This window comes from Rhipicephalus microplus, chromosome 1 (genome assembly GCF_043290135.1).
Source record: "Rhipicephalus microplus isolate Deutch F79 chromosome 1, USDA_Rmic, whole genome shotgun sequence".
NCBI lineage: Eukaryota > Metazoa > Arthropoda > Arachnida > Ixodida > Ixodidae > Rhipicephalus > Rhipicephalus microplus.
The window spans coordinates 232,087,126-232,159,214 of NC_134700.1; the positions used below are offsets into that span (position 1 = coordinate 232,087,126).

General features: G+C 46.6%; 1 protein-coding gene and 1 long non-coding RNA gene across 2 annotated transcripts in view; one reads left to right on the top strand and one right to left on the bottom strand.

Moving 5' to 3' along the window:
• Positions 1 to 15,059: 15,059 nt before the first annotated feature.
• On the top strand, positions 15,060 to 17,524 carry LOC142811719 (uncharacterized). Its single transcript, XR_012894677.1, has 2 exons — positions 15,060 to 15,550; positions 17,230 to 17,524. It is a non-coding gene; the product is annotated as an uncharacterized LOC142811719 (long non-coding RNA).
• Positions 17,525 to 55,120: 37,596 nt separating this feature from the next.
• The window catches only part of LOC119166509 (cytochrome P450 1A1-like), a 17,513-nt gene continuing 544 nt past the window's right edge, over positions 55,121 to 72,089 (bottom strand). The window contains exons 2-10 of the mRNA XM_075891592.1: positions 69,818 to 69,984; positions 65,366 to 65,545; positions 63,781 to 63,874; positions 63,169 to 63,324; positions 62,131 to 62,339; positions 59,333 to 59,458; positions 58,545 to 58,649; positions 57,613 to 57,744; positions 55,121 to 56,076 (exon numbers count right to left, since the gene is read on the bottom strand). Coding sequence (XP_075747707.1) covers positions 55,718 to 56,076; positions 57,613 to 57,744; positions 58,545 to 58,649; positions 59,333 to 59,458; positions 62,131 to 62,339; positions 63,169 to 63,324; positions 63,781 to 63,874; positions 65,366 to 65,545; positions 69,818 to 69,971 — 1,515 coding nt within the window. The 5' untranslated portion in view covers positions 69,972 to 69,984 and the 3' untranslated portion in view covers positions 55,121 to 55,717. The remainder of the gene's footprint in view (positions 56,077 to 57,612; positions 57,745 to 58,544; positions 58,650 to 59,332; positions 59,459 to 62,130; positions 62,340 to 63,168; positions 63,325 to 63,780; positions 63,875 to 65,365; positions 65,546 to 69,817; positions 69,985 to 72,089) is intronic.

Here is a 72,089-nt window from a genome sequence, read left to right on the forward strand (position 1 = left end):
TGTCGGAGGGCGCGTACCATGTTGCACAGTTGAGGCGCCGAGGTAAATGGAGAAAGTGAGGCACATAAATGTTGCCACCTTTTGGTTGAAAGCTCCTGCAGTTGGTTACGCTTTGCAGAATGTACTTTCTGTGCAACATTGAAATCTTCTAAATTACCTGACCTACGATATCTCCTTTCAGATCGGCGTCGTATTGCCCGAAGCCTCTCATACTCAGCGTCAACACCCGAATACCCATCTGGAATGGGTACTGTACGAGTTGCTTTTGTTAGAAACTTTTTTATCTTCGATGCACACGTTTCTGCGTCATAACAGGGTTCAAGATTTCGTCTCTGTAGTTCTCGAAAGATTGCCCAATTTGTAATTCTTGTTGTGCGGTTATTTCTTGTTTTCTTCAACTTTGGGTGATATATGAATACTGGCAAGTGGCCACTTCCTCTTGTGTCAGCGTCTGCAGTCCAGTCTTCTCCAGCTGCTAATTCAAAGGAGCACACAGTAATGTCTAGTACACTGCAGTAGTTATGCCCCCGTAGAAACGTCGGAGAACCATCATTTAGTATAGTGTAACCATAATCTTCGCATATTTTTACTATAGCAGATCCCCTTACACTACAACGCTCACTACCCCACAATTCATGGTGCGCGTTAAAATCACCACATATACTTATGGGATCATGGTCAGATCTACACACTGCAGCCAACTCTACCTATGAAACGTTTGCTTGAGGGTGCACGTAAACACTAACTACAGTTACAGTAACGTTACCAAACTTCACCTTGCATCTAACAAATTCTGGCACATCTGTTTTTGAAGTAGCCATAAGTGTCAACGGAATATCGCGTCTCACACACAACATCACTCTGCTTTTTGCAGCAGGGCGTTCTGCTTGGTACACCACATAATTGGACAAGCGAAAGTTAGTCGATTCTCTTGTTTCTGAAATACACAAAATCAGAAACCCGTGCTGAGCGACGAATTTCCGAAAATCTCCACTCTTATTCTAAAAACCGTTGCAGTTCCACTGAAATATTGCACTTCTTTTGTACCAGTTAGATAGTCCGGTAGCCATGATTACGACAAGAGAAGATGCTCAACATCTAGAAGCAATTTCACTTCTGGTAAAGGACCTCTTTGTGGCAGGGATCGTAGAATCGCTTTGAGAGCCGCAAAGATTATAGGTAAAATGACTTGCTCGTTTCCGGCTGTCTCCGCCGAGATCGCATTTCTTGAAGAATTTTTCCTTAGCAAGCTGCTGTGACCCTTCCCTTTGGTGGTCAGTGGCTCCTTGGCTGTGTCTAGCCCGGCAGAAAGTTCCACTTCAGCATGTTCCTGGGCCCGGACTTCTTCGCCAACGCGATGTTTTGGAGCTGAGCGCTTCACTACTTCCGAGTAAGAGTCGTGGCGCCACTGTTTTGCATTTCTTTGTGCCGCAGGAACGTCTTCGACTATATCCGCATTGGGTGCTAAACCTCTTTGTATCTTATGGTACCTTTTACAATTCTCTCTGTGCCGCTGATGCCAAGCGTTTTCGAGAGCAGCCTGAGAACGACGCCGGATGTGGTCCAGCACAGTTGGCACACTTAGGTTGACGCTTCCAGGTGCATTCTTTGTAATCATGTGCGTCCGCACATACCTTGCATCTCTTGGTTCCCCTGCAAGTCTTAGCCTTATGCCCATATCTCTGGCAGTTGTAACACCTTACCGCCGGCTCAATGTATTCCTCGACAGTGTGAACCGTAAAGCCGAGAGCAACTCTTTTTGGCAATGGCATGTCATGTCTAAACTGGAGTATTACATTACGTATGGGCTGCATTGTGGCACTTCCATCTTTATTTCTTACCCATCTCTTTTGTCGTGTGACTGAGATTACTACAGCATCTTTAAGATATTCCAGTAAGTCATAATAAATGTATTCGAGTGGAGCATCTCTTATCTTTGCTAGGGTCTTCATGTAAGACTGACGTATAATCACATGTACAGGCAATCCGGCCAGACTCTTGATCAGCAGCAACTTGTTTGCCGAGTACAAAGACCGTACTCCAACACAAAAACTTCCGTCTCTGTTGATTCTTGATGATGTCACTTTCTCATTGATAGCAGAGATTATCTCAGATGCTATGTGATTGGGATTCACCTTCCAGAAGGAGTCCTCGGCAGCGATTGGTCTGAACACCACCGGTATCCCCGTAGCTCGGTTCTTGTGATGGGTGACCACCGTGTAAGCTCCCTCGTCTTCCTTGGGTGCTTCTGTATCCATCTGTGTCATGTCATTAATGGAGTACGTCGATGTAGCGTCATCGTTGTCGACCTCTTCTTCCTCCTCTGTACGCCTCTTCTTGCACTGCGAGGGCTCGCTGTTCTCTGTATGGGACGTCGCTATTGTTGCTGAGCCTGCAGCAACTTGAAGTCGAGCGGGATGGATAAGTGGTGCTCTGCTTGGCGCTAGCGGCATCTCGTTGTCCCCTATACCCGGGCTTTGCCAGGTATGAGGCACGGGCCCGCTAAGGGGCAATTCTGATCGCGATGCGTAGTGAAACTCCGACTCACCGATGTTTAGCTGCCACTCTGGAGACAGCCCACCCACCGCACACACTGTAAAAAAAAGATCCTGAACTCAATATAATAACTGAATTAAGAGAGCGAAATGAAGCTACGGGCTTCTTCCATTCACTTCTTCTTCCTCCTCGTCCAAGAGTCAGTAGAGATTTGACTTTTTTTCTTTTTTTACGGCCCGCTTCGCCTCCAAGTTGGCCCACTAAGCTGTAGTGGAGTGGCGGACGATTTCCTCGTTTTAGTTATGCATTTTCCGAACCGTAGTGAAACTTTCACAGCTGCAGCGCCCTCTGGTCAAGTTCAGCATCGTTAAATTAAAAAAAAAACAGACCACCTTTACAAAGTAAAACAAGTGTACATAACACAATTGTTCACACGTTATTCAGACTTGCTCTTACCATGTGTTACCAGTTCATTTTATCGAAGAAAGGCAAAGCGTCGACGTGGCAATAGCGACGTGATAGTGAGCGATGTTGCATTCCGCAGCGCGAGGGAGGAAGCGCGCTGCGTCTCCCATCCGCTTGCGAGAACACCAGTGACGCTCCGCCAACCCGCTCTGCTCAGCCCGTAGCGTGGGCCTCGCCCCTCTGTCCCACTCGCGGCCGTAGCGGAGGGCTCATGCGCACTCGCGTCCCCGCTCCGCTTAGATTCTGAGCGGAGCGTAGGACACCAAACTAAAGCTGAAAGTCTTTCAACGCTTACTTAAAGATACTGACGTTGGTGATGGGTACCGACTCTGGCCAAATGCTGGCACTTACCGGCATACACCGTTGGCCACACCGCTTGCCATAGTCCCAAGTGCAGATATGTGTTTGTATCTTTCTGTGTTTGTGGGCGTCCCTTACCACTTGTATACTCCGAGCTAAGAATGCGGAGGCGCGTATAATTATATCGTTCGTGACACCGGTGCTTCCAGGATGTCGTGTTGGTTGCTATCTTCTGGTATTTGTTTAGAAAAGAAAGTTTTTTTTAACGATTTGGAGTACTCGTTTCTTTACTGTGCGAGTTCATAAAGCCGTCCCGTGCAGAAGGGATGGAGTCGGAGTTGACAGCCGACTGTGCTAAGGAAAAGTGGTTCGCGATTTTTAGTATTCGATATTCTACTATTGGAGAGCTTAAAGCCGTCCAGTGAACCTCCAATTGCGGTGGTCGCAAACAGTTCAAGACGAGTGTGGTTTTAGGAAAAGTGGTTAACGATTTAGAGCACTTGGTACTCTACTATGCGAGAGCTTAAAGCCGTCCCGTGGGCCTCAGCACGTAACGGCCACCAAGTTTCAGTGAATGTAAGGGGAGTGTGTTTAGAAAAAAGTGGTTTACGATTTGGAGTAATGGGTACTCTACTATGAAAGAGCATAAAGCTGTCCCGGCGGAAATGATAGACGCTGAATTGTGTGTTTGGAATAAGTGTTCCACTATTTCGAGTACTTCGTACTTAACTATGGGAGAGCGTTGAGCCGTCCCGAGAACTGCGGCCCGATGGACTGTATGTAACGATACTGTGTTTAGAAAAAAATGTTTAACGATTTCGAGTACTTCGTACCCAACTATGGGAGAGCACTGAGCCGTCCCGCTAATGAATAATAACAAAAACCAAATTGTAAACTGTGTTGAGAAAAAATGTTTAACAATTTCGAGTACTTTCTACTCAACTACGGGAGAGCACTGAGCCGTCCCGCTAAAAGTCAGACTGCAGTTTTGCTCGTCTTCCAACACTTTATTCTAAGCTGTGTGTTTAGAAGAAGTGGATAACGATTTAGAGTACTAGGTACTCTACTATGGGAGAGCACTGAGCCGTCCCTTTATTCTGTGTTTAGAAAAAATTTATTGCCACAAACGTCAATAACACTCAACAGAACATTTCCGTCTTAGACATACTCTAACGATGATGACAAGACAGACGTCATTTAGATGAACATGGATATGAGATGACGTTGAAAAAACTCCCCGTACAACGTATGGTGATTGAAGCCAACGAAGAGTACTTGAAACGAACACGAATGTCCCGTTAAACAACCACAGGAACTGCTCTGGTGTTCTTTCAAACATCCATCAATTTTTTCCCAATTTCTACACACTTGTTGACAATGGTTGTGTAATAGCAACCTTAAAAATTGTCACTGGCGTAATTCTTTTAGCCTATTACATTGTGGGTACCGTCAGTGTTTAGGCGACGACGAAAAAAAATGACAGCATATCCACGGGGTGAATGATGGAGAGTGGGGCGAAGCTGGGTCCGCATGCCGCTTCGGCCTCCCGTTCTCGTACGCCGGGATCTTGTCGGAACCGCCGCGCATCCTCCCGGCACGTTTCTGCTTCGCGCGCTCGCACATCGGGGTTCCATAGAGAAACATACATAAAGAGCGGACACTCCCGTAGGGCCCTGTGGCCCAGCTACAGCGCTGTTTTCAGCGCCCCGAGTGTTTGGTCAGACCCAATGTCTTCCGCATAAACAAATAATTTTTTTCTTTCCGACGCATGGATTTGAGCCCATACCCTCATGCTCCGTAAGCGAGTGTTTTTATCACTAGGCTACTCACCCACGCTTCCACGTAGGGAATGAATATACGGCACATCTAAGCCGCATGAATGTGCCTCTTTGTACAAAACAAATGCAGTAAGACAACACTTTCCAGTCATACAATACAGTTTTATGTTGTGATGCATTAACTGTCCTAGATGGGACATGATGTAGAGCGGATATAGAAAATTACACAAGTTAATAAAATTTCTTCTTTGCAAAAAAAAAAGGCAGATCCCACGTACAGTGAGATTCGATGATATGCGAAGCACGAATGTGAAATGTTGATATTTCACTTTAAAAGCCGCACAACGTTACGAGGTGGAGGTAAATGATGCCGTACATGACTTCCGTGTCATGATTATCATGTTTGGATGTGTCGTTCACCTTCGTCATCTGTTCATGTCACGTGATACCAAATTTACTATATGTGGAGCTAGCTAAACGGCCACCAGCATGCTATGAGCGTGGTATGTTGTCATGTTCTCACATGACACGCGTGTCAGGATTATCATGTTTATACCAGTCATATATTTCGTCATCCAACTATATCCCGTAACACTATTTTCGCTATATGTGGAGCTAGCAAAATGGCCGCGAGCGCATCATGAAGGGCCCAATATACTCCAATGCAGCGTTGACGCGCGCGCACTCCGGGCACAGCGACGCCACAGCAAAACGCGAGCACTCTATAGTCTGACGCCAGGCGCGGCGGGCACGACCAGCATCCATCGGCGCGGCCCGACAGTAACCGGCGCGAAGTGCGACATGCTGCATTTTGCGCCGATGCTTCACCCAGACACCACTGCGTCTCCCTCTCTTCTAGGCGGAGGGACGCCGGACGCGCTGAAACGCGCATGCGTCAGAGCAACGCAGTTCGACGCGTGCCGGCGAATATATGGCAGGGCCGGCGCCTGGCGTGGCAACGCTGGCGTGACGCGACGAAATGAACACTGGCGAGCACGCGCAGCGCGTCGCGTCGAAATGTATTGGCTCCTTGACTGCGGCATGTAGTCATGTTCTCACATGACACGCATCTCATAATTATCATGTTTGCACCAGTCACATACCTTCGTCATACATTGGCGTCACGTAATACCAAATTTGGCATACGTGAAGCTAGCGAAACGGTCGCGAACGCATCATGAGCGTAGCATGTAGTCATGTTGTTACATGACACGCATTTCTTGTTCATCATGTTTGCACCAGTATCATACCTTTGTCATTCATTCACGTCCCGTAATACCAAACTTGCTATAAGTGAAGCTAGCGAAACGGCTGCCAGCGCATCATGAGAGTGGCATGTAGTCATGTTCTCACATGACACGCATCTCATGATTATCATGTTTGCACCAGTCACATACCTTCGTCATCCATTGGCGTCACGTAATATCAAATTTGGCACATGTGAACTTATCGAAACGGTCGCGAGCGCATCATGAGCGTAGCATGTCATGTTTTTACATGACACGCATCTCATGTTTATCATGTTTGCACCAGTATCATACCTTCGTTATCCATTCACGTCTCGTAATACCAAACTTGCTATAAGTGAAGCTAGCGAAACGGCTGCCAGCGCATTATGAGCGTGGCATGTAGTCATGTTCTCACATGACATGCATCTCATGATTATTATGTTTGCACCAGTCACATACCTTCGTCATCCATTGGCGTCACGTAATATCGAATTTGGCCCATGTGAACTTATCGAAACGGTCGCGAGCGCATCATGAGCGTAGCATGTAGTCATGTTTTTACGTGACACGCATCTCATGTTTATCATGTTTGCACCAGTATCATACCTTCGTCATCCATTCACGTCTCGTAATACAAAACTTGCTATAAGTGAAGCTAGCGAAACGGCTGCCAGCCCATCATGAGCGTGGCATGTAGTCATGTTGTTACATGACACGGATCTCATGATTATCGTGCTTGCACCACTCACATACCTTCGTCATCCATTCACGTACTGTAATAACAAATTTGGTATATCTGACGCCAGCGAAATGGCCCCGAGCGCATAATGAGCTTGGCATGTAGTCATGTTACATGACACGCATGTCATGATTTTCATGGTAGGATCTGCCGCTTGTGTTCGCCGTGCAATCATGCCATGCCATACCATACCAGTTTTGCAACATGCCATGTGAACGAAACCACCGCAAGAGCTGCAGTACCATGAAATGTAAATAATGACATTCATGACATACAGGTCATGATTTTCATGTTTTGACTAGTCAAATATGTTCTTCATACAGTCGTGTTATGTCATACCAAGTTTGCTATCAATACCATTATCCAGACGGCCAGGAGATCCAAATGTCGTAGGCAGCTAGCTAGCTAGCTAGCTAGATAGATAGATAGATAGATAGATAGATAGATAGATAGATAGATAGATAGATAGATAGATAGATAGAAACGCTCGAAGTTGCCGAAGTTCCCTAAGAAATGCTTCGCATTTAAAATTGATGCCAAAGTTGGGCAATAATTGTCCTCTTGAAGAGGCTATTACATTTCTTAAAGAAAAAGAGTAAAAGTGGGGATGGGTGCGCCGTCTATCGGTTGGTCAGACCCATTCTTGCTGGGCCGCAAATAGGCTCCAGTGGCCACTCTTAATATAGTATATTTCCCTATGGAGGTTCCGTCATCGAGCGCGAGCCGCCGCCACCTTACGGGCACGCCGCCCTGTAGCTTTGTCCATCCGCCGACCTTCTGAACGCCCGCACGCGCCAAAACGGCTTTTATTTCACTACACCGCGCCCCCTTGCGTATGGCGCTGATGACGAGCACGCGATAGCCAACGTCTTTGTGTGACGTCATTCTTATTTTCTCGCGCGCTCGCACATCGGGGTTCCGTCTTCGAGCGCGAGTCGCCGCCACCTTGCGCTTATCATGCTTTTGATCAGCAAACCGTGAATCATCCGCTGGCCGCGTCCGTCTGACGTCTGTCTGTCTGTCTGTCTGTCTGTCTGTCTGTCTGTCTGTCTGTCTGTCTGTCTGTCTGTCTGTCTGTCTGTCTGTCTGTCTGTCTGTTTGACACATGGAAGGACGGAGGGAAGAATGGACGAATGCCGAGACGGATGCATGGATTAATGCACGAGAGGACGGCTGTGGTGGTATAAACATTTTATTAGAGGAAATGTACCAGAGAGTTGCGGCATATTGCATGATTGAGTGGAGAGACCCTATTCCGGGATGCCAATGGAGTTGGACGCTACACGAGCGCGCCTCACCAGGGAGCGTTGACCATTCAAGGTCGAGCAGCCGAGCAGGTACTCCTCCCAAGCCTCTCTAGTTTAGATAGGGAAAAGGGGTTTGTGGGGCACGAAGTGACGACGTGGTAGGTGTCGTCCAGGACCTGGCCGTTCGAGCAGGTGCCGCTGATTTCTGGCAAGAAATGCCTGGTGACCGCTGGCCTGATATAGGTGTTCGTCTGGAAGTGGCGTAGTATTCGCTCGTCCGCTTTCTCCAGATCACTTGCGGGGTCCGGGTACAGGCGGGGCGAAGCCCGGTAATAGGCAAGAATTTCGCGAAAGCGCGTCAGATTCGTATTGCCAGATTCCGACTCGGGACATGGAGGGGCAATGGCCCGGGTGAGAGAAGTGCAAGCAGCGGCGTTTGCCGCCTTGTTGCCGAGCAGGCCCGAGTAGCCTGGGGTCCATACTATATGAAAGGGGGTGAGCGTTAAAGCGCCAAGAGGCTGCCCGAAGTAGGTGAGCTTCCAGCGAGCGATGGAACCCTGAAGGTATTGAGGACAGGCTGAGCGCGAGTTCATCAGGATGATGCGTGAGGTGGGATGCGAGGCGGCCAAAGCTATGACAACTTCTTCAGCATGCGTCACAGTGTTGGCTCTAAAGGAGAGGCCATCAACGTGTTTTCCCTTTGTGATCATGACGGCTGTGAAGTGACCTGAGGGGGAGGGGCCCGAGGCGTCTACGTAGAAAACACCAGGGTGATCGGAGTGCCACGCCTGAAGGGCCGCAGAACGTGCTAGTCTGAGGCCTGGATGTAGCTCGGGGTTCATGTTGCAGGGTAGTGGTTCCACTCATAGTTTTTGCCGCCGAAATTCCGATATGGGCGTCGGAGTGTCTTGATCAGAGATCGCATTGAGGCCGATCCTGTGTAGTAGACGTCGCCCTGGGGGCGTCTGCGACAGACGATTATTTTGGCTAACATGATGAGCTTTCCGCAGTTCTGCAAAGGAGTTATTACCCCCAGTGGCGCGAATTGGCTGTTGGAGGTGGCAATGGGAAGGTCGAGTGCACGTTTGTATACTGAACGAAGGAGGACGTCCACATGGTGCTCGTGGTGACGACGCAGGAGAAGGTAAGGTGAGGCTTACAGGACACGACTGGTCACAAACGCATGGGCCAACCGCATGGACTGGGTCTTACGGGGAACACCACGCTTGGTAGATACCCGCCGTATCATAACGTCTCACCTGTTCACTGGTGCGTCGGAGGCTTGCTATTGTGTCCTTGGGACTCAAAGATGAAGTCCAAGAGCTCGAATTTTGTCGACTGATGGAACGAGACCAGATGGAAGTAAAATCTGGGGTGGAGGTAAGTCTGATACCGAGAGAATAGCCGATTTAGCTGGAGCGCTTTCTAGACCACACGATGCAGCATAGGCGTTCACCAGAAGGGCAGCCTTTTGTGGCCGCTCTTCGATTTGTGCTGGGGAGCCGGTGTTGGTCCAAATTGTAAAATCGTCGGCATATAGTGCGTGGTGTATTTTCTCGACCTCGCGCAGAAGGGAGGGAAGGTTCTTCATGGCCAGCTTAAAGAGTAGGGTTGAAAGGACTGCACCTTGGGGTGTACCCCGTGCGCCTAATACGTATGGGCCATGTTCGATAGAATCGAGGCGGATGAAAGTGGCGCGATGAGATAGAAAGGCTCGAATGTGATTGAAAGTCTTCTGGCCACAGTCTGTGGTCGAGAGGCTAGAAAGAATACTACTGTGTTTGACGTTATCAAAAGCTCCTCTAAGATCGAGTGCGAGCACGGCTTTATCGTTACAGCGCATAGTGGTTGGTTCTATGATGTCGAGTTGAAGCTGCAGCAGGATGTCCTGCGCCGACAGATGTGGGCGAAAGCCAAACATCGTGTTAGCAAAGGTCCCCCTGGCCTCCAGGTAGACAGAAAGGCGTTCGCGGACCATGGTTTCCATGAGCTTTCCGGCGCAGGAGGTTAGTGAGATTGGTCTCAGTGCCTCGATGCTGAGCGGTTTGCCCGATTTGGGTATGAATGTGACGAGTGATGTTCATTACGATGGGAGCGGGGAGCCATCCCATATCAAGTTTATCAGGTGGAGAAGCGAGCGGTGTGCCTCGTTGGGAAGGTTAGCCGGAAGCGACACTGTGATGCCGTCCCGCCCAGGGGTCGTGCCCCGTCGCATTTTCGCCAGTGCAGCCCGTAAATCCGAAAGCGTGTGGCGCATCGAGCTCGGCGTTAGGGGTGCCGGAATACTTATATTCTGGGCCTATCAGGACGGACGGATGGACACATGGACGGATGCACGAATAGACGGATGCACGGATGGACGGACGGGCGGATGCATGGATGAATGGACGGACGCGGGGGAGGACGCAAAGACGGACGCACAGATGTACGGATCGGTGGACGCACGAAAGGACGGACGGACGGACGCATGGACAGATGCATGAATGGACGGACGCGCGGATGGCCTGATGGACGCACGGATGAACGAATGGACGCACGAATTGATGGAAGCAAGAACTAACAGATCGGCGGAAGCGCGGATGGTTTGATGGACGCTTCGCCCCGCTCATCATCATTCACTCCATGGATATGCTGTAATTTTTATTATTTATCATACTACAAGTAACGTCCTCTAGTATCGTACCATTTACATGTTTCAGTGTATATGCATTTCGTTATATGTACGAATACCACCCTCTACGGTTGGTTCAATAACTAACGGGCGGTGGCTACATACGATTACGACGAGACACTCAGCCCATGCCTTAGCTCAGATCACCTGGCTCCCAAAATACAAAAAAGAGCGCAATATTTTCTTCTGATATATTTTGTCTTTCTTGCGAACTTCTGTGACGCAGACAAAAGTTCTCGTGATGTCTACAGCGCATATGCTCTCGATTCTTTTATATACGCGGAATATCACATGAATTTTGTCTCCTGCACTGCTTTGTCATGCAGCCGCCCATCCGTTCTTTGTCTTGCATGAATATCGTGCACAATCAAGTGATCAAACTTCATTTTGTGTGTTTACAATTGCGCAAGCGGTGACAACAGCGTGTAGCCGAGAAGCGCGATATCCCGATAAGTTCTGGCGCTTAGTGCTGATATTGTTCACGTGAATTCAAGAACCAAGGGGCGAGGAGGGCGCATCGCTTGTATGAAGGAGAGGACAAAATCACCTTCTCGTCTTTAAACGCGGGGTGGTAAGTGGCTTTTTAAGAAGCTTCGCTCCTAAAAGTTGCGTCTCAGCCAAAGGCCGGCAAAAATTGTTGAGCTCCCCCGTATTCAGGCTGTGTTCCAATTCTTAGACAGCACGTAGACAGTCTGCGCAGACTGCTTAGAAGACAGCACCGAGCCCATGCTGTCCGAGAATTAAAACACTTCTAGACGGCTTTTACACGACGATGTGCCACCTCGCGTGGAGAAGAAACAGCTAGAATAAACAAACGTAACAGTTCTATTTTCTGGCTTATTTAGTGTTGAAATAAAAAACAACAACAAATAAACGTTACTCACATTGAGCGTCTGGGAAAGCGTTTGCTTGTGCGCAGACGACCATTCCGGCGAGATCGATCTATCTGAGAGATTCGCTGAGCCGCCACCTTGTTTAGACAGCAAAGTAGCCTGCATCATATTTGTCTACGATGTGGTCTTCTCACAGCTGTCTATTTAGCCATCTACGGTGAGTATTGGAACACAGCCTCAGAAACGCTTCTTGACTTGAACTTGACTTGAAACCGCCTTCAATGCAGCGCGTTTGAAACGCGTCTGTGCGTCTGTGCTGCCTTGGCACAGCCTAAAGACAGCGCGTTTGAAACGCGTTTTTGTTGCATTGAAGTCGATTAAATTGATATGTGGTGTTTAACGTCCCAAAACCACCATATGATTATGAGAGGCCCCGTAGTGGAGGGCTCCGGAAATTTCGACCACCTGGGGTTCTTTAACGTACACCCAAATCTGAGCACACGGGCTTACAACATTTCCGCCTCCATTGGAAATGGAGCTGCCGCAGCCGGGATTCAATCCCGCGACCTGCGGATGAGCAGCCGGGTACTGCATTGAAGTTGATGGCAAGTCAAGTTCAAGTCAAGCAGCATTTCTGAATACGGGTGAATCGACTCATGAGGGAGTTATGGACACAGAATGCGTGCAAGAATGTTCGGTGCAAGCGTGTGCTCATCCACGCATAAAACCAGCGGACCTTCTACACTAAAGTTACGCACCGCACACTGACTAAAGGGAGCTTCGTTGCTTACACTGCCCCACGGTGTAAGATAGAAACACTTTAAGGGGGGACACTTCTCGGCTTTCCTATGGGTCGCGATCGACCAGGTAAAGCATAGAGTTTCACACAATAATACCTAGAGAGGAATCTGGAGCTATAGTGTCTACGCGAGCTCCTTCACAGGTGCTTGTACCCCCATCGGAATTATGGGAAGTACAGGCCTCGGATCTGCTTCGGATGGATCGCGTTCTTGAGATTCGCGACGCTTCTTTTTCGAGTGTGAAAAAAAGTAATATGAACTTATATTTGATTAAAACTCTCCCAGCAGCCTTGGGTGTTCACATTGCTGTACACGCACTCAACCTGTATAGCAATTGCAGATTTGCGCACCTGATGCCTTCGTCCCCATATACGGAAATACTAGCGCTGTGTACTTTCTTATCGGGATAGTGGGGCGCTGATTCGCTTTCTCTGGTCTATTCGTAACGAAATCATTGAATGGCATATTATCGAGGTTGACGTGAATGCGGGAACTCGGGTGCCGCTGTGCGCGCATGGACTCGATACGTGAAGAATGCTTGGCGCTGCCATTCGCTCTCTCTATCTCGAGTTATCGAAATATCGGTGGGCAAGTTAATTGAACTATTGTCATTGAATGTTGAAGCAAAGTGCTCCTCAGTATACAGCGGAATCGCCGTTAAGAGTACGCTCACTCGATTACTCCTGGTGTCGTCTGCTAGCGATCAATTTTTATTCCTGCCTATATGAACACTCTAAGCCAGAAATGGCCAAAATGGGAGCAACGGCTGTTTTTGCTCCTGCAGACCGACTGTTACTCTCCGAAAAGACCAAGCGGAACAAGATGGCCGACTTGTTCGAGAATGGGGGAGCAACTGTATTCATCTTAAGTTTGTAAGGGAGCAACGGAAGGAGGAACCGCTGTAAATGCTCTCGTCACGCAACGGTTACTCCCCTGCAGGACACCGCACACAAATATGCATGCCGCCCACATTGATATTCATGGGCCAGATTATTGTTTGTTCTGTGTGCCAAACTTCACCAAACCAAAACAGTGATTTATTTTAGCATCCGCAGATAATAAGATAGCAGCGCTGACTGAACACAGAAAGCCTGAGAATACAGCTACGGCAAGTACCTAACACACGCAGCAGCAGAATGGAGAGTTGGCACGTCAAAGCGGACCGAACGCCGAAACACGTGCAAAACAACGATAAAAAAAGCCTAGACACGCCGTTCGTCCGCGAAGTAAGGGCGTCAAAGTCGATCAAGCACCGAAACACGTGCATAAGGACCCCCCCCCCCCCCCTGCCCAAGTATATCGGAGAAGAAAAAAAAAAAAAAAAGCGGACCCAGACGCGCTTCTCATCAGCCATACACTTAGCAGCACGCTTCACCGTGTAGTTTGAGGTCAGAATGACAAATCTGCACCATCTGCGCCCGCACGACAAATGTGGCGCTAGTGTAGCAAACGATGTAAGTTACAAAATAATTTTTATTCAGTGTTTATGTTGACTAGCACTAAATAAAAATTACACTCAACTTTTTATATTTATTTATGAGTTTTAGTGTACCTCAGTTTTTTTTATAATTGTATTAGGAGAACACACTGAAATTATTGCGCTGACGCCTGTGCTGCCACTGCTCGACGTTTTTTTTTTTTTCGGCGCAACTAGGTTCGCGTTCGCACTACTTACTCATTTTCATATGGTCTGTGGTTGGCGAGCACATGGACGTGCGAACTTGTGAGCTATGTTTTGATCGTGTGTGTGTGTCGCAGATTTGCGTTTCTACTTATTCGTGATGAAGGTTAGTGTATATTTATCTTTATGGAGCGCGAGGTAGTTGTGGGTTTTGCTGCTAGATGGAACAAACACATCGTAAACACGTCTCCAGCTATCTGCAAGCCTGTTCGCTCGTCGGACAAAGGACTGTGCATGCATCAGCGTGCAGGTGAGTGGCATTTCCAGCAACATTTAATGCTCTTACAATACATTGTTGAGTGGTTGCGCTATTGAAAGAGAAATGATTTGCTCTTATTCACCGTATCCATTGCTAGCCGTATCGGACTAAATTACCTCTATTACCGCCTGCATACCCTCTTGCTTCCCCTGTCACCACTGCAGTGCCAGTGTACTTTTGCAGTTAAAAGTTAATTTCCGCAACACTACCTCGCTTGAAAAAACATTGGGGCGGGGTTGTAGCTGCATTCATACTGGCACTTTTCTACCATTGGCTTTATGTAATGTTAACGGCTGAGTGTTGGGGCCTTGGGCCGCGTTTTTTAGAGATGTAAAGTGTATGTAAATCAGTAAGTGAACAAATCATTGTCGCATCACTTCACTGGCATAGCCAGGCGGTTGCGCACAGAATTTTTTTAGGCCGGGCGTAGGGAGCCCAAATTGACGACCATACTCGCTTGCCCGGCCTATTCAGATAAGCGGACCCCCCCCCCCCCCCTCCCCGCACGCCTAAAAAAAAAAATCTGCCCACATCACTGCGTCACTTGCTTCCCCTCTGCGCTGAACGTACTATTTTATAAGCGCACCATCAAGCGAGCAGTTTACATGTTCTGTTTACATATTGACAGAACAATTGCAGGAGGAATGACCCAAATCTTTCAGATTTATTTAGTGATGCAAAACCTTAGCAAAACTGAATATTGTAAAAGACAATCATAAATGCTGTATGTTCTCGTTAGCGCTGTCATTATTCTGCATCATGAAATCTTTATGCGCTGTGAAAACTTGGCATGCCGTTGAAGTCACATATCGACGTTAATACCAATCGACGAAAATTTCGACAACCTCAATAACGCCGTTTGGGATTTGCCGCATGCACATAATTAGGCTGATTCCCACTTGGCTGTTCTTAACCTGACTTCACTGCTACCAAATGAAACAATATTTGATGCATGTCTTTTACTTTTTTTCAGGGATATGACACAAATTTGGTTATACTGCAGATAAAGATGCTCCCAACGATGCTAAAGTACAGAAAGCAAGTGAATTTTGGTAAGTGCAGACTTTTTGTACTACGTATATGAAAGCATCGCTTTTTAGGGGCAAACTGTGCATGGGTTGGCCAGAGAATAGTTCATTATGCCACATGGTTACACTGGCACTGACAATTCGACATGGCTCCGCTGGCCCGTGTGTGTGCTCACACTGTTACCGTTAAGATAAAATGTTTATGTTTTCATTGCAGGGATTGCTGTTTGTACTAAAAAGCCAACTGCCAAACTTTGTTTACGCTGGTACTCCTAAAAGTATGCTTTCCCTATTTACATGGATTTTGGCTTGCACAAAGCATAACACTTGGGCCTAGATTCACAAAGCTGTCCATGCGCAGGCCTTCATAACAGCGTTTCTTTACTTGCCTTTACCCTGTTTTCTGCAGATGTTTCGTGGGTTTAAAAGTGCCACAGCATGTTGACCTCCCCCACTCTGAAATATTCGCGTTCAAAGTTCCGCAAGAGTGGGCTTAACTTTCTTGTGCACCTCTTTGCTAGTCCAAGATACTGAAGTGTATCTTAGTATCTGAGTGGGCTTAACTTTCTTGTGCACCTCTTTGCTAGTCCAAGATACTGAAGTGTATCTTGCTAGTCCAAGATACTGAAATGCTCTTACTAGAGGTGGCAGTGTTTCTAATGTTTGTATTTCCATCACATTGACCAAGTATGCGATCTTGGCTTGACTGGTAGCACATCCTCAACAAATGTCTTTGTGGCACACGTAGAAGGCAGTACAAAATAAATAGGCAGACATTCACACCGGGAGCTAACTTCTAATAATGTTTTTTTTTTGGAAACCGTGGTGTGCTTATTCCAATTTGTCTAACAAGCAGTAACCTGTTTGGCTGTGAACCAACAAGACGTTGAGCTAATAAAAGCTTCACATCTTGTTGCTCTCAAATATATATGTATTGGCAAGCTATCTGTGACACTGTCAAACAAAGAATCAGAATATCTGTGCATGCCTTAAGATATATTGCTTCGTTTACATATCTCGTGGCTGTGACTCGTCAACCGAGTGAACAAATGCACCATAGTTTTCTAAATTTAAAGCATTTTTGAAGGTAGCACGGTGTACATTTATTTGTCTATAGTTTTGTCCAGCCGTTTGCGTCAGGTACAAAGAAATATACTGAAGATTATCATGTAGCCTCTGCAAATGGTTGCTTTCAAGCAGGCTTTGCATGCTTGGCTTGTGCCTACAGGTATTGCACAATTCAAGACGCAGCAGCGTATGATAGAACAGTAGAATTGAGAGCAACTATGTGCACGAGCTAAATAAGTATTTTAACATGAGCGGACAGTACGTGTTATTTGCCACACACATGACCTCATTTAGAATGCCCATTGGTGAATGGGCTCATAGAAATGTCACTCAGCTATGTATAGGAAACAAGTTAACTGAACCTAAGGGTATCTTTAACTGCTACAAATATGCCTTGTTGAGGTGCTGCACATTTTCTTCCAGAATATTGCTGTCTGAGACATCATGTGAAGAGCGTCTACCACATCAGCATTTATATGGCTTGCCAAGTAACGTTTGGCCGAACCTTCCTTTTTTTCACATTTCGTTTTGCAGTAGACATCCTAGAATGTAAGCGCTGCTGCAGTGTGTGTGACTCATTGTTATGAGTTGATTCTGGCATGTTTAACCTCACACTTCTATTTTTTTTCTTGCAGCAATGAGATGCTTCACATATGCCTGCGGTGACGTTCTGCTGCGCTAGCCTGATGGAAACACCAGCTGCGAAACTTGAGTTCTTCAGAATTGTAGAAGTTGCCCTTCTCTCACCAATGATGACACAGACTGCCCTATGCTAGAAATTCAAGATTGTTTTTCCACGGATGACGCATAAAACCTTTGATGTATTATGGTGTTTGTTTAGTGCTGGCTGTGGTGTGGCGAAGTCTACTTTTACGTGTGGCCACATGTCGCCTCATAAAAAGAACAATAAAGCATTTATTTTCCTTTCAATATTGTCCACTTTTTGTGTTAGAAGCACCAAGCAGTGCTCTTCCAAGGAGCTCTCGCCATGTGTTAAGCGTGTGACAAGCATACTCGAGATAAATACTCATTTCCCCAAGGAGTAACTGGAAGCATGTGCAGTTGGTTTTCAGAGAGTAACTGCGAACACGTAGGAGGAACGGTAAAGAGTAACTGTTGCTCTTAGAAGAGCAACTGGTGGGAGTAATGGTTGGTCGGCAGGGAGCAACTGGTGGGAGTAACTGTTGGTCTGCAGGGAGGAACTGGAGGGAGTAACTGTTCATCCCCCGAAGGAGGAACTGAAAGGAGAGCAACGGTTCCACCCTCTGCAGTTACTCCTTTTAGGAGAGTAATGGGAGTGGCAATGCAATTGCTCCCTGAAAGGAGCAACCCCTATACCCCTGTTGCTCCGTTTTGGCTTAGAGTGAAGGGTGACTGTTTTATGACATTTACGGCCCGTTTTCAATCACTGATGGCAGCGTGTAGGCTTCGAAATCAATGTCTGTAACGATATATGACTCAGTGACTGTAACGATATATTTGTATACAGCCTAATGCTTGTGTTTTGTTGTAATTAAAGCTTGCTTCGTTGGTTAAATTTCATTGTTTGGAGTTTCAAGCATGTGATGAACGACGTGTGAAAACCATGCAAAAACTCACGGGGTCCCTCCCTTGTGCCTCTGCCTCAGTGGGCTCGAAGGTAAAGGCCATCTCTTTTTTCTTCCTAGTCTATGTACTGAACCTCTCGTGGCCTTCTTCGAAAGCTCTCTGCAACTAACGTGGTTGCACAATGCCTACAGGATCAGAGGCGTTATAGGCTTTCTCACGTTGTCCTGCCCGGCCTCCGTTATTGATCCGCCTTTGATCAAGCAATGGTGTCATTTGATGACTCCACCATATGAAGCAATGTTGTGAGACGTCACATGTGACTTCGCAATGTCGTCATAATGACGTTGCATGTCTGGCGTCTGTGACACCATCCTATGGTGATGTTATCACGCGATGACTATTTCTTGCCACACTCGTGTTGCCGCCGTTAATGGGGAACGCTGGACGCCGGTCATTTGTTACGTTTGATGAGGTATTTCAGGCTTTCGTCTTAATAAAACAATTTAAATTATAAAATAGGCACTCGCAAAGAAGCATCCACTCTTCTGTCCTGAGCGCTGGATTTTTCTTTCGTTGCACTTCCCTTTATCTCAACACAAAAGGACGACTGCAGATTGTCACCCAATTCAACGTACTACACCAACCTTTGACACGATATGTAGCCCTCAACAATTCTTGGGGAGAACGACGTTCTGGAGACCCGCGACTAGAAAGAAACTGTTCCCCATTGACAGGATTTCCCTCCCAGTCTCGCCATTGGTCACTGCGACGCAGCGGCGCTGCATGAGCCGCACGAACCTGTAGAAGCAAAATATCTCTACCTGCGCCAGCTTCTCTCCGGGACACGACCGAGCTCCTGCGAGTGAAAAAAGTTTTTGCAGCGCAAGTGCACTAACTCAGTCCTTGATAAGTTTAGTTAAACTCAAGCAAGGTGTGTTGCTCGGGCAAGAAAAACACGTGCAACGAATTCAGATATGTTTCAACGTTTTCTGCGGCACTCACCTAACGTCTGTACGACATAGTGCAGAACACGAGGAAGCAGCTCATATTTCAGTGCAACAGCTCACAGTAATACGAGCAGACTGATAGGAAAAGAAAGGACGCTGACAACAAGCGCTCTGCGTCGTTTCTTGTTCTATCAGTCTGCTCGTTTTATTGTGCGCTGTCACATTGAAATATGAACCAACACCAACTCGCCCAAGTAACTGTTTTACTGAGAATCAGCCCCGTGGCTCCGCATATCGTATCCTCTAATGCAAGAGTGCCTCATAATTTTTCAGTAATCACTGAAAAAGTCCGAGGTGCTCGTCGGTTTTATATCGTAGAGAAGGCTGGTTCGCACAGCCATCAAGATAGCAAACCGTCTAGAAGCACATTCCCGAGAATTGAGGACATCTAGACATAGCGCCATCTCTCGGCAGCAGGAACGACGACCTGTCATAGCTGAATGGGAAACAGGTGAAAAAATCATTTCCCTTGAAAAAAGCTAGTTATCAAAAATGACTTAGGGGCGTATGTAGCAGAGACCCACTGGTACGTTTTAGTATAATTGCAGTACCGCACTAGATAACGTGTGGTTTCCCAGGACAATTGAATACCACCCATAGAAATACATCGGCTGCCATTGTTAAATATTAAACACTGTGGGAAGCTAGGCGGTTTCTATTGTGGCACTCTAACTTAGGCAAACTGTTCAAGTAAGAATCTGTTGTAAAAAACCAGGAGTAGTTTTTGATTACTAACTTTTCTCGTGAGATATGAATTTTTTCCCCTATTTTCAGTCCATTTCATCATCGCGTCCTTCTCCAATCGCATACTGCAGCGTTTCTTGTATCTTCGTTGCAAGTTGTTCATAGTGCCACGTGGTCATGACAGTGAAGAAGATAGTATGCAATCAGGCTATTAAAGACGTAACTTTTTGGCAGACCTGACCACAGAAATGGAAAGTCTAACTGCAAGCAATGCTGAACTGTCAATGGAAAGAAACGCAAACAGCTGAAAGCGTGGCTTTTGCGGTTGATTTGATTGATTGATATGTTAGGTTTAACGTACCAAAACCACCATATGATTGTGATAGACGCCGTAGTGGATGGGTCTGGAAGTTTCGACCACCTGGGGTTCTTTAACGTGCACCCAAAACTGAGTACACGGGCCTACAGCATTTCCGGATCGAAAATGTAGCCGCCGCAGCCGTGATTCGATCCCGCGACCTGCGGGTCAGCAGCCGAGTACCTTAGCCAAAAGACCACCGCAGCGAGGCATGGCTTTCGGAGTCAAATTCCGACATGCTTTGTTTATCGCAAGGAATCCGTGCTCTCAGCCGATGTCACCCTAGGGCGCTGTAGTATTTTGCTCCGGCTGACTTTACCATGCCCTATCATCAGCCAGTCACGCCTGGCACTCAGAAAGTCCATGCCAGCCAGACCAAGATTCAAGCTATAATGACGTCAGCTGAAAGTATAGATTCGCCAAGTGACAGACAGGGCATGTCGGTATTCAACTGGGCAGAAAGCCTCGCTTTCCACTACCTTCGTTTCTTTCTATAGCGACAGCACGGTGATAACGGTAAACGGAGCATCGACTGAGCTGTGCCCGACAGCGTGAGCCGGCGAATAGTCCCGGTCACATTTTCTTTTCCGAAGATGATAGTCGCCGTCGAAAATCGAGCAAATGACATTACAAGATAGGCCCACACCCGCATTGCTGAGATAAGCAGTAGAAGGTGGTTCATTTGCTGTGCGTTGACATGAAGAAAGAGCCTGGCAGACGACGGGCCGAGCTGAGCGCGCTTTTTGGGCATGCGCTTACTCTCGTCCTGTGTGCAATTCTGCTCCGTCGTTCGGCGCTGACGGACAGAAAAGTCGCAGCTCGCGGACGATAGTGAAATATTTTGACAGCTGCACGTGCAACGGGCCAGGTGCATAAAAAGAGCGAAAGAAGCACGCGTAGCAATTAGGCCTGTCACAAAGTGCTGACGAAAGACATTGACGAGCCGCCCTCGAGTCGCAGAATACTGCATATCGATTAGCCTGTTGTTGGTCTACATGGATGGCTCTACCACCTAACCAGCCCCACCGGTGCGGTCGTAATCACATAACGACACATCAACCTTGCTTACAAGATTTGATTCGTGGGCTTATCGACTGGTTTGGAGCTTGTCGCCCTAGGAGGTGCTGTGGACAATATCAACAAGACGAACAGCATGCCGACTTAGGAGGCCAGCAGGTAAGCACTGTGGCACATGATCGGAATTCTGCAGTTAGCAAGGGTGGCGTGAGCGGTGGGCACGGGCAGGGGAGAGGCTGGAGCCTTGTCCAATATTTTCGCCTGCCCTCACCCGCCTCCCAGAAAACCACAATAGTCAAAACGCAACGCATAAATAATCTGCCTTCCTGCATCACTAGATGAGCTTTCACACCCCTCCCCTCGCCCATACCCATGTAAAAAAACACTGTAGCCTGCCTGGCAGTTAGGCTGCGTTCTGGCATGAACGGGCTGTGTGTCGCAAGGCGCATATTGTATGTATGCGTATCAACTTAATAATGGTCTTGGAACTACGCAGTTATTACATTCTTGTCGATTTCTTACTTTATCTTCTGTTGAATGCTCGGCTCTAGAGACAACTTGCGAGGTAGTTACTGCAGCTACCCAACCCATATGTCAGTATACCAGCTGAAAATAACGTGAAGGCATGTTGATATTTGCTCAATTACTGGCTAATCAAAGTGGACGATTGGGCCAGTTGGTGATACATGATCTAACTTATACTACGCGGTAGAAAACTCGGACTGCGCTTGTCTTTGTCTTTTTTCCGTCCGCTTTTTCTACCACGTAGTATACTAGGTCATAGAAGTAATGGCAGCTTAAGTTCCCTCGTTTAGCAGTGATGCCATGAATTTGGCGACAATAGCTTATTCGGAAATTGTGCCTTGGCGCTTGCACACTAATCTGTATTGCGTTGTGGTATACTTGCACAACGCAAGACCCGTGTGACAAGGATAATATCAAACATCTTAGTAAACGATGTTGAAGTTCATTTCAGCGTGTTCCCAAGCTGATAAACAAGAAATATGAGTACGTTATGCGATAAACAAGTTGTTCACATAAATGCTTTTTTTTTTGCTCGTACAAGTAACAAACACATGTGGTATATTTTGCACCATGGCTAACTTTAGGGAGCTGACTACATGTGAACCCATTACAGGGCTCGGCTGCTGTGTCGCGGATCCCGGCCGGGGTGGTCGCATTTCGATGGAGACGAAGCGGTTGAGCTCCCTGTACTGTGCAATGTCAGTGGACGTTAAAGAGCACGAAAGGGTCGGAATTTGCGGAGCTCTTCTATACGGCGTCTTCCATAATTGTATGGTGAGCTCAGTTATTATTATTAATATTATTATTATTATTATTACGCGTCGACCCTGAGAAAAATGCAGAAAACGTTTTTCTGACCCCAAAGTAGGGTACACCGCTTATATTTACAATGAAATCGAGCGGTCTTGCCGCGTGAACAGTGTTGCGTCATGCGTTTGGGCTGACAGGGGAGCGGCGTTCTTTTGATCCTACAACTAGTCGCCGAACGGCTGGTGGCCTATGTCCACCATGTTGTCGCGAGAGCAAGGTTTCGCGGAGAATCTTGTTCTTTTACTGCTTACAAACGGAGCAGTCAAGGTCGCCCCCGTTCGGGATTAGAAGGGGAAAGCTTACTCGGAAAAGCGTCTAGCAAGAGGCAGGTCCGGCGCCACCGTCTGAGTCTAAGCCATTGTTAACAGGCACGCGTGTCATTGAGAATGACATGGGGACGCGACCACTTAGCCTGACCGAGACATAAGGCCCGTGTACATGGACGCGACGGGGGCGGGCTGATTTGAGTGGCGGGTTCAGCTTACCTCGACGCGCCCGAGTTTATATGAACTCGCACGGACGAGTTGAGGTGAGCGGTGATCGCAGCGATGTTTTGCGTCGAGGCGAGCCGAAAGCCCGTCTTCCGGTACCGGTTTCCGCTCCTCCAAGCCTGCGCTCTCGCTGCTGTGGGCTGCGGTTGTTTACGCAGTTGTCGCTCCGCCACTGCGATGGCTGTCTTGGTATTTTTTCTCAGTTTGCACCAGCTGTACTTTATGGTTGTGTTGGTGTCTTGTCGCTTGTCGCTTGTTGTGGCTTGTCGCTAATACGAATTAGGCGGCACCCTGAACCTCGTTGAAAATTTTAAATTGAAAGCAATAAGCAGTTTTTAAATGAAAATGACTAAAGACCCTCATCAATTGTTGGAACAAAGTGTACAGTTCCACCACAATTAAGTGCACCGTGTTCCTTTTGCCTCATACGCTCACCCTGTTTGGCTAATCTGATTTCTGTGGCTTTTGGACTGGGCAGTGAGATCCTTACACGATGAATTTTTAAACTTAGGGCTTGTAATTTCAATTGGAATGCAATATACATTTTTGAGTAAAATTTCTATCGGCTTACGTAAGCGTTTCTTTTAATTCTTCCAACAGGTCCATATTTTCTCCCACGTCCACGTCAGGCCCTGTTCCTTCAAACATCTTTCCAGTTCCATGAATATGTCCTTATTTTTTTGCCGCTTGCTATCGAGCAAATCACTCAGTTTTTTCTCGTTGACTAAAGCTAGCAACGTCGTTATTTCATCATCTGTCCACATGGTGCGTGGAGTCCGCGAGGATGTCATCGTGCCTAGCGCGCGCGTACCGGCCGACAGAGAAAGAGCAACGTCGGAGTGATGGGGACAGGGGAAGCGGAGACCGCGACGGGCGGGAGAGGTCACGAGCCCTCAACTCAGCGCGACCGGTTATACATGCCCTTTCTGAGCGCGGCGAGTTCCGTGAGCCTACCCCCTGTCTCCGGGTCGACGGGACTCGCCGCGACGACTCTCCGCCCCGACGCGTCCGCTTATACATGGAGATGGCGAGTCCAGAAAACCTGTTTATTTCGACTCAACGCGCCCTCGTCGGGTCAATGTAAACGGGCCTATAGTGGCGGCAGGTAAACGACCATATTCTCCCGCGCTGTTGTTAGGATGTCGGGGCGCCTCGCTGTCGCATGTACACCTGGTAAGCAATGGTGTACCCATCGCTCTTAAGGACGCTTCTAGGAAGCAACAGTTAATGAAAGAACTGACGGGGGCCCGAGCGTGGGAACGGCTGCCGACGGTAGTCGGCCGAAGGGGGCAGCACGGCCTGGTATGGGAGAGAGTGTCCCGTGCGGAGTACCTATCCCTTTGCGTGTTTCATTTGGTAAGGAGGTTTTTACAAATGTAGTGCCTTTTATAAAAGTGTTTCTGTGATTGGTTGTGATGCTGCGAGTCCCAACATGTGATTGGCTTTTGTGAAGACTCTTTGTTCGACCAAGGGTTAAAAAGAGGATGTTTGAACTTGAAAAGTGAGCGGAGTCGGGGTAAACAGCGGATCTCACCACGGGAGACCAGGCCATGCAGGCCGAGGGGTGTCACCATTTTCTATGTTTTGTCTTTGTGACCCAGTGCATTTTGTAAATTGAAGTTGTGTTAGCTAAATAAACCCCCAATGAGTGCTCCCCGAAATCATCGTGTTGACGTCTCATCGATTGCCTCCGCGGAGTTTCACCCACACTTATTCGTCTCCCTGATCGTCCGATGCGCCTAACTTTGAACAACCCCGACGTTTCGCTACAATGTATTGGAGAGTTTTAGTACTGCGTACGCTGCGTATGTGGCGGCGTTGCGTACGTAAGGACGCCACGTTCTGCGTAGTGCGCATGCGCAGACTGCAACGCGCACGTATCGCGTTACGTACGCAGCCGCTACGTACGCACGCATGAGATGCGTGCGTGCGTACGTATGAGGAGATCGCGCCGCTCTCGAACAAGTTCGCGACAGCGCGAGACTTCGTTTTGCAAAATGCCGGCATCGAAGACAAGCACTGACCGGCTCTGTGGCTTAAAATATGGCTATAATCTGGCTATAACACTTGGATTGGCTCACACTGGCTTTCAACAACACGTGCTTCTATTTTGATCTACCAGATGGCGCAACACGCTTCACGCTCGCTACGTACGCGGGTACTACGGCGTACTAAAAGCCCATAAGTGGCAAACGACGCCACGTAACGCAAGGCGCTTGCGTAATGCGTACGTAGCACCATTCCGCAGTACTAAAACTCTCTATTGTCCTTCCTAGCCGGAAGGTGAGGCGTCGTGCCGCCACGACGCCGTAAGCCGTTTCTCGAGGCGACGACAAGTGCAACATCTTCCTCAGAAGAGACAGCGGCGGCAACCGCAAATTGTCCCGCTAATTAAGTTTGATTGCGGTGGATCTTTTTGAGCTTGGTTGCGGCGGCTCTTCTGATGTACACTGTCGTGAGCTAGGGACCCTTCGCCCAGCGGCACATATACGATGAGGAAGAGCCACGTTGGTGCTACATACATAGCAGTGCAGTGACAAGGCGTCAATATTGACAAGCATATTGACAACATTACAGGACTGGCGAAGCGAAAGCTGGGTTTTCTGAGAAGGAAACTCCGTAATGCAACGCCCTCTGTTAAATTGTTGGCGTATAACACTATTGTTAGACCAACGCTGGAGTACGCAGCTATCATCTGGGATCCGCATACTAAAACTGAAATTAACAAGCTTGAACGAGTACAAAGATTGGCCGCGAGGTTTATTTATTCAAATTACATGAGAACACAGTCTGTATCACTTTTGCTTGCTAGGGCTGACCTTCAATCGTTAGCTACACGTAGAAAAATAGCTCGCTTAAAATTTATTTATGACCTGTATCATAAGAACTACAAGCTGGATCCCAGTGTATACCTGCGCCCCCCAGGACGAGTGTCGGCTCGTACCAATCACTCATTTTCTGTCCAAGCTTATGTACCGCGGGTGGATGTATTTAAGTTTTCAATTCTGGTGTGATCTATTGTTGACTGGAATGCGCTTCCTCCCGAGGTACTTACAGGATGTAGATCCTCACAGGATTTTCAACGACGGCTGGACTTGTTTTTTGCCTAACATTGTTTGTGTATTGTTCACCTGTTCACCTCCCACCCCTGCTACAGCCCGCAAGGGCTAGCAATATTGTAAATAAATAAATAAATATTGGACGTTTACGTTGGTCGTGTATGATTCTCACCCTCGCAGGTTGTGTGTGACACGTGATTGTACAGTGTCATCTGCACGCATTCCCCGATGTGGTGAGAACGTACCCTTTATAACGAGCCACCCGGCTCATTAGAGGAGCTTTTCGATGTAGAGGAGTGCGCCATGTAGGGGGCTCGCCATGTACATACTGTACATAAACTCTTACGTTCACTTTCCTCCTTCATCGACATCTTCATCCTGGGTCTCCTGTGCCTGCAAAGACAGGTCGGAACAGCAGTCAGCAAAACGCAGGACTATATATATACTACAGTGCTTTCGCTCGCTCCCACGCCCGCTCCGAAAGCTTTCTGCGACAGCACGTGGTTTTGCCCGGTTTCCGCCCCTGAAATTGCTTTGCACTGCCTCTAGGATCATACCACATTTGACCAAGCAACTATTTGACCTGGTGACGTCACCATAACGTCAGGTGACGTTACAGAGACGTCATGATGACACGCTATGGTTGCGTCATCACGTCATAATTTTTTTTTCATCACTCGTGGCGATTCCGCTGACGTGCTACGACGACGCAACACGCAGGTCAAATTAAGTCTTCTAAGGATTTCGCATTAAAAATGATGTCACCGTCATTCTGGTCGTGCCAAGCCGAAATAAGGAAGCTGGGAGCTTGGTCGGTTTCCTTGGTTATATATGTTAAAGCGAAAGCCTTATGTGTCTCATGAAACGCGGAAATCATCATCACGTGAAGAGAGACCTGATGATGATGACGTCACGTTTTTATATTTTTATATTTCTTTCTGTTCTGGTATTGCTGACTGTGATTTCTATCTCTTTTTCGTGTTTGTTTCTGTCAATTTATCTCTTTCGGCGTTTTTCTGTCTCTCTATTTTCGTACTTATTTGTTTTTTTCTCTCAATTGTTCAATTTATTTCTTTTTTGCTATGTTGTTTCCTTCTCTCTTTATCTCTTTGTACCTTTTCAGTTTTTACGATACAGGAAAGCGGCGAAACAGAGGACAGAGACGAAGACGTGGGGACAAGTGCAAGCGCACCCAAACCAGTTGGTTGGTTCACCTTTGGCGGCTCGGCCATTAAACAGGCGGCGCCTTTTTATATAAATGAGTTTGTTTAAAATTTCAGATAGTTTATCCATAAGTAGTTTTTGAAAGAACTCATTAGTCTGATTCCCGAAAGAAAGAGACTGATGTTGTTGAATAAGAAGTTTGATTTTGATAATCGTAGCATTCAATTCGTTTCGCCTCAGTAGAAAATGCATACGACATCGCAGACGTTCCTTTCACAAAAAAAAAATGAGTGCGGTAGCCTCAAAACTAGCCTAGCAACATGTTTTACTAAACCATAGTTCTCTCACGCGCTTCACGTGCTTCTTATCGCCGAGTAGAACATTTGCTCCAGTTGTACTCGGTACAGCGTGGATTGCCCGACTGCTGTGGCGCATACACACATATATAGTTTTCTGCAGACACCAAGCTCTTTTGCGGTCGGCTTAAACAGCAACGCTGTTACAAGATAAGACGTGCAAGCACGGACAAAATAGAAGATAACTAGTAAACACAAACGCCAACTGTCCTAAATATGTGCTGTCCTGTTTTCTTCTCCTGTGTCCTTCTCTAGTGACCTCACATTCTTATAAACCTATTCAATTTTGTAGGCTAAACTGTGGCAGGTGCCATCGACATATTAGGGTGCTTGTAGCGCGGGAGGCTTCCCAAAGCGCTGTGCTCGGAGGCAGTTTTTTTTTTCTAAACAGGCAGCTTTGGAGCTACTAGGGTAGTTGTCACGTGATCACAGCTGTGCGGAACCTACACGCCGCGACGTCGCTAGAAGCGCCCCAGTATGTCGACGGCGCATACCGGTTTTTACAAACATGGAATAGGTCTATATGGTGAATTCTTACTAGCTAGATAAGCTTTCTATCGTTTGTAAGGATATTTTGGCACGAAAGTATTGCGCCGGCTACTATGGCTTTGCTTCAGTGGTGCACAACATCAATCGCTGCCATGTTTGCTTTAAGTAATGAGATAAAAAGTAGGGCGTTTCCTGCGACTGACTTACTCGTCGCTGAAGGATGATGGAAAAAGTACCTTGGTGACAATGAGCATGACAGGGTCTGTGACGTTGACTGTCCCAGGTTCACCGTTCAAAGAGTCGACGTAGGCTTCGCTAATATCTGCACGCAGCTTCTCCATGGACTCTCTCACGGCATATTTTCTAATTTAAGAAAGACACAATAAAAAAGAAAACAACGCGGAATATTTTCTTTGGTGGAGGTAAATAACTTGTTCATCTTGAAATGACAGCATGACCTACCCAATTAACCTAAAAAGATGTCTATTTCATTGTCTCATTTGGCGCACGTCATCGTTGTCATCATCATCACCATCCTCATTATTACTATTGTTAGTGTTATTATTTCTATTATTATTACCAGGTTTGATCATGAAACTTAGATTCATTGATCACACTGGTAAAATCAATGTATTTATTGAGGTTATCACCAATAATTGTCTTTCGTAACATGTAGCTTACCTTACAGAAGTGGCGGGCAGACATGCACCTATATACTTTGCGAAGGACTTTCCATGTGCAGTTGTAGCTTTCAAGTACGATGTCGTGGTTACCATGTCTCTGAATGTGACCTGTATGAGAACTTGAACTGACACGACACAAAGTCCTGGAACTGCAGTCTGCAATCAAGATACTCTGACCACAAAACACCATTGTCAAAGAACCTTCTAAAGTACACATTTTTGCGACTACATGTGAAAACAAGCATGATGCAATGCCTCGCGTTAGCCTAAATCTACCCACTGAAAACAATATAAATAAATACCAAGTGACACTAAGACCTGACACGAACACAAGAATAGACTTACAGCGTTGAATAAAGTTACAGAAGCTTTACAACACTTTGGCTTTACTTGTACAGTATATAGCGTGTATATACTAGTAGTTCGCTCACCGAGTATATAGTAGTTGACTCACTATAATGTAGTTGACTCACCGAGTTTCGTCGCGAAACGCCCGGCGAAATTGTTGCGCCTCTCTACGAGTCCTTCTTCGATGACTTCTTCGCCGTTGAGCATGGTCATCGGTCGAGAGTTCATCTGCAGAGCAGAGGCGTAAGCGGAAATTTTATTATTTCTCCTTTTTTTTGGGGGGGGGGGGGCACTCCCTTCATCTAACGTGGGGGCCGGGCAGGTGGGTGAGCTCAAGTGTCATTTTAAGGCCTGTATGTCCTGAAAAAAAAAAAGTGGGGAATGGGGGGGGGGGGGGGGGGCACGGGCCTGATGTGCCACCTTCTTGCTACGCCACTACTACAGAGTACTTTGACCCTCAGTGGCGGAGCTCTTTTTCCTTTGGCCTGAGCTACGCCATGTAGTTAGACATGCATGGTTACACGCTTTAGAAGACCGTCGACATTTCTGACTGCACTGGACCACTTGGGGTGTCGCAACCTCGAGGACGTTGAAACATTATAGCAAGTTTTTTCCTCCGAAGAAGCGTTCAATGGTGAAGTTTTGCTGCATGCTGGAACAAGCAAATGAAAACAAGTCTATGTAAGAGTAAACCATAGGAAGATCATAGCCACCAAGTTTTAGGAACGATTGTTATAACGGCACCCATTCGTCTTCCGTAGTATGTAACTAGTATAACATTTTGACCTCCAAGGTGGTGCCGGTGAGAGACTTCTTCTGTGCGTTGTTGAACAATAAAAAATAGTGCTCAATGTACATGTCAATGGCAGCTAATGGAAAATGAGAGACAGGAGCATTCGGCTTTTAGTTAACGCGCAGGCTGCGATCACCATTAGCAGCCATTGGCATGTACATTGAGCAGTATCTGACAAGAAAGGGTTGCTACGTTATACTCGCTGGGTGTAACCTCTTTTGCTTTAGAAAGGTTTAACGAGCGTTGAGCCGCAGTGCCATGAATACAATGAACTTGTATATACCATGAATGAACTCGAGGTGGTTAAAAATGGGAAGTAGATACGAAGCACAAGCCGTAAGAAAGTAAAAGCCGAATTCTCCGCCTCTCATTTCTTATTAGCAGCCATTGGCATGTACATTGAGCACTATGTGACTGAAAAAGTTTGCTATATCATACTCGCTGGGCGTAACCTCCTTGGTTTTCGAAAGGTTTAGTGAGCGTTCGGCCGCAGTGCCATGAATACAGTGAACTAGTATATACCATGAACTCGAGGTGGTTAAATGTGGGAAGTAGACACGAAGCGCAAGCCGTAAGAAAGCGTGCGTGTGCCACCTCTCGTTTAGTCCTTGGAATGTCCGCTGAATGGCGGTGCTTCTATATGGGGAATATATGATGAAAAGATGCGAGATGGTGGTACTTGGAGTGTTGAATAGATGGACGAACGGACACATAGACAGATGCATGGATGGACGCATGAACGGACGCAGGGGCGGCTGCATGGACGAACGCAGGGACGGACGCACGAACAGACGCACGCACGGACGGGCTGATGGACGCATGCATGGTCACACTGACGGACGCATGGACGGACGGAAGCAAGAACGAATGGATGGTGAATTCTTCGCCACACTCTCCATCATTCACTCCGTGGATATGCTGCCATTTTTTTGTGCAGTCATACACTTTGATGCAAGTGCCATCGCTTCTCGAAATCGAATGTCCGTGTGTAACTAGGTGACATGATCATACGATAAGGGAGGCTGAGCTTCGCGTCGTTTCTGTAGAGAACTTTACAGTTCCCCCGTTACATTGGGTGTGGAACGCAGCTTAGGAAAATGTAGATAGTTTCTCAACGTCTGACTGCGTAAAGAGCTGCGCAGGAAAGCCTTGCCCTTTTTGCGCGGTGCTCGCATTTGCAAGGGCGAGTGGGCCTCGTTTGACATGCATTTGACATGTCGCAGGTGACGGACCAGGTGGCGCTCTTACGGTTGGTCTGGAGCGAGCTGTTCGTTCTGAACGCGTCGCAGTGCTCTATGCCGCTGCACGTGGCGCCCCTACTGGCGGCAGCGGGTCTTCACGCGTCGCCCATGGCAGCGGACCGCGTGGTGGCCTTCATGGACCACATCCGCATCTTCCAGGAGCAGGTCGAGAACCTCAAGGCACTGCACGTGGACGCCGCCGAATACAGCTGCCTCAAGGCCATCGTGCTCTTCACCACCGGTCAGTCCCACCTGTCTTTTCCATCAGCTTTTAGTTAACGCGCACGTTGCAAATTTTTATTGTTCAACAACGTACAGAAGAAATCTCTCACTGGTACCACCTTGGAGGTCAAAATGTAACACTTGTTACACACTACGACTACGAGGGACGAACGGGTGCCGCTTTAAGGAGCTTCGCCCCTAAAATGCCTCCTGCATCTTTCCACGGAGGAACTCAAGTAAATGCGTCGCAGTGTGTGTGTGGGTGTGCGGGGGGTGGTATCGCGAGAATGTGGCGTAGTTGGGTATAGTTTGGGAATGCTTGATTGATATTTTGTATTTATTATTATTATTATTATTATTTACTCAATTAGGGAGAAGCGTTCACTTCAAACCCCGACTAGCTGCATCCATGCACAGCGTTACAGAAAATTGGAATGACAAGCCATGGTTCAGTACCTTACCGAACAGATAGAAACGCCGGGTGAAGAAGACTTCGTTAAAAGGTAGCATGGATGATTTCTCGGGCTGGCGGAATGGGAATATTGAATTTTCTCTACTCCAGTTCGAAAGTCACTGGCAAAGAAAAAAAAAACAATTGCTGCTTTTTCTCACAAACAATATGTTATTCTGTTGGAATTTAGTGATTTTTGTATTTCCTTTTCTCTTTGTCTGTGACTGTATTGCAGTGCTGTAAGTTACAATACATGCGCCACTCAAGTAATTTTGTTACACCAGACAGCTGCACCCACAAGCGATGTTACTCGTATGCAATAAACTTCCCTATTTCATGTGAAAACCAAGTAATGACGCCCTTGACTGAATTATGAACGTGTGATCCAGTGCCTATACATAAACGGGTGACCAGTGAACGGTTGTACATCGCGAGCAGTCTGTCTGTCTGCTTGTACACTTGTCTCTTTGTCCGCCCTTAACGATATCTCAAACAACACCAAACGGTACCCGAAACGGCTGACTGATCCCATCCGCAGCACCCACATATTTTGCTCAAGGTTCAGCGTTCATACTTGTGCGATTGTCAAATAAGAAGCAATTATTGCGCATACCTTAGGCACCACAACAACACGTCAATATTTGGTTTGTGTGTCTTTGTACTAGAAAAGCTGTACATAAGTAATTCTAAGGACCATGGCGTTTATCACGCTGCGCTGATAATGCAATGCTTGCACGAAAAGGCAAGTGTTTCCAACGCTTTGCTAGCTAAGACGACACTGTGGTCGCACCTACCCGTCGCCCTGCTTTCTACACCTTATCGCCTCCGAGACGGGCGCGCACGCCACGTGCTTCGTTTTTCAAGATAACTGCCAGATAGCGCTCATGTCTCACGTGTGACCTGACTTGATGCACTCATTCGCCTCCGCTGCACGCTCGAGGCACTCACACTCATCGCCTCCAGAATACCATTCACCGATTTTCTTGCACAGAACATCAAAATAAACGTTTTGTTCACTCTCTTCAGACGCAAGATTATCGTCTTTCGACGACATTTGCAGTGTAACGAACAGATACGGGGCCATTTTTTTTTTAACTCTAGTATAGACTCCGCCTGCATTGGCCTTGGCCTTGCGAGGCGAGAGAGGGAGAGGGAAGACACCCACAGTTTCGTGGGTGTTTTCCAGGGCCGGCACGAGATACTAGCATGCACGTCTCCGCAAGATACGCGAGCATACGACAAGAGACGCGAGCATGTGCAGTGGGGTGTCGACGGCGCCATCTCCGACGCGTGACATCGTGCGACTAAGTGCCTACATGTCGCGCTTCGGCGTCGCGATTCTCACACAATGTTGCGCTTCGGTGTCGGCGGTGCCGTCCACACCCTCACTTCGCATACTCGCGTCTCATGCCACATGCTCACGTCTCCTGACGAGTGCCAGCCCTAGAAAACACCCGCAGAACTGTTGCTCCGGGAGTAATTAAAGTATAGGACACCACCAGTCGTTCAGCAAGACGAGCATGTGCAGTGAGCGTTCGGACCTCTCCTCCGTACTCCTCTCCCTCGAACGTGGGTGGTGTGTATATAAGCCGTGAAGCGCGTGTTTGGAATTCAGTCGAGGGCGCTTTTACTTGGCTTTCGCTTGATTTGACGCTTTGCTTCACTCGAGATGCGATGGAAGCAACAGTACCTTCAACCAGTAGTGGAGCACAACCCTACGTCAGCGTCCCACCACTCGTTCAAGCCAATGTTTCTACTTCATTCAATAAATAAGAAAAATAAAGACGAAAAAATTGGGAGATCCCACGTACAGTGGGAATCGATGATATGCGAAGCACGAATGAGAAATGTTGATATGTCACTTTAGAATCAGCGCACCGTTACGAGGATGATGCCGTACATCACTTCCGTGTCATGATTATTATGTTTTGATGTGGCGTTTACCTTCGTCAGCTATTCACACAACGCGATACCAAATTTAATATATGTGGAGCTAGCGAAATGGCCGTAAGCATGCTATAAGCGTGGTATGTTGTCATGTTCTTACATGACACGCGTGTCAGTATCACCATGTTTGCACCAGTCATATATTTCGTCATCCATTGACGTCACGTAAAACCAAATTTGGTTTATGTGGAGCTAGCGAAACGGCCGCGAGTGCACCATGAAGTGCCCAATATAATGTAGCGTTGACGCGCGCGCGCGCTGGCCACAGGGACGCTACGTTAGCAAAACGCGAGCACTCTATAGTCTGACGCCAGGCGCGACCAGCGTCCGTCGGCGCGGCCCGTCGGCAACCGGTGCGGAATGCGACATGCTGCATTTCGTGCCGATACGTTACCCAGACAGCACTGCGTCTCCGCCTTTTGTGGCGGAGGGATGCCAGACGCGCTGAAACGCGCATGCGTCAAAGCAACGCAGCTAAGCGCGCGCCTGCGAGTATACGGCAGGACCGTCGCATGGCGTGGCAACGCCGGCGTTATGCGACGAAGTGAACGCCGGCGAGCACGTGCACCGCGTCACGTGGAAATGTATTGGCGCCTTGACTGTGGCATGTAGTCATGTTCTCACATGACACATCTCATGATTATCATATTTGCACCAGTCACATACCTTAGTCATCCATTGGCGTAACGTAATATCAAATCTGGCATATGTGAAGCTAGCGAAACGGCCGCGAGCGCATCATCAGTGTGGCATGTAGTCAAGTTGTTACATAACACGCAAGTCTTGATTATCATGTTTGGACGTGTCATTTACCTATGTCGTCCGTTCGCGTCGCGTAATGCCGAGTTTGGTACTTGTGAAGCTAGCGAAACGGCCGCGAGCGCATCATGAGCGTAGCGTGTAGTCATGTTGTTACACGACACGCAAATCATGTTTATCATGTTTGCACCAGTAGCATACCTTCGTCATCCATTCACGTTCCGTAATATCTAATTTGGTATAAGTGAAGCTAGCGAAACTGCCGCCAGTGCATCGTGAGCGTGGTATGTAGTCATGTTGTTACATCACACGCATCTAATGATTATAATGTTTGTACCAGTCACATACCTTCGTCATCCATTCACGTTCTGTAATACCAAATTTGGTATATGTGACGCTAATGTTCCCCTCCCAATCTCAATGAAGCAGCACACGAGGCGGCGCGAGAACTCTCCAACCGCGCCTCCCCGGGGATGCGTTCTACCGGTGAAGGGGATAACCGGGAAATTCTTACAACATATAACGAGCTCACTAAACATTTCTACCTGTCTAGAAGGATTTTCCCTCCACCTCACAAAAATATAACCCGGCCCCAAGCACTTACATTAAGGCTTTTGCAAACGCGGATGTACCCAACTTTGAAAATGTTACACATTATGTACCCTGACCTATCCCCAAGTAATCTTTGTCCACATTGTGGGGAAATAGCTTCATTAGAACACATGCTCTGGCAGTGCACCGAATTCGCTCATTTATCGCACATCACCTCTGCCAGATGGGAGGCGGCAATCCGCAGCTCGTCCTTGGCAGATCAGCTCTGGGCTGTCCACCAAGCCCGCGAGGCGGCTGAGGAGCTTGGCATCTCAGTCCCCACGTGGGAGCTGCCCGCAACACAGTGATCTGTGTTTTGGAGGACCAAATAAAAGTTTATCCAATCCAATCCAATATGTGACGCTATCGAAACAGCCGCGAGTGCATCATGAGCGTGGCATGTAGTCATGTTGTTACGTTACACACATGACATGATTTTCATGTCAGAGTCTGTCTCTTGTGTTCGCCATGCAGTCATGTCATACCATACAAGTTTTGCGGCATGCCATGTGAACGAAACCACTGCAAGAGCTGCAGGACCATGGAATGTAAATGACAACATTCATGACATACACGTGATGATTTTCATTTTATGACTAGTCAAATATGTTCTTCATGCAGTCATGTTATGCCATACCAAGTTTGGTATCGATACAATTATCGAAATGGCCAGGAGAGCTAAAACCCGTAGGCGGCTAGATAGATAGATAGATAGATAGAAAGATAGATGTGCTCAAAATCGCCGAAGTTCACCAAGAAATGCTTCGCATTTATAACGATCAAGCATTTCCGAACCATATATATATATATATATATATATATATATATATATATATATATATATATATATATATATATATATATATATATATATATATATATATATATATATATGCACGCAGCATTCACCCCACCACTCTGCGACGCATTTACTCGAGTTTCCATTGTGGAAAGATGCGGGCGGCTTTTTTTATTTCCCTGTGAACTACATTTTTCTTTTGCGTTCAGCTTGGTTGCCCTAAAGGAAAAGTGAACAGATGAAACCTCACTAGGAATGTGAACGTCACAGTAACGTCGGCACGCCGTATTTCGCAGTGTACAAATTTGTGGACAGTGAAACGCCGAAGGCATGTGGCAGTTGGGAGATGTAGGTGGTACCGAAGGCAAGCATTTCGCAATGCTTGGTGAAACCAATGCATGACTAATTAAAAAAAAACAAAAAAAGGAACAGTGCTAGATAATTGTGGACAATTGTTGAACAACGAGACTGCGATGTTATTGCGAAAGTAGCCGAAAATAGTTTAGTCGAGGACAACGCACCCTGAATGCCCAGGTTAATCGTTTCGTTGTAAGTGCCTTGAACACATTTGTTTCCGAACACTCTGTTCTCCTTTTCTCGAACATTTCCCTTGTTATTTTTTAATCACTATGAGAAATAATGGCAGCTTCATACAAGAGCTAGCTGAAGAAACAGCGGGGACAAGTGGTATTCTTTCTTTACTTCATCTTTTTCTTTTTGTTATCGTTTTGCTTTCTGTTTTTGCTATCTTCTATTTGTCCCTCTTCTTTATTTCTTTCTCTATGATTTTCTATGTCTTTCTAGCTCCATGTTTGTTTCTCTTTACTTATTTACTACAGTTGAATCATCACGTACTCGATGGCAACACGAAAGGGACCAGAGCAATGCTTGGCCTCGACCTCGAGAGCGCGTTTGATGAAATCGAGCACTCGGCGATACTGCACCAAATATCTCGACAAAACCTCGGTCTAGGTGTGTACAACTACGTAAAAGATTTCTTGACGGACAGGCGAGCCGTTCTTGTAGCAGGAGACCTCCAACTAGAAGAGCAAATCCTGGGAAGCACTGGCACACCACAAGGATCGGTAATCTCGCTCATACTCTTTAACCTAGTCATGATTGGGCTCGCTGAAAAACTGCAAGCAATTGAACACGTCCGGCGCTCAATCTACGCCGACGACATTACTATCTGGGTGCACCGAGGCAGCGATGGTCGCATCGAAACGGCGTTACAACTAGCGATCGACACAGTAGAGGAATATCTCGATGGTACAGGACTACGATGCTCACCGAAAAAGTCCGAACTCCTGTTCTACCGCCCCACACAAAGAGGTAGGCCACTCGGGCCTCGAGGAATGTCGGTGAGGACCAGACGAGGATACGAAGAGATCAGGCTACGCACGAGTAACGGAGCAACGATCCCGATAGTAAAAAGAATAAGTGTCCTCGGTATAATAATCGAGGCAAATGGAGCTAACGGTGAAACGATCACTAAACTAAAGCACAAGACTACAAACGCCATGAGAGTTCTCAAGAGGGTCACTAGCAGAAAAAGCGGAACGAGAGAGGATAGTCTCATACGACTTATACACTCTATCGTCATGTGTCATATTGCGTACATTGCGGCATTTCACAACTGGTACAAGGCAGAAGAAGTCAAGATCAACGTCCTTATCCGCAGAGTGTACAAGGTGGCACTGCAGGGTCTACCCGAGTCCACCAGCACGCACCTGCTGCTTCAAGTTGGACTTCACAATACGTTAAGCGAAATAGCCGGGGTGCAGCGCAGTTCACAACTGGAAAGACTATCGGGCACGACAGCGGGACGCCAGATCATGGAAAGTCTCGGCATCCGTTATTACACCGAACAAAGCCAGAAAGTCGCTGTGCCAGACGCGATCCGACAAACGATAAGGGTTGAGGCAATTCCACGCAACGTTCACCCGGAACACAAACCGGGCAGAAGAGTGGCCAGGGGAAGAGCTCTCTTGCGCACTTACGCCGACGAAATGGGAACGCGGTTCGTTGACGCCAGTCAATACGCAGACCGCTCGCGATTTGCAGTCATGGTCATCGATTGGAAAGGCGAGACGAGAATATCGGCAAGTATTCGATGTGACGGAGGAAGTAGCGGTGGCGCTCGCGCTCACGGATCCGTCATCCACTACTGTCCTCTGTGATTCGAGACAAGCAGTAAGAAACTTCGCCAAAGGATGGATCTCGCAACGAGCGGCCAAAGTCCTGCGCAATAGAAAATTTTATCAAGAGACAGAGCTTCAAACCAGACTCCTGTGGTTCCCGGCTCACATGGGAGAGGTATCGGAGACGCACCGCAACCTAAACGAGACGGCACACGCCAAGGCGCGCGAGCTCGTGAACCGCGCCGGCGACCGTCCTCTATGGGGAAACACCAAAGACCGTTTGACGACTTATAATGAAATTACCAAGGCTTTCCACCTGGCCCATCGAACTTTCCCTCCACCCAGCGAGAAGCTGAACAGGATGCAGGCGGTGTCTTTACGACAGCTGCAGACGCACACGTATCCCGACCCATCGCTGTTTAACAGACTATACCCCAATATATATCCGACGAATATATGCAAGATATGCCATAGTGAGGTAGCCACATTAAATCACATGCTCTAGGACTGCGCCAGAAATCCGCAAGGTGCTAAATCCGGAACCCTTCCGCCGCGGTTGGCCGCTGCCCTGTGCAGCCCTAGCCTCGGTGACCAACTCTGGGCCATCCAGCAGGCCCGCGAGGTGGTGGTCAGGCAAGGTCTTGACCTCCCCACGCGCGAGACCTAAGGTCCGGTCGGCGAAAGCTCTGCCGGACTTCCAATAAAGTTCTTACCAACCAACCAATATCTTTCTTATAGCCAATTCTCCTTCTCACTGTATTTATATCTCCAGTTTTTTTCTTGTTCTGTCTCGCTCTGTTTCTTTCTATATTTAGCGTCATTCTATATATCTCTCTCTTTTTGGGGTTTCTCTGACCATCTTTCGTCTCTTTTCTTTTCTGTATTTTTCTTTTTTTGTATTTCTTGCCCATCACGTTTTTTTTCTTCGGTCTCTGGTAGCACTCCTTGCCTCACCCATCTTAGTTTTGCATTGTACACCAGACAAATAAACGCATGTGTTCTGGGAGTGAAACAGACGATGAAAAAAAATTGGCAGCATATCCACGGAGTGAATGATGGAGAGTGGGGCGAAGCATTCGTCCGTCCATTCGTTCCTGCTTCCGTCCGTTCATGCGTCCATCTGTGTGACCGTCCATGCGTCCATCCGCCCGTCCGTGCGTGCGTCTGTTCGTGCGTCCGTTGCTGCGTTCGTCCATGCATCCGCCCGTGCGTCCGTTCATGCGTCCATCCATGCATCTGTCTGTGTGTCCGTTCGTCCATCTATTCAACACTCCGAGTACCACCATCTCGAGTCTTTTCATCATATATTCCCCATAGAGAAGCACCGCCATCCAGCGCACATTCCAAGGACTAAACGAGAGGTGGCACACGCACACTTTCTTACGGCTTGCGCTTCGGGTCTACTTCCCACCTTTAACCACCTCGAATTCATGGTATATACTAGTTCACTGTATTCATGGCACTGCGGCCCAACGCTCGCTAAACCTTTCTAAAACTAAGGAGGTTACGCCCAGCGAGTATAACGTAGCAACCCTTTTTTGTCAGAAAGTGCTCAATGTACATGCCAATGGCTGCTAATGGGAAATGAGAGGCAGGACAATTTGGCTTTTACTTTCTTATGGCTTGCGCTTCGTATCTACTTCCCACCTTTAACCACCCCGAGTTCATGGTATATACTAGTTCACTGTATTCATGGCACTGCTGCCCAACGCTCGCTAAACCTTTCTAAAACCACGGAGGTTACACCCAGCGAGTATAACGTAGCAACCCTTTATTTTCAGATAGTGGTCAATGTACATGCCAATGGTTGCTAATGGGGATCGCAGCGTGCGCGTTAACTAAAAGCCGAATGCTCTTGTCTCTCATTCCCAATTAACAGCTATTGGCATGTACATGGAGCACTATTTTTTTATCGTTCAACAACGCACAGAAGAAATCTCTTACCGGCACCACCTTGGAGGTCAAAATGTTATAGTTGTTACATTCTACGAAGGACGAACGGGTGCCGCTATAAGGAGCTTCGCCCCTAAAAAGAATGAAGAAAGCGCGTGCCGGCCTATAAGTTAGTCTTGCAGTCTTGCAGAGCTTGCAGTCTCAAGCAAACACTATATTACCATATAGTTAGTTTTTATGCATCCTATAGCCCCTTGATGACTTCCGGTTAGTCTACCGATGTGCCTGAATAGGCATGGAGAGCGTTAGAAAATAGCCCGCTGATTTTCTACACTATCCTTCCATCATTTGGCAAAATATATTGAAATAAATGTTCTTTTGAGGTACCTAGAAACTACAGGAGATTGCCTTGAAGATTGATGATGATATATGGTGTTTTTTGGCGCAAGGGCCATTTGATGGCCAAAGAGCGCCAGTTCATGGGACAAGGAATGTGGACAATGATTGTGATTAGCGGCTGTATAAGGGCCATAAAATTCCTCGCGGTAAGGCGGGTAAAAACATACAAGTAATAAAATCATGACCATGCCGTGAAGGGTGTGTGTGGTGTGAATAGATGAAAAAAGTTGGTGATAATAAAAACAATGGTGGACATGTATGGCATTAGCACAAGTGCCTCACTCGTTCATACCCTCGCGTCCAAGGGCCGTGAGGCAAGTGCTTTGTTGTGTAGCCACCGCAGCGAAAACCTCTCTGCAGAGGTCATGCTACGGAATGCCCGGGTATATGATATGAAAACTATGAATTTCTTTTAAAAACGCTAACAATGATTTATGACTAAAAAGCGGTTCCCTACCGACGAACATTGCAGGGTGTAAAGGTATATGTTGTCGGTAGGGTAATGGAAAGTGTTGTCTTCTAAGAGTGTCTAATTGTTTACATTGGATTAAAACGTGAAGAACTGTTAATGCCTCACCACATTTATCACACAATGGTGCATCGCCACCGGACAAAAGATGTGTGTGTGTCGTGTATGTGTGTCCTATCCTGAGTATAGTTAGTGCTATCTCTGTTAGACGTGATTTTGATAGTGGTGGCCAATGGCCAAGGTGTGGCTTGATAACGTGTAGCTTGTTTTGTGTGTGTCTGTCCCACTTGCTCTGCCAGTAGTCCCTGAGCTTTCGTTTGAGCGACGGCTTAAGATCAAGGGCCGGAAATGATATGGGTGTAGTGGCGGTGCCCTCGTGGACGGATGCAGCAAGCTGATCCGCCATCACGTTGCCTTGAATCTCACGATGCCCTGGCACCCAGCACACTACAACATGTTGGTTGAGTGTGTAGAGTGTGCATAAAATGGAGTAAAGTGAGACGAGGACAGGGTTTTTTTTGTTTTTTAAGACTGTGCAGAGCCGTTACCACACTGAGGGAGTCTGTATAAATTACTGCTTTTTGTATTTGTAATTGTTTGATGTGTTTAGCTGCCACAAGTATCGCGTAAGCTTCCGCTGTGAAGATACTTGTGCCTGGATGTAGAGGGCCAGCATCCGAAAAGGAAGGGCCGACAGCAGCGTAGGACACAGAGGAGTTAGACTTAGAGGCATCTGTAAAGAACTCAGGACGTGTGTATTTGTGTTGAAGTTCCAGGAAGTATGTTCGAATATGGGCAATAGGCGCATGTTTAGTAACTTGTAGGAAAGACACATCGCAATCTATAGTCTGCCACTGCCACGGTGGCAGGTATGCTACAGGAGCCATTAAACTGTGTTCGATAGACACTCCAGTGTCTTCAGCTAGACCCTTCAGACGAACTGAGAAGGGCTGCCTCATTGAAGGCCTGTTTTGAAACAGAATGGAGCTCGACAAATCATTAATAGTAGAGTATGAGGGGTGCCTCTTGTCTGCTTTCACCTTAAGGAAATATACAAAGGACATGTAAGTTCTTTGCAGATGAAGCGACCACTCATTTGACTCAACGTAAAGGCTTTCTACGGGGCTGGTGCGAAAAGCACCCGTAGAAAGGCGCGGATGCCCAAATGGTGCACGGGATCCAGCATCTTCAAAGCACTTTGAGTCGCAGACTGATAAACAATGGCCCCATAATCTAAGTGGGTGCGAATGAGGGTTCTATACAGGTTCATGAGGCATTTCCTGTCACTACCCCACGTAGTACGTGACAACACTTTTATAACATTCATGACTTTTAAACATTTTCTTTTCAAATACTTCATGTGTGGTATGAAGGTCAACTTGTTGTCTAAGATTAAACCTAGGAATTTATGCTCCGCATTCACAGACAGACGTTGGCCGTTTCAGTTCAATGTCGGGTTCTGAGTGCATGCTTCTCTTTCGGGAGAACAAGACACACGTGCTTTTTCCTGGGTTCAGCCGGAATCCGTTTTCCTCTGCCCATTTGGAGACCTTGTTTAAACCTAACTGAACCTGCCGCTCACGCATTGCTAAGTTGCATGACTTAAAGCCAAGCTGGACGTCATCGACATATGTAGAATAAAACATGTTGCGGGGGATGGACAGGTGCAAGGAATTCATTTTAATAATAAAAAGTGTACAACTAAGTACACCACCTTGCGGTACTCCTGTTTCTTGCACAAATGTTTGCGAGAGAATACTGCCCACACGGACACGGAATTTTCGATTGGACAAGTAACTCTCGATTATGGAAAGCATTCTACCACGCACACCTAGGTGAGACAAGTCTCTTAATATGCCAAAACGCCATGTTGTGTCGTAGGCCTTCTCGATATCGAGAAACACTGAGAGGAAGTATTGTTTGTGGACGAAAGCGTCTCGGATCTGTGCCTCGATACGCACCAGATGGTCGGTGGTGGATCTACCGTCTCGAACCCCATACTGAAATTGGTCGAGCAGATTGTGTGTTTCAAGGAAATGTAAAAGTCGGCGGTTTATCATTTTTTCAAAAAAGTTTACAAAGGCAGCTGGTTAGTGCAATGGGCCTATAACTTGAAACTGAGGAAGGGTCCTTGCCCTGTTTCAATAGGGATAACAATAGCTTATTTTCAGGAAGCAGGGATGGTGCCTGAAAGCCAGACAGCATTGTATAGAGAGAGTAAAGTTTTTCGCGTTTTGAGCGGCAGGTTTTTCAACATTTCATATGTGACACGGTCGTAGCCTGGAGCGGAATTACTGCAAGTGTTTAGTGATGTTTGTAGCTCAGCTAAGTTGAAAGGTTGGTTGTATGCCTCGTAATTTGTGCACTTGAATTCTAGTTTCTGCTTTTCAATCTTTGCTTTGTATCTTTGGAAAGCTTCAGTGTAGTGTGACGAGCTAGACACCTGCTCGTAGTGTGCACCGAGGAAGTTCGCTTGATCTTCCAGGCTGTCACCCTGTGTGTTTACGAGTGGGAGTGAGTGTACTTGTCTTCCTGCTACCCTACGAACCATGTTCCAGACTTTAGCCTCTTGTGTATATGAATTTATCCCTGATAAAAACTTGTGCCAGCTTTCTTTTCTGGCCTGCCGGCGTGTTCTCCTGCCTCGAGCTTTTATTTTCTTAAAGCTCTCAAGGTTTTCCGCTGTCGGCGAGTTCCGCAGCGACCTGCATGCCCTGTTCTGTTCCTTCCGTGCATTCTGACACTCAGTGTTCCACCATGGGACGTGTCGTTTGCCAGGCAGTCCAGATGTTTATGGAATGCACTTGGCTGCTGCGTCAGTAAGAAAAGCCGTGAAGTACTGCACAGCTTCATCTATGCCTAATCCGCATATGTTGGTCCAACTTAAGTGTGTAATCTTTTGAAATTGTTCCCAGTCGGCTTTGTATACCAACCATTTGGGAACATGTGGCGGACATTCATATATTATTTGTGTACTCAAAACTAAAGGAAAATGGTCACTTCCGTATGGATTATTTATGACTTTCCACTGAAGTAATGATACAAGTGAAGGAGATGCGATACTGAGGTCTATGGAGGAGTAAGTATTGTTTGCAAGGTTATAATATGTTGCCTCTTTCCTATTCAACAGACAAGCACCTGATGAAAAGAGGAACTGTTCGATGAGACGACCTCGTGCATCACATCGACAGTCACCCCATAAACCACTGTGCGCATTCAGGTCCCCTAGAACCAGATAAGGTTCTGGTAACTCATCTATTAAAGATTGGAAATCGTGTTTTCCAGGCGGTGTGGCGGCGGTATGTATAGAGAGCAGATGGTGACAAGCTTATTCAATAGAACTGCTCGAACAGCCACTGCCTCTAGGGATGTTAGTAGTGGTAGATGACTACATGCTACTCCTCGATTAACGATAATGGCTACACCACCAGATGACGCCACAGCATCATCTCTGTCCTTTCGGAAAACAACATATTGACGCAAAAAATTTGTATTCTTGTATTCTTGTATTCTTGAAGACTACGCACGTGCTTTTTATCTGGAAAACTAATAAGACACATTTCTTACTCTTGAAAAAAAACGTGAAAACTTTGATTCAGTTTCAACGTTTCGAGCTGGCAAATGAGGTGATAGGAAGTTTTTTTAGGGGGGCACAATGCTTTCAATTTTGAAACTGTCTATACATGTGAAGATGGTTACTGAGCCACGTAACAGCTTCTCAAACACAGATCGCTTGCAGTGATGTTAAGGCATGCAGTGCTGTTTGACTAGCATGGCGTGAAAATAAGTTCGTGGTGGTACTTGAATACTATCAGCACATCACACATGGGTTATGTAGTTATTTGACAAAGTGGTATTTTGCCCCGCCGCGGTGGTCTAGTGGCTAAGGTACTCGGCTGATGACCCGCAGGTCGTGGGTTTGAATCCCGACTGCGACGGCTGCGTTTCCATTGGAGGCGGAAATGTTGTAGGCCCGTGTGCTCAGATTTGGGTGCGGGAGGTCGAAATTGCTGGAGCCCTCCACTACGGTGTCTCTCATAATCATATGGTGGTTTTGGGACGTTAAACCCCACATATAAATCAATCAGTGGTATTTTAATGTACCTGTATTGTTTTTATGACAGCAAAATGACAATATTGGCAGCATGAAAAGGGGAATAATGGAAGGCAGAATAAATCAGAATAGTGGAATGAATTGCAACACACACACACACACACACACACACACACACACACACACACACACACACACACACACACACACACACAAACACACACACACACACACACACACACACACACACACACACACACACACGCACGCACGCACGCACGCACGCACGCACGCACACACACACACACACACACACACACAGAGAGAGAGAGAGAGAGAGAGAGAGAGAGAGAGAGAGAGAGAGAGAGAGAGAGAAGCGAGAAAACCGCCGGTTCAAGTTCTTCGCATTCAATATCTCTGCCGCCACTTTCTCCGCTTATCGCAAAAGGCATTCTGCCCTTCCGCTTCGTGAAAACTTATTCAAAGAAACGGGCGAATTGGTGACACATTGTGTGCATACCAGGTGGCATTTCAACAAGAACAATATTCATCGCCCAGATATCAATTTTCCTTCTTGGCAGCTTACATCACCTCCAGTCACTTTGGACATCAAAGGGATAGAAAAAACTCCTCGACACACTACTTTAAGGCCGAGGAGAGAGACGCTGGCGGCGGCGAGTCAAGACGTGCCCGCGTCGGCTCCCGGATTTTGCCAACTTTTCTAGCATTTTGTCGACGAGTGTCCATGTTTATTTGTGCAAATCTTTTCCGCGAAGTTCTAAGGACCACGCGGACACCCTCTTTTGCCACAGTGAGTGATTTTTCACCATTTTACGGACATTTGTGTGCCTCCGTCGGCGGCGTCTCACCTAACGAGCACTTCGGAGAGCAGGCCTAGGCCTAGCTCATCTAGGCCACCCAGCCGGCCTCAGGGGTGGCTCGGCGCCACTCGTCCGTTACCATGATGGAATATCGAGTAGAGGGAGAAAACATTTCCCCGGAGGAAGTCACTCAAGACCAGGGATGGCAAACTGCGGGCGCCAGAAGAGTTAACGCCAAATCGCGGGGAGGTGGCCCTAACGCCGCGGCAACGCTTTCGGCGTCCCGTGGCGACAAGCATAGCGGCGCAGCGCTGAAGTCCAAGATTATTAGGGCAGGCCGAATGCCGGCTCTTCCCAAAGAAGACATCAAAATCGTCATTCGACCAAGAGGTGGACTGAATATCTCCAAAATTGGAGCGGCTGCGGTGGCTGACGCTATACTTGCAGCCGCCGGCATCACACCCGATGAGCTCTCACAAGACACTCTGTGCCCGAACTTACAGCAAAACATTATGGTGGCCAGCACTCCTAGACGGGAAAATGCCGATCGATACTCCCGCCTCAAGCAAATCCGCATCTCGGGCAACATCCACGAACTCTGCGCGTACGAGACTGCCCCACACTCCACGTGCAAGGGTGTCATACGTGGCATACCGTTGCAAGACGACCCTGCGACGCTGGATGGCAAGATCGTTAACCAGAAAAACCCGCTCGCACTGGCAGCTAAGAGAATTGCTCAGACGGAGACTGTGATCATCGCCTTTGACGGGCACCGGGTACCAAATTTTGTCAGGTACGGAACGCTCCTGTTGAAATGTTCCCTATATAGAAAGCAAGTGGACGTATGCCACGCCTGCGGAAGACTCGGGCATCGCGCCGATGTCTGTCCAACACCTAGCGACATCGTCTGTCGGGGATGCGGCCTTCCAAACCCTGATGAGCAGCACCAATGCACCCCAATATGCAAGTTCTGTGGCGGTCCGCACCTTACTGCCAGTAAAGAATGTGCGCATAGATTCAAGACTCCGTACATTGTTCGCCGACGACGCTTCGAGCGCGCCAGACAGCAAGAGGAGCTCCCCCCGCAGTCGATCCTTCGATCCTCCTATTCTCAAGCCTCATGTAGCCCTAGCCCTAGGGAAAAACGACGCTCGCGCTCGCGAGGTCGCTCCAGGAGCCGACGGGGCTCCAAAAGCCGCTCTGCCCCAAGATCACGACCATCATCGCCTTCTCCAGCGCGCTCCGGCTCCAGAGGCCGCTCCACGTCCCGCACCCGGAGCGGCTCGTCCAACAGACCAAGATCCAACACCCCCTCCGGTGGTAAAGGCAAGTCCTATCTAACGTGGGCCGATAGGGCCCGTGGCAACCAAGAGCAGGCGTCCAACTCCCAGGACTCGCACGACCCGCGTCTCACAAACGAGCTCAAAGAGCTTAGGCGTGCCAATGATAGTCTTAGGAAAGAAAACGCCCAGTTCAAGCAGGAAATCAGTCGGCTAGCCACCGAGATAGCCGAAATACGAAAATTGGCGCTCAAACCGCCGGCTCCTCCGGCCGCCACGAGTTCGTCGGCCATGGACACGGCGGAGGCTCCCCCCAAGGCGGGTGCAGTGAAGCGTCGCGCCCTGGATAGCTCAAGGGAAGACGAGACTCTGGAGCTCCTTTCGGAGCTCAAGAAGGCCATCTCCAACATACAGTCAGGCCTCTCTCAAGTACAAGAAATGATCGCGCACCCCCAGCTGGGTCTGGTCGCCCTCAGCGAGAGAATACTTAGACTGGAGGGGACCCACCACGGATTTTTGCCAAGCACATCGACAACACCAGTCCCAAACTTGAACAGTGTCATTGCCCCGCCGACAGAGGGTGCCATCCTGCAGGCGGCCCTCTCGAAACCCATGCCCAAGCCCAAACATGGATAACGAAACTAACGTCATAACAATGTGGCAGTGGAATTGCGCAGGGTTCGTCAGCAAACGGGCGACCCTGCGACAATACCTAAAAGGCATAAAGGATAAACCCCAAGTCATCACCTTGCAAGAAACGATCACATCATCACACATCAGGCTCCCTGGTTTCGTCACTGTGGCTTCCACTGAAGGGGGAAGGGGGGTGGCCACTCTGGTCAGTAAAAGGTTCACGTGCATTCAGCGAGACCTCGGTCCAGCGGACAATGGGGTCGAGTACGTCATGACGGAACTCCTCGTCGACCCCCCTAAGCGGTGCTTACGAAGGAACAGTATTTTCATATTAAATGTCTACTGCAGGCCCAGCGTACACAGAGCCAGGGCTGGTGGTCTTCTGAAGAAGGCCGTGCATTTTGCCGGCTGTCAACCTCTTGTCATCATGGGGGACTTCAATGCCCAGCATCAGGCGTGGGGTTACCTCACCAATACGAAGAAGGGTAGAGACATATGGCTCACGGCAACGGAGGAAGATCTGACACTGGTAACCAATAAGGACTTCCCGACCAGGAGAGGGAACTCGGTGTGCCGAGATACAACCCCGGATCTCACCTTTGTCAAGAGTCTGGAAAACGTCAAATGGACCAACACAGCTATCGACCTCGGTAGCGATCATTGCATCATCGAAGTGCTCATAGAGGTTGCCCGCAACAAGACGAGGACCTTTAAGTTCATCGACTGGGACTTGTTCCGAGCCAACCGCTCCGAGCGCGCCCTTTCCCCGGATGCGGACCTAGACTCTTGGTGCGGCGGGTTAAAAGAAGATGTGGCCAGCGCCACCAAAGAGATGACAACCGATCTGGAGGTGGACAGGATGGACAGTAGGCTCGCGCATCTGTTGGAAGCCAAGCAGGCACTGCTCGCGAGATGGAAGACTCAGCGCCATAACAGAAGACTGCGCAAGAAAATGTCCGAAATCAACAAAACGGTAGAAGATCATTGCAAGGTCTTATGCAAGCAGCAATGGGATGAGCTCTGTGATTCTATGGAGGGCCAACTCAAGACCGGTAAAAGCTGGAGACTCCTCAAACACCTACTGCACGACGGCAACACCAAGTCCAATCAGAAGAGAGCTTTGGCGAAAGCTGTCCATTTGGCCACCGACTCAACTCCAGATGAGGTGATCACGGAGAAGCTCATAGACAAGTACCTGGCGGCCACGGACGATCCGGTACCTCCCCAGTTTCCCGACTACGAGGGGCGCGACGCGCCATCGATGGACGAGGACTTCACCGTGGCTGAGGTCAAGCGGGTTCTCGCATCCCTCAATAGCAGATCCACCCCTGGGCCAGATGGGGTAACCAACAAAATGCTCAAGCACTTCGACGACGACTCGATCGAGTTTCTTACAGACAAGATCAACGAAATCTGGCGCAGCGGTCTCATTCCCAAGAGCTGGAAAGCGGCCTGCACAGTACTGATACCCAAGCCGGGTAAGGCACCGAGCATCGAGAATCTTAGGCCAATCTCGTTGACGTCGTGCGTCGGGAAGGTGGCCGAGCACGCCATGCTCAACCGCCTCACTGACCACCTCGAGTCTAACGAATGCTATACCCACAACATGATTGGCTTTCGGTCGGGGCTCTCGACTCAGGACGCCATGAAGCTGATCAAGCACCAGGTCATTGACTCCGGCTCCGCCGACACCAAGGCGATTCTTGGATTGGATTTGGAAAAGGCTTTTGACAACATATCGCACGCCTTTATTCTCAAGAGCTTGTCTGAGTTTCACGTCGGCAAGCGGGCGTACAATTTTGTGCGCTCCTTCCTTTCGTCGCGGTCCACAAGACTGAAGATTGACGGTTTTTTGACCCACGAAATTACCCTTGGGCCAAAAGGGACACCTCAGGGGGCGGTGATCTCCCCGACGCTGTTCAATATCTGCATGATCAACCTGTCGAGGGCCTTGAACAAAATCCCGAACATTAACCACACGATCTACGCAGACGACATCACCATCTGGTGCCTCAGCGGATGTGAGGGTCAGGTCGAGAGTGCTTTGCAAGAGGCCATCGATGTGACGGAGCGCTATCTCATCCCCACCGGGCTAAGGTGCTCGCCCGCTAAGTCCGAGCTCTTACTGTATAAGAAGAGGCCCAGAGGCGGTTCTCACCGGTCCTGGAAGCCAGCAATGGAGAGCCACATTACGTTATTCACCGGTAACGGCTCCCCAGTTCCGCGGGTGGACACTATCAGGGTCCTTGGAATGTTTATCGAGTCTAACGGAGCCAATGGAGCCGCCGTCAAACGCATTTGTTCCAAGACCGAAAGCGCCCTCGGACTGATTCGAAGAATCGCTAACAGGCACCGCGGAATCAGGGAGGACAATCTGATCCGGATTATCCACGCATTCGTGCTATGCCACCTCGCTTATACGGCGGCTATGCACAACTGGCTCGTGTCGGAGCGCAACAAAATCAATGCCCTAATCAGAAGAGTCTTCAAGCTGGCCCTTGGCATTCCCGTTCGAACGCACACGGAAGACCTCCTGAAGTTGGGAATCCACAACACGTTCGAAGAAATTGTCGAAGCCCAAGAGTTTGCACAGTTTGTCAGACTGTCTGGCACCCCAGCGGGTAGAGCCATACTCGGCATGCTGGGACGAAACCCCACGGTTGTCGGTCCTGACGCTGTGAAGCTGCCCAGCGACGTAAGATCCAAGATCCAGATTGCGCGGATGCCGCGCAATATGCATCCAACCTACAACGAAGCACGAAGACGAGCCAGGGGTAAATCTCTGCTCGCCAGTGCCCGCTTGGACAAAGATCGAGCCTGCTTCGTCGATGCTGCTTCGTACATTCAAGAAGAAGCCTTCTCCTCAGTGGTCGTCGACTGTGATTGCAGAGTCATCAGCTGCGCTACCATCCGCACTTCTAGTTCCAGCGTTGCAGAGCAGGTTGCCATTGCTCTTGCATTGACGGACGGTGTACATGACACAATTTATTCAGACTCCAAGGCCGCTATCAAGGCCTTCCAGATGGGCATGGTGGCTCCCCAGGTCCTACAGATTATTCAAAAAGTCAAAGACCTCAAAAATCACTCATTGCTCTGGTTTCCTGCGCATCTTGGAACCATTGAGGGTGCCTCGCTCAATCCCAACGAGGAGGCGCACTCGGCTGCACGAGGTTTGACTGACCGTGTGCCGGGTAACGCGTCATCTCCTGGGCGACCTGAGCCTCTCTGCTCCTACAACGAGATATGCAAGCACCACTATCTGTCAAGAAGACTGCTGCCTCTACCACATTCCTCGCTATGCAGGGCCCAAGCTGTTACTCTCCGACTGCTACAAACTAACACTTACCCGAGCCCTGCGGCACTGCACACAATGTACCCTGAACGGTTTCCAAGCCCGGACTGCCCCCTGTGTGGTGGTTATGCGGACTTCGAACATGTACTGTGGGGCTGCGCCTCTGCCGGTCCCCCTTTCACCCAAGAGGAAATGAAGCGACTCATCAAGGCCCAGGACCAGACCTCTCAAATCCTGGCCGTCCAGAGGGCCCGCGCGAGGGCCGTCAGGTTTAACCTGATGGTCACCGAGTGGGCCTAGCCAGGTGACGCTGAGTTTACTCGCGTCTATTGTGGACCAAATAAAGTTGTTTCACTCACTCACTCACTTTAAGGCCGAAATTCTAATGTTTCAACGAATGTGCATTTACCAAGACCGTTTCACATTTGTTTTCATGGATGGATCTGGAATGAATGAAAGCTCGACTGCGCCTTTTCATATACCTGAATATAAAAAAGAAAAAAAGATCAGACTTTCTCGAAAGACATTGAAACAGCAGCGGAGCTTGTTGCGATATTAGAAGCTTCAAATATACATTGTTGAAAGCCTGCAAAGGCAAAACTGGGTGTGGAGTCACAAGTATGACTCCAAAAAAGCCTTACAAATACTTGAAGGAGCACTGAAATCAAATTTACTCATGCCAAGATTTTTGCGTCAGCGAGTAGCTATAGGCCCCGTAGCGCCGATTCGCGACCTAAAACGCAACTGAAGGATGAATAACTATCACTTTTATTTATTTATATCAGTGGTATCTAGTACTATTCAAAACGGCTGGCAATCTCGCCATTTTTAGCTCTGGCAGCACCAGCAGTGGCGCTCCTCGCGGTCACCTCCAGATCACGCCACAGCTGACCACTTCTCCACAGAAAAGAGTGACGCCAGACTCAGCTTCTCCGCACATTTCGTCTGTTAGGCGGACACATTCAGTCTTACCTTGTCACCTGCATTGCTGTCGTCGCCGTACAAAGTGTCGACTCGGGTTCAATACGATAGTCTGGAGCTTGGAATTCTTGCGATGCGTGACGTCGCGAATTATTTTCGCTTCGATCGACCTTTTGCAGAATAGTGATTCCGAAATGGTCGCATGCTTCAGTCATGTTCGCATTCAGGTACACGCAGAGGGTTAAATGCAATTTCGCTATCGTGAATGAGCATCAGCAGAGAAATAAAATACGTTTCCTGCTTGCCAGGTTCTTTTTTGCACCTTCAGATGCCCCCCCCCCCCCCCCCCGCTATCCAGCCTTTCGCGGTCAACACAGTTTTGACAATTTTACGTGGACGCAAAGTTTACAGATGAACTAAAATTGAACTATACCTGCGGCCCCGCCACGGTGGTCTGGTGGCTAAGGTACTCGGCTGCTGACCCGCAGCTCGCGGGTTCGAATCCCGGCTGTGGCGGCTGCATTTCCGATGGAGGCGGAAATGTTGTAGGCCCGTGTACTCAGTTTTGGGTGCACGTTAAAGAACCTCAGGTGGTCAAAATTTCCGGAGCCCTCCACTACGGCGTCTCTCATAATCATATGGTGGTTTTGGGACGTTAAACCCCACAAATCAATCAATGAACTATACCTGCGTGTTACTTGTTAGCGATTATATCTGACTATACGCTGTTCCAGTTTTGATAGCTTATGGTCGTGTTGATGTGTAACACATGCGTGATATGAAAGGACATCCTCATAGCGCTTTTGCCGTGCTTCGAACTAGACGACTGCAACTCACAATGATTCGCCGACATGCTGACCGACAAGCACACGTTTAATCATGCTCTTTTCTTTCGCCTTTCTTTTAAAGGTGGTTTTTATCTTGACAATTTCACGAAACCATTCAAACAAGTGCGACAAAGCTCAGACGCGACGAGCTAGTGCGTTTCTGCGCTTCGGCGCCAGTCAGCGCCACGATAAGAACACTTGGATTGTACACGTCATCGCTACTAGGGCTTCGTCACTCAGGATGGTATTTGTGGAATGTATCACACCGAACACGTAGCACTAGTGTCGATGTCGCAGGACAGTCTACTTCCGTTTTTTCTCCTTTGATTTTCTACGCTGTTTGACATCGAGTTAAAATAACTTCCACGCGACGTATTCCGTTCAAATTTAGACAAGACCTATGCATACCAAGCGATCGAATGATGGGCACATGTCGTTCTTGAAATTTGATGTCAGTGCTCCTTTAAGGTTTTTATTTTCATAATGATGGTAGTATATTACATAAAATCTCAAAAATAATTACCATCGGTTATCTGGATGGCTACGGGATATGTCTTCAGAGGCTTCCAGTTCACCTATAGGAGTGATAGGAAATGAAATTGCTGACAAATTGGCTACTGCAGCACCAAAAATTTCATTTGACACCAGCGCCCGTTCATTTCTCAGAAAGCAGGGAGGTTCTTTCCGAACTGCACCACAAATTGTGTACGTACGCTTGGGTTGACGAAAATACAAAGTCTTCACTCTTATTTATATCTAATATTACCGTTTCTCCGATTTCAACCTAATTGAAAGATCGATAGACCATTTGACACATTACTGCACGATCTACGTCTGTAGGTGTTGCATGCACACCTCACCTCCTATGCCACATGAAAAGAAGAACGTCCCCGCACTGCGACCACTGTGATCATGCTGATGCGTCAGACAAACATATCCTTATAGGTTGTCTGCAATATGATGAAAATCGTGCCGAACTAAGTGAACGCTTAAACCAACACGACAGACGACCATGTATACGATTGGAAAAGTACTTGGACCATGGCCACATTCCGATAATCAATGGCGCGCAGCGAGTGTCCTCTGTGATTTTTTAAGGAACACAAACTTAATTAACTGTCTTTAGTGCATGCTATATACCTTGCCACTATTTGTACAGACTCCATTCGCAATGTGATCCCCATATATGAACTGGACTATATTCATACATACTGTGCTCATTAATGCGTTATAAGCCCTATCGTGTATATAGCATGCACATAGTGCCTCTGATTAGGTTTTCTTCTTTATTCGTAAATTTTCGTGTTTGTGTGTTTATTTTGCGCACTACTGTCATGATGTTGAGATAGCCGGCTCTAACGTAGCCTACATTCCCACATTTTGCCAAATACATATAAAAACGGTACAGCATTGCTATAAGGGGAATGGAAGGAAAAGTAAGGATGAAAAGGACTGGTTTTAGGTAGAGGAGGAGGGAAATGAGGTGAGAAGGTTAACATTGCATAACAATGTACTGTATATTATAGCATGGCAAGTGGCTGAAAGGAGAAGGGAGGTTGAGAAGGAGTGATGTGAAGTTTACGAGGAGGAAGAGGAGGAGGAAGGGCATTATACAGAGGTATAAAAAAGAAACACGAATGGAAGAATAAACAGCAAGAAACATATAGAAAAGGATGAAGAAAGATAAAAGACGAAAGATTGAAGAAAAAAGAAAGTGAGAAGGTGAAGGAAAATCTCAATCTGCATACACCATTTGGTGGCACTTCAGTGCCAGCTCTTCTTGTTCAGGTATTGATATAGGCATTTGTATTTTCGTGTTCAGGTATTTGTATTGGAAGAGCGTGGACACAAAGAGGGGGGAGATGAAGTGGGAGGCTCACCAGTAAACATGTGGCTGGCAGCGCGGGCGATATGGCAGCAAGGAGCATCAAGCGAGAAGTCAGAGAGACGGAGAGCGCTTATCGGATGACAGCGATGGAAAAGACGGCTCTCAGTAACTACGGAAAGGGCAAACACGAAATAAGGAGGGACAGGATTTGTGATAATTTAAGGGGAAGCGCTTCACTGTTCGAAGCGAGGTCGGGTTGCTTTTGAACGCCTAGCTATAAAGCGAGATTCAATAAAGGAAAACAATGTGCATGCTGCGGGGAAGCCAAGGAAACGATGACACATGTTCTGATTGAATGGGGCGATATTCACCCAGGTATACGTGCGGGTACGAGTCTACATGAGGCATCGGGTTTTAGGGACTATCATAAAAACCTGAACACGTCCGCGATAGAAGCAAGTAAGATACGGTTGGAGTATTGGTGGCAGAAAAGTAGAAATAAAGGACACAACTAGTGGGAAAATGAGGTCATTCTGCCTGCAAAGGCAGAGAGATAGACCATGAATTTATATTTTTTGTAATGATACGATCGATTTATTCGAAGTAGATAAGGCATTAGAACAACATAAAGAGAAAGTTTTTATTTTCTTTCCTTCGAGCCTGGTGGTTCAGATGTCACCACCTCGTTATAAAGGGGACGCTCATCGCTATAGGCCTGCGCACAGGGGAGGCAGGGCTGCCCCCCCCCCCCCCAATCACCTGAGAGGGGGGCACAAAGTCAGCCTTATACATTGACATAATAGGGAGGGGGCGCTGCGATTCCAAAGTGGGGAGCGGGGGGCGCAAAATGAGCCCGGTATATTGACATAGTAGGGAGGGGTGGGCGCTGAGATAAACCTTTGCTCCTCTTCCAGCCCGAAAAGGGAACCCTGCGTATACGTCTATGCTCATAGCATCCATCCACGTACGCAACGCAGTGTAGAGTTAGTAGAGTGCCTCGATGTCGCCTTCACCCGCCCCTCTGTAGGCGGGAGTACTTCAGTGTCATCCTCGCCTGCCTCTTCTATCCTCGCCTGCCTCTCGGCGTACTTTGCAATGAAACATGTAGATATGGGGCAAATTTTTTTCGTGGCACTTCTTCTTATCGGAACACAGGAATACGACTGCAGATCACCACCGAGTTCAGCATGTTACAACACCCTTTGTCAGGATATATATAGCCTTCAACAATTTTTGGTCAGAACGACGTTCTGGCGACCCGCGAAGAGGAAGAAACTGTTTCCCATGGGCACGACTTCTCGGCAGGTCTCGCCTTCGGGCGCTGAAATACTGAGCCGCTGCACTAGCCGCACGATTACGTAGAACATGTCAGCCTTTGCCAGCTTCTCCCCGAGACATGATCGAGGTCCGAGGCCAAAGCTGAGGAGCGGGGGCAGGCGGTCCTTGGACAAAAGCGTTCCCGTGACTGGATTCAAGAACCGCTCCGGCCTGAACACGTCGTGGTCCACCCAGAGCTTGGGATCGTGGTTGACGCTGTACGCGTTGTACATCAGTCGTGTGTCTTTGGGAATTGGAATACCAGCTGGAAAGAAAGGAAATACGTCTTGTAGTGCAAGCGAAATGGCTGGCGTTTCACTAAACTGGCTGGACGCCAGGAGCGAGCATTTCTAGACCATGTACGTAGATGGCACAGAAAAGAAGAGCGATGTTACAGGCATGCTTAAAGTGGGCAGTTTACTGCGACCAATGCTCGTAGATTTCACAAATGTGTTCTGGTTCACATGACTAGTACAGCTTTCCTCTTTCTTTTTTACACCCTTTTATAATCAATCCCTGCCGTGGTGGTCATATTTAAATCGAGGCCTAATGCTATAGACCCATCCACTTAGATTTACGTGCATGCTGAAAAACACCAGATGGTCAAAATGACCAGAGACCCTCACTACAGCGCCTTTCATAATCGTATCCATCGTTACGACACCAAGTTCCTTGATACATCTGCAAGTGTAACCTTGAAAACTTTAACCAGCGTCTCTTGTAGCCATGGTGGCGAGTGTAAAACACTCCTTTCTGTCAGCGGGAGTCATGGAAAACATGATATTTTTACGAGTTGAGAGCGAATGTATGAGCCTTCGAATGCTACCTGTATGCATCGAGCCTCCCGAGGACACTAGGCCCCCCCTATGAAAGAACGAAGCTTTGTCATGTCACTTAGGGAGCTAATGTGAAATACCTACTGAATATCTTTTTTTCTTTCTTTCTTTATTATTTTATTTTGAACAACATTGAAATTGTCCAAGAAGACACGGCTAAAGGTGAAGATTGCCTGACTGGGCCGTGCCACCCATATATAGTATAAGAAAATTAGAAAAAACGGGTTCGGTTTGCTACAATTTTCTGGGTGAAAGGGATGAAGAGATAAAAAAAAGATAAGAAAGAAAAATAAATGCAATGCCGAGATACATGTGTCACAGGGTGGACATTATTTGCAATTGGTGTAAGTCGCAAAATACTTTTTCTCAGTAGCGTCGTCTCTTTTGACATTTCGTTATCCCATACTTGGGTGTATCATTATCTACAAAACTTGAAGAGGAAAAGTAGGGAAATAAAAATGCCTTTGTCCGGCCGTAGGCTTTCCATTGCTAAGAGAGGAGAATAATTCCTAGCTTAAGACATGAAAGTTTCTGTGTGTATGAGGTCCATTTGATCTTGTTTTTTCTCCATGCAATCAAAATCAAATTTACTCGTCAATGCTTCTTTTTAGGGGCGCAGCCCATTAAGGCGTCACCCGATGGTCCTCTGTAGTAACCACGGTGGAAGAATTATCCTTTCATCGTGGTAGTAACCACCTCTATCGGGTATGTGCCACAGGAGAGTATAGATCTTGGAATTTGCACTAGATGGCAGTACTTGTATATAATCAATATATGATGAAAATATGCGAAATGGTGGTACTTAAAGTGTTCACTAGATGGACGGACGTACACATAGACAGACGCACGGACGGACAGATCGACCCACGGTTGAACGGGTGGATGGATGTACGAACAGACGGATGGACGCTTCGCCCCACTCATCAACATTCAGTCCGTGGATATGCTGTGATTTTTTGTCTTACCGATCTCCGAGTCATGTGATGCCTTATGCGGCAAGCCGAAAGGTGCGATCGGGTAACAACGAAGTGTCTCCATGATGCAGGCCATGGTGTATGGCAGCCTCTCGATGTCCTTCATCGTCGGTGGAGACTGACCTGCGAGTGAAACGAGAAGTTATTGCAGCGCAGTTGAGTGTGTGAACTCAGTAGTTGCTGGGATTGGTTGAACGCAAGTATAGGTGCATTGCCCGGACAAGAAAAACGCATGCGCAGAAGACGGGGATCACTTTTGACATCTTCTCTAACACTCGACTGCATGGTGCGGTAAACACGGTGTGGAACGCTGAGCACTAGCACCATGAATTTCTGAATAACGTATACTTTCATACAGGCGTGCTTCAGAAGATCAATGGTTATGTAATTGGTTTCACGACATACTTCGTCAGTCTAACCGTGTGGGAACTAGCACTGACCTGTTAGGACAACCCTCAATATTGTAAATGTACATGGTGACAAGCAGGATAGGAATTCTGGTGGACCAGCTTTGCGTGTTGTCAATTCGGCTTTTGTCTTTTTTTCTACTTCAACAACGCCGTGTTGGAATTCTGTTTTTCACGGGATTGATATTGTGCCGGACGCACGAGACGGACCATTCCCATCTGAGGTAGAAGTTGATGTCAGACGGCCATGTTCAGGCTCAGAGAAAAAAAACATTTAGAGAGGGAAAACAAATATCATGTTCGTACAGAGTTGAAACTTTACGCTTTTTCACGCATACTCGATGCCGAAAATGGCAACTCTGTTAGCAAGAACAGCATGCCGACTTACGAGGTCAGTAGGTAAGCCCTGCGACGCATCGTCACAGTTCTCTTCAGTTGGGCTACCTTCTGATGTCAACGCGTTGCGAGTCACGTGACACCATACTGTTTACGTGGTTACCTTTGAACACACATTACCTATATTGTCGTCGATTTCCTTTCTTATCTTATCTTGAATGCTTGGCTCTCGAGATATCTTGAGAAGAAGCCATTGCAGCTCCCCAATCGATGTGTCAGTACCAGCTGAAAAGTGTGAATAAGAACGCAAAGTCGTGGTGACTGCTCTTTCAGTTAATGACTCTAAATATAGCATCTCTTTTTGCTTGATGGTACCGACATAAATTCGGCGGGGAAATCTTATTCGAAACTTGCGCCATGACGTAAGCCCATTAGTCTGTACTGAATTGTGGTCTGTACTTTCACCATGCATGAAGCATCGTGGAACGTATGCGACGGAAATACTATTTATACTTTTTTGCGCGCCGTGGACGTTGGTTTAACCACACCACATTTACATGTCCATGTACAATACTGACATGTTACGAAGAATTCGACACAAATAGTTCATTGAAGCGGATGAACAACAGCCCCAGCTTATTGCTCACCATGAATGATGTTAGGCAATTTTAAAGGGAAGTTGACTGCATCTATACTTATGAACTATACTGCATTGTTCAAGACACAAAAGTATGCTTCCCCACCTGACATTACGCTCTAATCAAGTGTCCTAGTGCTTGAATAGTTAACTAAATGCAGTGCTGTAGTCAGCGTTCTAGTTTGTTCGACTTTGTTTCGGTCAAGTATGCTTACTGATGCATTTTCCCGAACACGTTTATATTTACACAAGTGTCGATAAGCTCAAGAGTTCGAGAAAAGTGCTATTCTAACCGAGTGGCACTGTTCGACGAGATAATTCGATCTCTCACCTCCGAATAAGTCGATCAGAATCTGAACCATGTTGCCTTCTGTCAAAAACTCGGCATCGTTTTTCTCTTGTTCCAGGGCTTCATCTCTTGCAGACAGAATGGCATGGGTGAAATTCAATACCTTGCCTGAAATATAAAATTGGTTGTAATATGCAGTATTAGTGAAACAAAAATGTAATTGAATTGCTTTCGAAATGTTATTTACTAATGTATGACATGTGTAAATAAGACTGAGTTTAAGTTGAGAAATGTAGAGTAGAAAACTAAGATGAAGTTGTAGATAATTGTATTAATCGTGTGGAATGTCTCAGCTGACCGAGTGAAGTAGAATCGCAGCAGTACAATAGAAAAGTACTTGTGCACCTTTCGTGGTCGGGAACCATAAAATAAAAAAGGTACCTAAAAGGGTACATACAGAGACCCAAGTAAATACTCGAAAAAGCAAAAACTTGAGAACAAGAAACACAGCGAAGAAATTACAATGAATGAAGACTGAAGCAATGAGAACTTGACGCAAGTAAAAAAAAGAGCAAAGAAGTTAAGAAAATATTACAAAAAAAAGAAATGTGCGCGGACGCCTTCTACTGGAAGTAGGCATCGATGTTAATGCATTAGAGCAGCAAGGTGAAAAATTTGCGCTCTAAAGGATTTTGGGATAGTGGTCTCGCGCGCCTGCGATGTAAAAGGCTGTAAAAGCGTTGCCGGTCTTCTTGAGGTGACCGCCTGGGACGAACTGGTCGATGAACGCTTCTTGTGTGCGTATGCCTGTGTAAACTGCGAACTGAATGATCTCCTCATCCTCATGTATCAGTACTAATCCCCGTGTTAGAGACCGAGAACAGAGGGGTAACATATCCGGTTTCTTCCATATAAAACTTCTCTCTCTTTCTCCCAACTCTAGTATAACCATTTGAACGTTTACTTGTATTTATTTATACATGTATTTTCTGTTTATTGTTTGTTACAACATTTCCTTCCGCCCGAAAAGTGGCACGAAGCTGTAGAACGCGTTACTGCTAGATCTCGCAAATTCATGACATACCGAAAAATTTCGAGCAAGTAAGCCACCAAATGCGTGTCACCTTTATTGCCAGCTGCCAAGTGCTCGCGGCGCGTGTAGTTTTCAACATGAAAAATCTAGCGCAGTCGCGTGTAAGATGCTTTAAGCTAGAACCATTTTTTTTTTGGAGATCATGGAGGAGAGCGCGAAGCGCGTGCAACAACTCTCACTTCTTCGGTTTTTATTTTCTCACCTTGGTGACGTAAGTCCTATCTTCAATGATTTTGTTTATTTGTTGTGTGCGCACTCAAAAGATGGAACACAACATGTTACGCAGTTCTGAAGTACGTTTTTTTGTTGCAAGGTCCTCGCTTTTGTGGCATGTGGATAATTCGCGACATACGTAAAAGTATGCATTATTGTTGAATTTCAGCTAATTTAAATGCGTAATCATTTAAAGGTTCCCACTTGAAGCTGCACTCTAAAAAAATATCGAGTAAAAAGGGTGTCTTTTTGTCCCACAACAATAATCGTCATCAGACTAGCGTGCGCTTCCTTTCTTGAAAACTCGGCGCTGGCCACTTTCCTATTGAGAATGCAATGTAACCCTGATAATGGGCATGTCGATCGTGACCCCCCACCCCCCCCCCTAAAAAAAGTGGCACGAAGTTGTAGAACGCGTTACTGCTAGAACTCGCGAAATCATGACATACCGAAAAATTTCGAGCAAGTAAGCCACCAAATGCGTGTCAGCTTTATTGCCAGCTGCCAAGTACTCGTGGTGCGTGTAGTTTTCAACATGAAAAATCCAGCGCAGTCGCGTGTAAGATGCTTTAAGCTAGAACCAATTCTTTTGGAGATCATGGAGGAGAGCGCGAAGTGCGTGCAACAACTCTCACTTCTTCAGTTTTTATTTTCTCGCCTTGGTGACGTAAGTTTCATCTTCAATGATTTTGTTTATTTGTTGTGTGCGCACTCAAAAGATGGAACACAACAACTTACGCAGTTCTGAAGTACGTTTTTTTTTTGTTGCAAGGTCCTCGCTTTTGTGGCATGTGGATAATTCGCGACATACGTAAAAGTATACATTATTGTTGAATTTCAGCTAATTTAAATGCGAAATCACTTAAAGGTTCCTACTTAAAGCTGCACTCTAAAAAATATCCAGTGAAAAGGGTGTCTTTTTTTCACGCAACAATAATCGTCATCAGGCTAGCGTGCGCTTCCTTTCTTGAAAACTCGGCACTGGCCACTTTCCTATCGAGAATGCAATGTAACCTTGATAATGGGCATGTCGGTCGTGACCGGAATGTACCGGGCGCGGGGCGATAGCGCAAGCATGGAACGCAATATAGATGACGATTATTGTGGTGGGACAAAAAGACACCCTTTTTACTCGCTCTTTTTTAAGAGTGTGAAAAATTAAAACAGTTTTTATTTCGCTCGGTGGTTTCATAATTCAGACATTGAAGGTATTCGATAAGCATGCTGCTTCGTTTTGTACATGCTGCAAAACCTATTTAGTATTGACCTACTCGCGAATGTTTTAACGCTCTTATTTGTATTGTGATTCGAAACATCGTTCACTGCGTTCAGTATACCTACTTGAACAGCTAGTGCAATATTTCCTTAAAAGAAAAGGACTAGAACTGCAACTGGTTAGTTAATGCACAGACTGGTAATGAAAGTGATGTGTAACATTTTAGCGTCGCCCTGTGACTGTATACGTTAACGCAACTGCCCCTGTTTCTGCTTGTCAGATACTTGGGAACAGCAGGCGGGTATAGTGCCATCTTACCTGGCTGGTATGTCTCCTTGGCTCCAGCGTACATTCTTCTGACGATGGATCTAATCTCCGCGAACAAATCCTCGCACCGTTTTTCCCGAGCGCGGTACAAAAAGCCCAGCCAGGGAGCGATGTCACTTGGCAGTCCGTTGGGTGCCAGTTCCGTGAAAGTGCGGTTGATGGTCATCATGCGATTGAGGTCAGGACTCTTGGCGTCAAACCTGCATAATAATAATAATAATAATAATAATAATAATAATAATAATAATAATAATAATAATAATAATAATAATAATAATAATAATAATAATAATAATCAACAGAAGTCAATGCTGATGTGCTCGTATTCACAAAACGTCTTGCGCTAAAGAAATTTGTAATGTACTTTCATCCAATCGCTATGCATGACATGTCGTGGTTTTGGGACGTTAAACCCCCCAGATCATGCATGACATGTCATTATTGAAGCCGGCTGATCAATGAGAAAATGCATTTACGAGAGAGAACTTTTGTGATTTCCATCTTTTAAACTGTGGCAGTACCTTAGATGAAGGCGATATTGCAGTAAATTATACACATCATCGTGATCATGCATGTTTTGAAAGAAGGGTGAAAAGGTACGTGTGAAGAGCGAAAAATAGAAATTGTTATTGTTGATAGACGTCGAAACTCGGTGTGTCACCTTGGTTTGGGGTTCTTTTTGTTTATAGAAAGGTTGAAAATAAATATCGTGAAAAATGATTAGGAGTGCTAGCATGTACTCGAGAGAAGAGGACGAAAAAAACAGAAACGCCCACTGTGTTTTTGTTGTTGCGTTCTCTTATTCTGTGTCTATGTTGTCACACCTCATTTTCTTTTGTGATGACTCCTTATCAACTAGGTGTACTTTCTATAGTTAAGAATGATATTTTGGCGCAAGAAAGCCAAGCTGGCTACTCCTTATTGGCTCTTACATTAGTTGCGGCCTTAGTAGCTTTATGGTATGCACTGCCATGTTTTCTTAACTGCTGAGAAATATTGAAAGCAGGGCACTGCCTGCAACCGACTCACTTAGCGCTGAAGGCCGATACAGAGAGCACGTTGATGATAATGGACATGATAGGAACCCTGCCGTCGACTGTCAGAGGTTCGTCGTCCAGGGAGTCCACATAGGCATCCACAATCTCTGTACACAGGTTCTCCAAGGACTCACTCACTGCGTACTTTCTGAATTCAGACAGATACAATGAAAGGAAAGCAAGTTTTTCTGATATGCGTTGTAAGCTTGTAGTTCTAAATTCCAACCACTTAATCGAATACTAACTTAGCTTGGTGGGACGAGCGAATTCGTTTGACACTCGTCATTGCTCTTTTTTTTTAATTTTTGACAAACAATCATGCATTATCATACTGTTCAAGAAAAGTTTGATTTCAGTTTGCCGACACTAGCTCGCTCAATAAAACTTTGATTTCAGTTTGCCGACACTAGGTCACCCTAAAAAAGTTTGATTTCAGTTGGCCGACACTAGGTCTCCAAGTGTCACTACGCTTCTTTTCCGCGACCCAGAAGATTTGGTTACGAGTGCTGCTTTCATTGACCAGTGTTGTTAAATCGCTAGTTATTGTAGCTAGCAGAGATGACTGAGTTTAATGTGTTAATGTGTTCCTTAACATGTCGCTTACCTGACAGCAGTGACAGCTACCTTGCGAAGGGCTTTCCATGTGGCGTTGTAGTCTTCAAATACGATGTCGTGGTCATCACGTATCTGAATGTCACCTGCATAAGAAGGACGCGTAGTCCTGTACCGTTCACAAAAATATGCACAATTATCACAAGTGTGTTTAGAACAAATGTTTAACGATTTCGAGTACTTCGTACTTAACTATGGAAGAGCACTGAGCCGTCTCTAGACGTGAAGAAAAGCACGAAGCTTTACGCAAATAGTTGTTCTTTTTTCAATTTTTTTCCGTCCCAGTATAGCGTAGTCACTCCAGTAAAGCATGTGCTCTTAGCTCTCTTCGTTGTTTGCTTTTGTGCGCAACTTTTTGTGCTTCTTATACCGGTATCGTATCGCGGTCACATGCGAACAGCTGAGAATTGTTAAAAACGTCTTGGTATCTTTGTTATTTGTTGTATTTTTCAATGTGCGCCTTCCTAGACAATAATTCTGTCACAATGAAGTATGTGTAACCTGTTTTTTTAGTTTATGCTTTGATTTGAGAAATGCACTTACAAGTTCTAGACAGAGCTCGATGGGCATCATCTGGTGTTAAGGACGCAGAAAGCTAATGCGTACTTATAATTTGTGTAGTTTTAGGTGCAGGGTTCGTAGATGCGTGGATGACAGCAAAGAAAGGAATGCGTGTGACATATTTTCGCATTGCAAAGAATGCGTAAACAGCCAGTTTATTTCTACAACATGCCAACATTGCGGACGTGTATTTCATAGTAGCTGCACTTGCTAGTTCGCTTCTGACAGGGGCTCGCAATTTCAACTGTAGGAAAATCAAAATAATATCTCTTTTATATATTGATTTGATATTACATAAGCTAACGGCGCGAGGAGGATAGAAGTAGTCAGCAAGGTAAACCGCGCTTACATTGTCTTAGCAACCTTGCACTTTTTCGCCTTCAATTTGTAAGCAGTGGAGAAATGAGAAAATATTTTTCTCGAGAGCTTTACCCAGAAGTCAATCTGACCATGAATTTAAGCAAGAAAACAAGGAAGGCGCTGTTGGACAAACGATATTGTAGAAAGTCATTCTAGATGCATGACGGTCCTGGCGGGAACACAAATTAAATGATAATATACAGGGTCATTCACCTAGCGCGTAACATAAGTATACTCGTCTATACGAATGTTCTTGTACGGCGCCTTAATGTGATGACCATTGCCGTTGGTGATTATGCTTGTACTCTGATCACAGAACACCACAGCGAATCAGCCTTCCAATGACACATTTTACTGGCAAAAAAGGCGAAAGATTGATGCGACCAGCTGAGGAAGGACCTGGTAATATAGGAAAAGGAAAGCATTAAACATTACCCGGCGTTAGCCGAAACCAGTTTATGAAAAGCACCCCAACAACAACAAAAAATGATAAGCGACACTAAAACCAGACACAAGCACAATCATAAACTGACAATGTATACACTCAGGTTACGGAAGTTTTACGACACTGTTGGCTACGCGTAGTGCATGCACACTCAGAGGACGACCACGCATTGCAGTGGCAGCGGCAATACACTCCCCCATAGTTCGCTCACCGAGTTTCGTTGCAAAACGGCCGGCGAAATCGTGACGCCTCTCGACGAGTCCTTCCTTGATGACTTCGTAGCTGTTGAGCACGATCATCGGTCGAGAGCCCATCCACAGAGTGAACGGGTCTCCGTAGTACTTTGACCACTCGGTGGCTTTCTTGTGGAGTTCTTTTTCCTTGGCCAGTGCTGCAAAGATGGCCCACGCTTGAGTAGTCCGCCAATACCTCTGGCTGGACCGGACAGTCGCAGCCCTAACGATGTTACAGCGTTAGACGTTTTTCTCTCCGCAGAAACGTTCATCGGCACGGGGTGCTAATGATCTGTTGTACGCTGCAATGAGCATGCAGTTGCAAACGACAAGCGTACGACCAAAGTTTCGCTATTCATACTGAAAGCGACTGCACTGTCATGGGCAATTGAAGGACGAATAAGTTACTAGATCAACTAAAACTCGCTCTTTCGTTCATGCTTTCACTGGTACTTGCATCGACATCATGATTTGCACTTGCATCCTTAATATGAAGCCCAAGCTATCTTTGCAAACACATATTTAGCGGTTCGAGATAGTGTTATAGGTTTTTCACGCACCAAGTCTATTCTGATTTGAATTTTTTCATCTTGCTCAGCGTTTTCATTGACATGGTAATGCTTAACGTCTTGTGTATAGTGGCTTGGGAACAGGAAAGAAGCTTACTTCTGCAACCCGTAAGCAAGCCCCAGCCGTGCAGCGTCCTTAGACATAGGGAAATGAGAGATAAGAACGAAAAGGAGAGGCCAGCTTCTTGAGTTATGGCTCAGAAACCCACAACTTCGAGCGCCTTGTCAAAGTACGATTGAAAAGCCACAAGTTGTCCGACGGCACACAGAGAATCGAACCTAGTACCTCAAGCATTGGAGTCGTATTCAACGGTTGTGGTGAGCATAAGGAGAGACAAAAAAAAAATGTTAAGAATGGACTTGGATGTTAACTAGAGAAGTTCTGCAGGTGAAGAACTTGCACTTAAAAAAAGGAAAAAGAGAGTAGTTAATGATTAAAGAAGTAAAGGCGACATTTCAATGTGAATGTAAATGTTATGGCAATGTCGGAGCATTAAAAAAGAGGGAACGAAAAGGCAGTGATGGAAGTGACTTTTTTTTCTTATTTTCAAAGCGGGAAAAATGTTAGTTTAGAGCAGCTATTGTTGCTTTAGAACAATGTACAAAATTTGCGATACACCGATTGAAGTTCAAAGCATCGTCAAAGCATCTCGCAAATATTATTGTCTATCTGGGAATATTGTTCTCAGACGGCAATCAATGTAAATTTCAAGAAGGAAGCAATTAAAGAGACGTCTACTTGTCAAAAGTGGGCTGTGAAATTATATATATATATATATATATATATATATATATATATATATATATTCTTTTTTTATTATTGATAGACCGATCAGTCTTCATATATAGCTTGATGCTTTGGTGAACGTTTCTCCTTGGTCCGTAAAGTATACTGTTATTGGCTCTTGATGCTACCGTTGTTGCTTGAAGTTTGAGACTGCAATGTCAAGGCATGTTCCTCTGATAGTGTTAGGATGGTTGTAATTGTATATATACGAAATGCACCGGAGAGCGTAACGCGACACCATGTGTTGGACTAGCCAGACGTCATTCATGACGTCCATGTTAAAGTACCCGGTGAGTAACGAAGGGGTTGTCCCAGCATTGGGTTTCATAATTTCGTCACCCACCAAGCCGAAGCTGCTCTGAGGCACCGGAAATCGGACCCGGAGGCGGCTCGAGTGCGCATCGGCCTCGGCGCTGTCATTTCGGAGCAGGGCTGGAGCAATTACTTACAAAAATTGCTGCTTGGAGCAGCACAGATCAGTACTTCTCCTTCGAAGTGATTCGGAGCAATTGAAACGGTACTATATCACTGCTATAGTCAGTAAGCACATGAATGAATATGCGCTCCATCTACTAGGCCGCATCCCGGCACTCTTTGGCCACAAAATGGCCCTTGCGCCACAAAACATCAAAGATCATCATCATCACCTACGAAGCCGCATCGCCCTTAATTTTCATGCTTCCGCCATGTTGCTGCTTCACGCCGGAGAAACGATGGTACGCTTCAAGGCATCGCGAACAACCCGAGCTGCTGCGTCTTTGGTGCACGTCAAACGTGGCACTATCACACAAACTTCAACTGCATAGAATGACGACCGGCGAGGATGATGCTGTGTGCGTGTAAATAAGAGTTTCATTTTTTTCTTTATTGTTTTGTCCTAGCCATCATGTAGCAATGGGCTGGTCTGGTTGGACGCGCCTAACAAACATTTATAGTGGCACGCTTAACATTTTTATTCTTAGCTTGTCACCGACTATAGTTCCCTTATGACATTTGCACAGTCACGCTCACTCTTCCTCTCTTTTTCTGCCTCCCCGACCTGACACGCAGACGCGCAAACATACACGCGGGACGGAGCAGTTTCAAGTCACGAGGCAGGACGATATGCGTATTCCGGTGAATTTATCATTGTCATCTAGTCGTGGCAAGAGATATGTACAGTTTTTCTGGTGAGAGTGCAGGGAGAAAGGCTCGCTTACCACGGAAGCTTTGCTTGCCGCGAAAGCTGTGCATTGTGTTTGTTTGATTTCACTCATGACAAGCCGACATTAGTTGACTTCTACTGTTTTCCCCTAGCACCAATTTTATGATATTTATGATGTAGGTTGCCAGCTTTCCCGACAATACGGCGTATGTTTCATCTTGTGTAAATTCTTTTTGTCCACGTCAATTCTATATATACGAAAGCCTGCAAGTTGCAAGAACGTCCATGATAAGAAACGATTGTCAACCATTACTCTAACAAACGAGCTATATCATAGGAGAAGAAGAATGCACAAATGGGTAATAAGCGAACAAGGAGTGACAGTGGTATATGGAATCTGCCAGCTATGTCAGCAACAGCGTATGCACAGTCCTGAGAGCGAAAATATCAGCGACATGCTGACATTTCTTTTCTTGTCTCCCATCCACTGCGCTGCTGTTTGTATAGTTGCAACGATACGAGATAGCATTCTCGCACGCACGAGCGCGAATTCGTACCCGGCGGGAGCTTTGTGCGAATGTGCTTGAGCTTTTCCACGTGGAGTGAGAAAATTTGACTTTAAAATGCCGTAACTTAGCCATTTTCTTCATTTTATGAGTACAAAAAAGTAAAGCTTTTTTTCAGTGACACTTGCTGCATAGAAAGGAACAAGGCAACGCGGGAAAATCGCTACAAAAAAAAAAAAAAACATTGAAGCGGTGAGGCTAGGCTTCCACGTTCCTGTACGAGGGAGTGGCCCGCGACGTTGCTCTAAAAGAGTAGCGTTTCTCAGGACCCCATAAAGTTCTGTGTCTGTCTGTCTGTTTTCTCGCACAGGTGGAGAAAGTTTATTTATTTATTTATTTATTTATTTATTTATTTATTTATTTATTTATTTATTTATTTATTTAACAATACTGTAGGCCTTCTTCAGACCCATACAGGAAGCGGGCATACATCATCACAGGTAACCAAGTAGATACAAAGTTCAGGAAATGCAATATTTTGAGGGACAATACGCACAACAGCGAAACACTTACAATAGCGGGTACAACAATACCACATTGGTGCTCTTCCCATACACGAGAAGTTTGCTCAGGTGGCACTGAGTCGCGCGACGCTGTGGCAGAGCAGAGTTGGCCGGCACCCGACTGGTCTTGGCTTGATCACAAGAACTTCACGCGCCGACGCACGAAGTGTTCGCGCGATCACTTGGTAAATCGTGAGTACTGAGATTGACTGGGTATCGATCGGGTTTGATTGTGTATCGCTGTGAAATCACGACACCAACAGCCTAATTAAACTAATTAGCTTAACTACAAAATGCGCATATTTCAGGCTGCATTGATTAGCTTCCATTTCAAGTCAACGTGTACTTGATTACAGAATAATTAGGTTTAATTATAGTCTCATCAACTTGATTTGTAATTTCGATGATTGTTGTCAGTAAGTTTACATTCCAAATTAAACTCAAGCAGAATGACCTAATTATTATAATGAACGCTAATACCCCTTAGTTCTAATTAGTCTTAATTATGCCTAACTTGGCACATCAGACATGTCTAGGCCCACCACAATCTCAAATCGACTCTATATACTGGAGCTAATTAGTCTTACCTATATTCTAATTATGCTTAGCTAATTCGAATTTACATTGCTGAAATAGGCTTAATTTGGGGTAACTATGAACTTGGAAAATTAGGAATAAATGCGGTGCCTGAAATTATGATAATCGTTTCTTGTCTACATCGCGAGTCAGACAAATGGCTGACATGTCAGTGCTGCTCTAAGCATGACGAAAACTGCACGCATCCTCGGTTATTTCCTTTATGCAAGCATCGTCTGCACAGTATCGTTACTCCTTGCATCTACTGTAATTTGATTCGCTTACTCAAGAGGTTTCCGACGATAGGCAGCGGGAATGGTCCTTTCGGGTATTGGGAAACCTTGTGGTAGAAGCGCACCACGTAATAAGTGACCAGAAAGACCACCGTAGTTGTCAACAAGCGCCAGTCCCATGAAGCGATGACCGCCAGCAGTGTCATATTTGCCGCTCGTCTGCACGAATGAAATGAATCGGACACTGAATACAAAATATAAAGAACTTCCAGATAGATAGATAGATAGATAGATAGATAGATAGATAGATAGATAGATAGATAGATAGATAGATAGATAGATAGATAGATAGATAGATAGACAGATAGATAGATAGATAGATAGATTCACTGCCCTTCAAACGAGTTAAATTTGCAGAACATTGTTCAATGTGTGTCGATTACATTACAAGATGGATGATGAAGTCAGATGGTATATTGTGCGAGTTTCAGTAGGTATGCGTAATTAGCGTCACGCCCACTAATTGCGTAATGAGCTTACAGCTGCGCACTTACTGCAAATACCTGAGCAGTGATTTATCATCAACGTCATCCTCATCATCACAAATCACATCACCAACAAAGTGGGCAGCCACATAAGTACTCGCACTGCCTTACAGAAGCATTGTCGGTGCTTCTCCATATATACTTGGCAATAAGGTGTATTATGGTGCAGTGGGTATTTCGCTACGGCCGTTGCACTGTACAGGCGTTTACAGCGGCCAATGTAAGAGGCTTTGATGTTGCTTCCTTTATAAATGGTTGTGGTGTCCATCGAGAAGCGAAGTGTGGCAAATGAACGACAAAACGATGCGTGCGAACGGCGCCAGGTGACGCCATATCCTCTTCCTCCTTCCAAGCTTTAGTTGTTCTGCTAACATCGTCGTTATGCTCAAAGGGTAGTGTTTGTAACTCAAAATATTATATTTAACCGAACATTTGCACACACTTTAAAACTTGTCATGACTGTTCAATTTGCTTCCTTTTAATGTCGGCACCAAGGTAGAATTGTACGGCGAAATTCACCACAGTAATTGCATATAAACACTTGACGTAACGGAAGTGACCGAATGCTCTACGTCACCGTAGCCATGAATTTCTTGTTGCTCACTATAGCCGTACCATAGACACATAGTTCACAGGCTGTAATCTACTTTTATTTGTAAGATGATTATTAATATTAATACTATTTATTATTACTGTTATTCTTCTTCTTCTTCTTCTTCTTCTTCTTATTATTATTATTATTATTATTATTATTATTACTATTATTATTGTTATTATTATTATCGTGATAAAACTTGCCTCCTTTGAAAGAACAAACGCATGCAAGGCGTGCACCGATGACGTTCAACGCATTCCAGATCCACAAGAGAGCATATTGCCGTTTGGTTAATACATTGTGCGCGTGCTTGCAAATTACTACAGCCGTTCGTTTTCGTACGTTAAGCCCTACACACCGATCAATACTACATCCGTGGCAAACTGACTGAATCAGCGCAGTGTGCTTGCTCTGAGTCGGGCCTGAGGGCGTTTGCGCTACTGCATCAAGGGGCCGCCGATCGCTTAGCTGACGCACGAAGTTATATGGTAGCATTTCCGCACCACCTTGCAGTATACGGCCGTTTACACAAGCCTGTATACAGAGCCTGATCACAGGCACTCGCGACTAAATAGTTCTCACTTTTTTATTTTTGACTCTATTTTACGAAGCTATCACGGCTAACCGATGAGCATACCATATGATTAACAAATTCCCGAATTTACTGAGTTCGGTTTCTTTGCATTGTGCTTATAGCGACGGAGCTGGGATTTAGTTTCCTTGAAAGTCGGGAAAGCGAAAGATCATCAACGCGCGCGCGCGCGTTTGTGTGTCTGTGGGTGTGTGTGTGTGTTTAAGATAAGCATTGTATATATACTTACTTGACCTTGTTCACACTGTGCCTATAGGCACAGTGTGGACAAGGTCAAGTAAGTGGGATCATTTTCCCTAAGTATCACAGCCTTTGAAACCATTTATTTGAGTGACTTAGCATGCAGGTTGTTATGCACGAGGATTATAGCGGGAAAGATGATCTGCTTCTTCACGCGCTGTAAAGAGCCTCACTGCGTTTGTTATGTTCGCCACCCCAAGCTGTTGACATTCCACGCAAACAAACAAACAAACAAACAAACAAGCAAGCAAACAAACAAACAAACAAACAAACAAACAAACAAACAAACAAACAAACAAACAAACAAACAAACAAACAAACAAACAAACAAATCCCTTTGTCTTGTTCATAC